At 39.5% G+C, this 61,595-nt stretch overlaps 1 protein-coding gene across 1 annotated transcript; it reads left to right on the forward strand.

Annotated features, from left to right (window-relative positions):
• The first annotated feature begins 588 nt into the window (after positions 1 to 588).
• Positions 589 to 59,347, forward strand: SMAP2 (small ArfGAP2). Its single transcript, XM_051987782.1, has 10 exons — positions 589 to 1,110; positions 38,271 to 38,404; positions 39,813 to 39,898; positions 41,028 to 41,106; positions 44,542 to 44,628; positions 45,212 to 45,293; positions 47,724 to 47,836; positions 48,325 to 48,490; positions 50,228 to 50,544; positions 58,115 to 59,347. The coding sequence occupies exons 1-10, from the start codon at positions 1,008 to 1,010 to the stop codon at positions 58,238 to 58,240; spliced, it is 1,293 nt and encodes a 430-aa protein (XP_051843742.1). The 5' UTR covers positions 589 to 1,007; the 3' UTR covers positions 58,241 to 59,347.
• Positions 59,348 to 61,595: the final 2,248 nt, after the last annotated feature.

Genomic DNA, 61,595 nt, shown 5'->3' on the forward strand with positions numbered 1-61,595 from the left:
ACCTACTGTGTGCTGTGCTAAGGGCTGGGAATACAAAGAAAGGCAAAAGAAAAGGTGGTCACAGTTTAATGGAGGAGGAGATAGCATGTAAACTGCATGAAAAAGCTATATAGCAGGAAAAACTTAAGATAATCAATACAGGAAAAAATCGGGGCTTCGTAGTCCAATTCTGTAAGACCTTGGAAAAGTCATTTCCCTGTTTCTACATTTTCCCGACCTCCAACTTTTCCCGCCCAGCTCCATTCATTCTTTTCCAAAGGACCCCCATTGGGGCGTGGTTTTATTAAACCACGCCCCATACCGCCTTTGCCCTCCGGGGATTGGTTCCTGTGAGACCTCTCCACTCCCACCTTGTGTGACGCAGAGCGCCATGCAGCGATGGGGCCAAGAGTAGGAGGGAATATTCGATCTGTGGGGCGGGGCCGGGGAACTCGGCCAGGAGCCTGGGCGGCAGGCACGCAGGCGCGATATGGAGCGGAGGGCGGGGCCCGAGGAGAGACGAAGGGGAGGGGGTGGGAAGGAAGGAGGGAGGAAGAAGAGCCGGAAGTGGGCGGCGGGGGCTGCAGCTGCCAGGGAAACCGGAGCAGCGGCAGCAGCGGCGGCGGCGGCGGCAGCTGGGTTGGGCTGGTGGGTGGGCGCTGAGGCGGCCAGGCAGGCAGGGGCGGGAAGCGGCGGGAGCCGGCCCGGGGACGCTAACATTCGCTTCCCCGCCCTCCCGGTCCCCTCAGCCACCGGGGGACTACCGGCCTAACCGCCCACCGGGCCGTGAGGAGCCGCGCGCGCGGTCTTCCTTGCCGGCGCCGCCAGGGGGCGCCCGCCACAGGGGCTCGGGGGAAACCTTCCCCCGGCTCTTGGGGCCGGGGCCGGGGCTGGGCCGGGCTTGGCCCGGCGGGGGCCGTGTCTGGGGCACCTGCGACCCCCCTTCCCCGGCCTCGGGGCTCGCAGGTGGGCGCGGGGAGCGGGTCTCCTCCTTCCTCCCCGGGCAGGGGTCGCGAGGGCGCGTGGCCATGACGGGCAAGTCGGTGAGGGACGTGGATCGCTACCAGGCTGTGCTGGCTAGCCTGCTGCTGGAGGAGGAGAACAAGTTCTGTGCGGACTGCCAGGCCAAAGGTAACCAACCCCTGGGCTGGACCACCTGCCCGCTCCCAGTCCCCCGGGACCCTCTGAGGCCCTGGCGAGGCCGGCGCTTGACTTCGCCGCCCCCTACGAGAGCAGGGACCCGGGCTTGGGCGAACTTGTCTCCTCCCGGAGCCTGGGACGGGGTTCCGTTCGTAGTGATTGTCTAATAAATGTGGGTCGAATGAATGAATGGAGCAATCCTTCCGTCTCTTCTGATATCTCACCGGAGAGAGAGTAGTAAGCGGGCTCTGCAGACCAGCAACATGGTACAGATGGATGGAGAGTGCGGGGGAGCCGCGTGTGCGTGTGTTTGTGTTCAAAGATTAGCTCATAGGAGCATAGATGGAGAGCTGGAAAGGACGTAGAGTGATTACTGTGGCTGCTGAGAGCGGTTAAGAAGAGTCACTCAGCCGGACCCTGACCGGGGTGACCGCGGCTGGATGACTTTTTGTCCTCCTGGTTGCCCTGTGCACTTGGGCACTCTCTGAATGCAGAGGCACACTGCAGGTTTCTTGGTCCTGGTACTTCACCTTCATAAGGATGGTGGAGACAGCTAACAGGTTCAGGCTGTAGTGCGGGATCCGGGTGGCGGATGGAGAGAAGGGGGAGACTGAGAAATAACATTGGCTTGGCTTCCTGGTATCTGCAGGGCCAAGCTCGGTGAAATGCTGTTTATGGAAAATGGCCCAGCCTTGCCAGCATTTAGCGTCCATTTGACTACGACCCTCAAAGACTCAGCTTCAGCAATTGATTGGAATAAAAATTGAGGGTGTTTGGCCTAAAAAATACGCAGCAACTTGCTTAGCTGTTGACACGTTTATGGCTGCAAGGTCTTGGGGTGGATAGTTTTGTTTCCTCATTTTACCGAATACTTGGTAAACACAAGAGTTATAGAAATGCCCGGTTGGGGTTGGGGGAGGAGGTAATACTGGTATTTTAATGCATTTCTCTGAAATTAGGCCAATTGTCCCATCATTTCTCAGGATGTGCAGTATTTATGGGTGCTCTTTGTTAGTGGATGTAGATAGACTAAGGACCTGAATGTATCTGTTCTTTCTGCTCTGTGGAGGGGGAAGTAGACAAGTGTTTTTTGTTTGTTTGCTTGTTTTGTTTTCATGTGATTGGAGTGGGGAAGAAGATGGTGTGTCTTTTTCTTGCCCCTCATATAAAGAGAAAGAAATAATATGTCTTGGTGAACTCTGTGATTCTATAGGAAAGTGAGTAGCCATAAATCAGACTTTATTTGAAAAACTGCTTGGGATTAATTTTTTAAAGTAGGTTCTTGTTAATGAGTTTCTTCTGGGTTAGACTCTCCCTGCAAGGGGGCCACCCACAGGAAGGACTATTGCTGGGATGCCATTTCCATGATAAGACCCATCTCTCATCATAGGATCACATAGCCAGAGTTGGAAGGGATATGAGACCATGTAATATGATCCCCTCATCTTAGAGGAGGAAAGAGAGATCAAGGAAGGCTAGACATAGCCCAAGGTCACACTAATATCCAGCATCAGAAGTGAATTTTGAACCCAGGTCCTCTGATTCTAAAGTTTTTGTTCAGACAAGTCCATTAGCTTTCCTTCTGCATTTACATTCCAGCCCTATTGGAACTAGTGACTACCTTGGGCTCCCCATATGTTCCATTTCCTCTAAAATGGAGGGGCTGAACTAGATGTTCTCTAAGGTCTAAATTTTTTGCTTCTCTCTTAAACTGAAGCCAAGTTGTGAAGAGTTTTATCAGGCTTTCCAAAATAATTGCATATTACTCCCTTAAGGAGCTCTGGCTGGACAGGAAGGTCCATCTCCTGCTGTCATGCCTACCTTTCCATAATTTGTTTTCCTAGTCTGAGATGTTCTCCCTTCTTCCTTCCATCTCTTGAAGTCCCTATCTCTCTTTAATGCTTAGCTCCAACATCAACTCCTTGATTTCTCCTCTTATTAGTGGCCCTTTCCCCATTGTTGTGTATTTATCTTGCTTAGGTTCTGTATTTACATATCTGTGATTATGTTGTATTCCTTTTAGTAGAATGTAAACAGGAATTGTCTGGTTTTTGTAATTGTGTCTCTAGTGCTTAATACAGTAAATAGGAACATAGTAGTTGTTTGTTCTTTCTAATAAGTGGTCATCTAGCTTGAATAATAATAATAATAATAACGATAGCTAACATTTATATAACTCTTACTGTGTGCCAGGTTCTGTGCTATAAAGTTGACACATATTTGATCATTATTTGAATGAATGAAATCCATTGGTCCTTAACAACCCTATTATAATCCTATTTAACAGTTGTGGAAACTGTGGCAAACAGATTGAATAACTTCCTTGGGATCACACAGCTATTAAGTGTCTGAAGCTGGATTTGACTTTTGGCCTTCCTAATTCCAGGCTCAGCAGCAGTGCTATCCACTGAACCATTTAATTTGAAGCCCTCCAATGAGATCACTATCTTTATAGACATTCCACTTTTGCACCTCTTTAATTGCTAGGCTGAGTTGATCTCTCCCTCTGTGACTCCTTCCCACACTACCCCTGCAGTTGTCTTTTGTAAAGGAGAGAACATACCTAATTTGTCTTCAGCTCAATCCTTCAGATACTGGAAAACAATAGTCATTTTCTATGTCTCTAATGGTACAAGAGCAACAGTTCTTAGGCTTTTTTGGTGCCAGATCCTATAGGTAATTTGAAGCTTATTCATCTCTTTTCAGATTAATATTTTTAAAATATTAAGGACATGCCAAATTTCAGTTAGAGGTTAGGGAAAAGAAAGATGTATTTTTTTTTTCCCAGCTAAATTCATAGTTGCCCTGACATTTATCTGTGGATCTCAGGCTAAAAATTCTGATGCAGAGTTTTATTCACTGCTTTTATTCATCTCCCCTCAAAAAAACAAACAACCTCTCTGATAGGCTCTTGTTATACTATAGCTAAAGATCAGCTACTGAAACTTTAGTTACTTAATTCTATGTGAAAACTCATAACTTAGCTATCTAAAAAAATTCACATGATATTGTTATCTTTATGACAGGTGGTTCCTAGCAAGGGCAATTTTCATAATTTGGCAGTGCAGGATGTAGCTGACATGTACTTTTGAGGAAGAGGATTGTTGTTGTAAATTACTACTGATCAGTTAATAAGAATTGTTTGAGCCCTCAGATTATATAGCCTATGAGTTAGACATTTAGGCCTCCTTTCCATATTTTTCCCCCTTGGTCATTTTTGTGTTTCACTACCCCATAGTAAAACAGGGGCTGGAAAAGGACATTTTTATTAGCAGTTTTGGTTACTTATTAAGTAGGCCTGATAAAATTTTTAGTAGAGATGGAGTTTGTATTATAATCCTTGGACTGAAATAAAAATATTTTAACTGATTTCCTTTGTGACCATAAATAATTAAGAATTTCACAGCATCTGATGAATGATTGAAAATGAGGGCATTAAGACTGGAGGGAGAATAAAGTAGTCCTGACACACAAATGGGCAGTGGTGGTTTTTGTGTGTGTGTGTGTGTGTGTGTGTGTGTGTGTGTGTGTGTGTGTGTGGTATTCCAAAATGTTTCTTCACCATAGATAGATTCCTCTTTCATTTTTGTACTTTGGTTCTGGAATGTTGTCTCTTAATATGGCCCTTGAGAAATTTGACCTGAAATATACAAATAACAGAATCATTGGAATGGAATGGAATGATCTACCCTTCCAGAGTTGGCTGTTTACTTGGGCTTGGAGTGTTTTACCACAGGGTCCATTAGATTTCCTGCTACTCTAAACTACTGTAATTATTCTTCTGTGGGAATGGAACTAGTGATTTAAGCCCTTACTAAGACCTGAAGATATTTTCCTCTAGACCCTTAGGTTAATGGCCCCTCCTGAGACTTTCTTACCACGGAGGTAATTAGGGACAGAGGGTATATGATAGTGTATGATAGCAGCATGGTATAGTGGAAAAAATACTAGACTTGGATCAGAGGACCAGGATTCTGTTTTCTTTCAGTTCTACTTACTATCCATATGACCTATGGAGTCCCAGTTTCCTAGTCTGTAAAAGAGGAGATTGATCTAGATGATCTCCGAGGTCTTTCCAGCTGTAAATTTATGCTCCTGTTAATTTATAGAAAATGTAAAATTGGTCCCAGCCATTGCATTTTTCTTTACTCTTTCCTATACCTCTGCTAGTGATGGAGAACTGGACAGCTGTAATGTCAGAATCCCCTAATTTGAGGGAAGACAAATTGGTTAGTCAGGCCCTGTTACTTTAAAAAAAAAAAAAAAAGTGATGCTTATAGCTAGTTTAATATCATTGTACTTTTTAGCATAGCCTGGTTAAAACAAAAATCAAAAGAAATATATTTAATGTTGACCAAACCTTGTTTCTCGGCTATGGATTCCACTCAGCTTAGTTTTGAAAATGCATTTTCTCCCTCCCCCCTTTCAAAATTAAAGTACTGTATGTGGTTACTGGGAGCTTGGGCTACCATGACTCACCCCATAAATCCTTAGACTTTGTAGCTAAAACCATTTCCTGTGTATGGTGATTCTAACATTTCTGCAAATGTGCTCATTCTGAGCCCATGTGGCTGATTTCTGGATATTTCTCATCCTCCCAAGCTAATTGAAAAATGCTAATGAAAAATATTTTTTCACCTTAATGGCAGATTGCATTATAGGGTTATAGTTCAAACAGAATACTTCAATAAAGAGTGAAATTCTCTTTAGAGAAGGACCAATTGGTGCAAAGTATGTTCAGCCTGAGGTTTCTGAAATTCAGGTTGTGATGGCTGAACACTCTAGTCCCCAGCAGGTGTCCATTTTGAACATGTCCAAGTTAGATATGGATCTAAAAAGTTTGGCATACTCTACTCTTAGGATCATATATTTAGATTTGAAAAGAGATCCTTGGAAGTCACCTTATTCAACCTCTCATTTTATAGATAAGCTATTGAGCCCCCAGAAAGGACTTACCCAGAGACTCACAGTACTAAGGTTTCAGTCAGGTCCCCCCACTGCAAGTCCAACACCATTTTCACTATACTGTGCTGCCTCATTAGGTAGAGGAGAATCCTGAATTGTAATACACTAAACTTATCTCTTATCATTGGACATGTTTTACATCAAACAAAAAAATGCTTGTGAAAATATTTAGTAACTATGAAGGGTTCTCTCTGTTAGGTGAAACATCATGCAAAGTGTTAGGTTGTTTTTCTGCTAAAGATCAGCTGATGGCTTCCTGTTATATATTAACTTAAAGCAAGAAGTTTCTACCCACAACCTTGAATATTGTAGCTATATTTGGAAGTGATGAAAATCATTCTCTGAATCCAGATACTACAGACACTTTGCTTCTTACTTTAGCTAGTCAACAAACATTTATTAAGCATCTGTTGTGTGCCAGGTACTGTGCTAATAAACACTAGGCAATTTTCTTAGTTACCCAACTTTTTGCTGCTCTTAAAGTAACTTTCTGAGGTTTTGCAACTAATGCTTCTTCACTGTGACAATTGTGGTTGAAGATGACACAGTTTTACTCAAAGTAATTTTATCAGGATTCCTATTAGATTATCTTCCCACTGTCACAGAGTTAAACTTATTCCCTGGGAGATAGCCTTACTTTTTCCTTTCTCCTTGTCCTTTCAAACATCATTATGTGGCAGAGTAGATGGCATAACTAAAGATGTGCCATCTCTTAGAGCAAGGCTTCTTATCCTTTTTGTGTGTCATATCTTATCCTTATGTGTATCATGAATCCTTCTGGTAAAGAGAAGCCTTTGGACCTTTTCTAAGAGAAAGTTTTTAAATACATAAAATAGAATATGTAGGATTGTCAAGGAAACCAGTTATTAAAATATATTTTAAAGAATAATTTGGTGGGTCCCAGGTCTAAGACCCTTTGTCTCAGACCACATATTGAAAGATTGAGAATTGCTACAATATGAATGAAATCCCACAGTGGACTGTGGACTTAATCTGTAATATTGAGGTGGTAACTTGTATGGTCTGTGCTTTAAGCTCCTTGCTTATAAGAGAGTATGTCACATTTCAGACATCAGAAACTGGATGTCCTGTGAATGTCTTAAGCTCATTGTCTTCAGAAGTCATCGTTTTCCCCACTAAGCCCTCCTCACCTCCTACCTCCCCTGTTACTGTAGAAAGCAGCACTATCCTCTCAGTGTTTTGGGCTCATAATGGAGAAGTCATTTGGATTCTTCATTCTCTCACCTCCCTCCTCTTCTCCTCCCCCTCTTCCCTCTCCCCATTGAGCTTTTGCCAAGATCTGTTCTTTTCACCTTTGCAACATCTCTTGAATATACTTCCTTCTGGCCCCTGGTGCAGGCCCTCATCTGGTGCAGGCCTGGACTATTGCAATAGCTTCTGATAGGTCGGTGTGCTTCAAGTCTCTCCCCACTCCATTCCATCCTTCAGCCACTAAAAGGATTTTCTTAAAATGCAGGCCCATTCATGTTGTTATTCTCTCCTCTCTCCCCATAAGTTCCAGGTTTCAGGAGCAAGACTAAAATGTTTTGTTTGGCATTCAAAGCTCTTCATAATCTTATCTTCTTTCTACATATCTAATGGTTTTACACCTTACTCCCAGTTTCATATTCTTTGATCCAGTGACACTGGCCTCCTGGCATTTCCTTAATGAGATACCTCGATCTCTTTCTTTCAGGAAAGCTCTGTGGCTGGAATGTTCTTCATGTCTGGAATGCTCTTTCTCCTCTGATTGTCCTGGCTTCATTTAATTTCCAACTAAAATCCTATTTTCTATAGGAAACCTTCCCATTTAATTCTAGTCCCTTCCTTTATCCTGTAGTTTGCTTTGTATATATTTACTTGCATGCTATCTTCCTCATTAGATTGTAGGCTTCTTGGGGGCAGGGACTGTTTTTACTTCTTTTTGTATCCACAATACTTAGCACAGTACCTGGCCTCTTAATAAAGGCTTATTGATAGATGGATATTGGAGGTTTTCCTGCTTTTCAGGGGAAATTAGAACTGATGCTTGGCAAACCTGAAGGTAGGGACCAAAAGATTTCCATGTGGGTATGAAGAGACAACAATTGTAGATGTATGAAAGATACCTATTAAAAATTTAATTAAATTATTTTTATTGTCTTTTTTAAAAAATTAAAGCAAAATACTTTAAAGATACTACTTTGTGTGCAGTGGTGGGGATAAGACTTAAAAAATAGAATGCTTTGTTTGCTAATTCTGGATTATAATTAATATAAACTAATCTCTTGGATACTATACCATACCTTCAAAAAATAAAGTTTACTCTATCAAGCTTCTCAAAAAGAGAGGTAGAAGTGAGTCATTTCTGGCTAGTCGTTAAGCAATTCTAACATTCCATGAACATTCAGGTCACCATCTCTTTGAATTTCTAAGCTGTTGACATTCTGATGTGTAGGTGGCAGCACTCTTGGACCTGGTTGCCCATGCTTTGTTTTGCCACATGAGTCATTATCATATGTTTTCATTCTTCTGCTTCTTGAGTCCAGTCTAAAATTAATGGTGTCATATAATTAGCTATTATATTACATCACTAATATATTACCTTACAATTTTACTTTATGTATTCTATTAGATTGTGAGCTCCTTTAGAGCAGAAACTGTCTTTTGCCTCTTTTTGAATCCTAAGCACTTAGTGCCTGGTGCATAGTAGGTATTTAAATATTTATTGATTGGTTGATTCCATTGGTAAGGTGGTCTTTTTATGGGTACAGAAGAGGACAAGGGATGTTATGACTTACGGTATTGGGTCAGATGCCATTCCTCATCATTAGAATTCCTTTGTAGAAAGGTTCTGTGAAACTTGGGATGTGTGTATGTATACACTAGACTCTGTGTGAAATACATAAAAGCCAAAATTCTGTGACTTTATTTTCTCTATAAATCTCTCATCTTTTATGGGGAAACTGCTTCCTAGGGTTCCTAGACAAGTACTTGACTCTTGGAAAGTGAGAGTTTTATACTTAACTAAGACAATTTCAGAGTAGATTTTAAGGCTTCTAAAACTTCGAGAATTAAAGTGTCCTTCATTGTGTGTTCTCATTCTCCCTCCCTCCCTCTCTCTTTTCCTCTTTTCTTCCTTTCCTCCCTTCTCCCCTCTCTCTCCCTCCTCTTTCCCCCCTCTTCCCTCCTTCCCTCCCTCCTTCTCTTTTTTTTCTCTTCTCCCTCCCTCTTTTTCTCTCCCCCTCACTCTCTTTTCTTCCAATCCTATGGACAAGAGATAAGGTCTCACAGACTCATCCTAATGGGTACTGCTTTTCATGTTCATGAAAAAGCTTTTCTAGAATTGATTCAATCATTTGTCCTGGGAAGCAACATAATAGTTGTGCCATAGCCTGTTGACCATGATTTCTGACCACATCTGCATCATGTCACAATAACTGAGAGTGACTTCTCAGAATAACTGGGAGCCATTTGTCATGTTGGTTATGTAGAAAACTAGTCTCCACCCTTTCAGTTCTTAGAATCCAGTTAGTATGACATAAATAGATCCCATCCCAATTAAATCTTCTAGAAGGTACGAAACAGCTATACATTTTGGTCCCCAAGAAGAGGATCATTAAGATACTATTGGGAAATACAGTTGAATATATGCAGTATGAGCAACGGAGGTCAGAATCTGTTCAGTGAAATCATGATAGCACAAATTTATACTTTGGCAAGAAGACACAATGTGGACATGAAGCCTTTCCAATGTCTTTTTGACCAAAATGTTTTAGAACCTTCAAACTAGAAGGAGCTTTGGGAATCTAGTCCAACGCCTTTATTTCAGAAATAGGAAGATGAAGACCAGTCACCTGTGCCATGACTTGCCCGAATCACTACACTAGTAGAGCTAGGATTTGTACCAGGTTTTTCTGCTTCTCTGTTGGTGCTCTTCCACTCCATCTCACCCACCAGTGTAACTCTTGTTATCCTTCCTATGACTACAGAGAGATCAGTGTAAGAAAATGCAGATAAAAGTCATCATGATCTAATTTAAAAAAATAAAAACATGAAACTGCACAGCCACACTAGACCTTTAGTGGAATCTGATTCCATGGGATGTATTAGCACAAGCTTCCAGTGTTACTTTGGTTTTTTTTTTCCCCCCCTTCAGAAAATTACTTGTATATTACAGTATACATTTATTAGCACTTAAGACTACTTCCCTTTCACAGTGTCTTCTCTGGCAATTAGGTCACCTGCAGTTGGATCCTTGCTGCAGTTGAGTCCTTGCTGCATTTGGTAAATTGGTGAAGCCTGGTCAACAAAAATTAGGGAAGGTCATGGGAGTTTTACTGGCTGCAGGCTAGTTCTTCCTTATTAGCTGTAAGAAACTGAACCCTCATTTATCTGAGTTAAAGGCACAGACTATGAACATGAGGAATGATTTTATTTTTAGTGTCTCTGCTACAAAATCAGCCTTTCCTTGGTAGGTGGCAATTTGACTTCAGAAGCTTAACTGAAGCAAAGTAATTTTTATTTTAGAGCTGAGAAATTTTGCATCAAAGCTTTTTCCCTATCATACAGCTGGTTGTTGTTAGGTACCCATTTCTGCTTAAGAGAAGAGTTCTACATTTGTGAAGCACGATGTTTTACATTTGTAATGTACAGCTACCATGTTTGACTCTCTTCCCTTTCCCATACTTTTTCCCTCCCTCCCCCACTCTTCCGGACCCTGTATTTCCCCACAGGCATTGTGGATGTCCGTCCATTGATGGCTGTACTGCCGATTCCTCCACAGTGGAGCACCCAGCGATGAGCCAAGTCCACCCTCGGCTGGGGCCACTCATCAGCGTAAGATTGTCCTGGTGGTTCTCTCCTTATTGTCCAGACACTCTTTCTTGTGTGTAGAAAGCCCTAAGTTCTTGGTAAATTCCCAGCCCCTTTTGTTGTGTTGCTGCTTAAGTTATTCTGGTGTCTTGCTTTGAAAAGTAATTTTTCAGCAATTCTGAGTCAGAACAAAGGTTTTTTTTTTTGAAATCATATTTCCTTTTCACCTACCAAATTTTCTCCCTTGTGCTCTAGTTGGGTTTTAGTTATACAGGGTACCATTGGCTTATAGATTGCTCAGTTTCACAACCTTTGAAAGCACTTTTCCATGAATTGCTAGTTACAGTTGACATAAAAGTTTTAAAAGAAAATTTCTTATAATCGAAAAGGCTTCCCTGAAAACTCAGTGTCAGAATGGGGAACTGGTTCCCTGCAGGCTTCTTTTCACATCAGGTAGCCAAGAAGCCAAATGTTTTTCTCTCATCTAATGCTCTACCTGTTCAAAGCTCTGGCTTTAATGCGAAGGCAGAATGGAGAGTCCTATCTTGTTAGACTTGACCTCACAACTGTGGTCAATCTTTCTCAACAAGAAAGCCTGAGCAAATGGAGTGATTCCACTCCCCCCTACCCCATGGTTGTGCTATTATTGGTAGAGAGAATACGAGGTTCCATGACTTGCATCTCCTAGTGGGAGTTTGCATATTAAAACCTATCACTTTCTCTAACTTTGATATTTAAATGTTTTGGCAGCAGCCTTGCTTATCAGAATTAAAGGTGGAGGCAATCATTTTCTTTGCTTGTGGTGGGGATTTTAACTTCATCTTTCCCTCCCTTTTCCCCCATTATACTGTTTTTGGAAACTAAATTGAAAGGCAAAAGGAAACTCTATTTAAGCGCAGATTGTGTATTTATTTCTAATTCTTTAAAAAACAACCCATAATTATAATAGATGCCATATGTGACAATTAAATTTTATTCTGCACTCTGAAGCTTAGGTGATTTCTCCATATGCATACCTTTTTAACGCTCTCCATAGTCATCAGGAACCCTCAGAATAAGTACTAATGGTAGACATCACAAGTGGGTGACTTTTGATTTGAGAAAGGAAGAGTTATAAGGTAAAAGACTAAGTATCTTCTCCTTATTTTTAAAAAGCACCTCTGGACACCTGTTTGGGGTTTTGGTTTAGTTTTCTCTCTCTGATAATAAGAACTCACAGAACATGATTGTCTGGTGCTTAGAAGAGGTCTGATGGAAAGTGGAAGTGAAAAGAAGGTCAGGATTGCAGCAGTTGTCTTAGATAAAGGTCTCTGCCTTATTGTAAGAGTCTAACTCGGACTTATGTGATGACTATATACTCCAGATAGAGGGATACAAAGAGGAAAAATAACCCAGTCCTTGTTTATTTTCTAATTAGGGAGCCATGGTGTATACACAAATGAGTGATAACATGAGGGAGACTACGATAGAGCTAGAGAGATCCAGGCAAATTTCATAGAAGTGTGATTGCTTTCATGCTGGGATTGGTGATGGAAATCAAGGAAGGTTTCATGGAAAAGTTATAGTGCCTTGAAGGAGAGGATTTCAGCTAGTGGGAGGAGAGAGTGCAGTCCATGAATGAATAACTATTTGTGTGAATTCAAGAGTCTAGAAATAGTAGGAGATTGGTCATAGCTAGCAGACCAGTTAGTCCGCAATGTAATGTTCATAAAGAGGAGAAGTGTGAGGGAAGTTGAAAAGACAGGAGAGAGACATTGTAGAGAGCCTTGAATTCTATACTGTTGGCAGTAATGCGGCACAGGAGACTTTTGAAAATTAGTCTGTACGTCAATTTCAGTAGGTGCATGAAACAGATTGGGTGAAGGGGAAAGGATGAAGTCTGGAAGATTTTTTAGCCTTTACAATAGTGCAGGTAAGAAGTAATGAAGGCCAGGAATCGGGATGGGAAAGGAGCAATGGATGTCAGAAAGATTGTAGAGATGGTTATTTGAGTAGCTGTAGAAACAGGAGGAGCATGATTAGGTCTCATGTTCAGAGTTTTGAAGCAAGCCTCTGAACAGAGCAGAAGAACTCAAGTGTCTTAAACTAAGTAATTATAAAATATAGTAATATATAAAATATATTAATATAAAAATATAGTGATGAAAATATGATGAAATTAAAGAAAAAGAAAAAGTGATAGTTGTCAGCATTTACACTGCTTTAAGTTATTTAGGATTTCTGAAGATCTCACAGTCGCTCAGATAATTATAAACATTGTTACTTTTTAACCTTTTGGATATTTCTGTGGGTGCACAGGCCTCACCAAATGTCCAAATCTGAGTATCTGATCATGCATTCACAAGAAACATTTTTATCAGATTCAAAGGGGACTTCTGTCCAGTGGACCTCAAATGAAAGAGAAAGGGAAAACTTTACCCTTGGGTCTTTGTTATGGAGTCTTATATCTGTAGTTGGATATTGTTGTGAGAACAAATTTAATTTCAAACTAATGAAGTTTAGCATAACTACATAGAATTCTGTTAAGTGTGATGTGGGTCAGGGAATTGTACCTGTCTATAGGGGGTCAAGGAATGGCAATAAAAGACCACTTATAAATATCCTGTGCTTTTATTTGATCATAGGTTCTAGAATTGGAAAAGATCTTAGAGATCATCTAGTCCACTCCTATTTAAAAAAGTTTTCTATATTCTTTTTGTTTGTATGTGTCATTTCAAAGATACCTCTTTCTTTACCCCTTCTCTTTAAAACAAAAACAATTAAGCAAAACCAAGGGCTGTGGCTGACATTATGTACAGTATTCTACAGCTGTGGTCTCCCACTTCTGCAGAGAAAGGAGAAAGATGAATTTCCTTTGTGCTTTGTTATTTTTATTTGTTCATATTTTTATTGTTATTTTGATTTACATTATTTTCCTAACTCTGCTTTCTTTGCTCTGTTAATCCTCTCCTTCAAGGCACTGTAACTTTTCCATGAAACCTTCCTTGATTTCCATCACCAATCCCAGCATGAAAGCAATCACACTTCTATGAAAAGAAGTCTTTTCAGATTTCTCCAAATTCTTCATTCACCATTTCTTAAGGAACAATAATATTCCATTACATTCTTGTATCATAATTTGCTTAGCCATTCCCTAGTTGAAAATGTTCATTTTGTTTCTAGTTCTTTGCTGTCACAGAAAGTGCTGCTATAAATATTTTGGTACATATGAGATCTTCCTTTTTTACCCTTGACCTTCTTTGGGTATGTGGCTAGCAGTTGAATCTCTGGGTCAAAGCATATGGACATTTTAGTTATTTTAAAAGCATAGTTCCAATGCTAGATTGCTTGGATCATTTTGTAGCTCCAAAATAGCACATTAGTGTGCCTGTCTTCCCATCTCCAACGTTGACTATTTCCATCTTTTGTTTTTCTTGCCAGTTTGATGGTGTGAAGGCAAAAATCTCAGAGTTGTTTTAATATGTATTCCTCTTATTAATTGCTTATGCTGTTTTTCATGTGTTTATTAATGGTTTTCAGATTTTTAAAGAACTATTTGTTCATATCTATTGACCAGTTATTTATTGGTGCAAGTAACCCCCAAATTTATATATATTTTGGTTATCACATTAACAAAACTATTTGATACAGTGCCTTTTGTTTTTGCATCAGCTATTGCCCCCTCCCCTCTTCTCAGTTTGATTTTCCCTTGTAACATTTCGGCAACTCTGACAACAGACATAGAGCATATGTTTAGTAGTATATGCCCTCTGTCCTATCTGAATAATAGCTGATCTTTTTATAAAGGGGGAGGAATAGGTATATTTAGTTCATTGGGACTGAAATCCCTCATTTTATAGCTAAGGAGATAGAAACCCAGCCATAGGAATGGCCTTGACTGTGGATAGACAAATACTAAAGAACAAAACCAGGGTTTCTTCCTAATTTTTTTATTGCATCTTCTTTGCTCTTTCAGTTTAAGTTTTTGTGTCTATGATTGGCTGATGATGTGATTATTTTTATAGATCTATGTCATAGTTCCCTAGGAGTCTTATTGAGTAGTTCTCCCATCAAACCTTTGCTGAGTAAAAATATCTCCAGTCTTGGTCCTTGACTTTTTAGTTGCTTTCATATGTAATTGTGGATAGGTCATTTCATATTTCTTGGTCTATGGTTTTTTTTTTTTTTTTAAAGGAAGAGGAAACATGGCTTTACTAACTTGTGAGTAGTGTTATAGAAGTGTTAAGGATGGACACACTGGTATGCATTTCATTTCTGTCCTGAATGGCAGATGAGGCCTGGTGAAGTGACTGTTAATGAATTGCCCTCAGCAGCTTTAATACCTTTTCAAATGTCAGCAGAGCCCTTAGGACAATACTCTGAGCAGGGATTTCCCCCAAATTCTTTATTTCTTCTGTCTGTAACTCAAGGATATTTCCAGACTATGTACAAGATGCAGTTGTGCACAGAAATGTCAAGCAAAAAATGTCACTTTTCTGAACCATTCTGTAGAGTTATTCTCAGCTTTTCCAACTATTCTTCCCATGCTCATCAACACCAGAAAAAGAAATACATTTATGACTATATAGTGTTTTCTATTGACCAGTAAAGTTTCTACTTTCTGTCCACATTTAAAAAATAAAAACAATTTTTGCATATATTTAAAAAAAACTATCTTTTCATATATTTTGGACAATAAAAAGCTTTTACTTTTATTAAATTTTTTTATTAAAAAGCTTTTTATTTTTCAAAATATATGCAAAGTTAGTTTTCAAAATTCACCTTACAAAACCTTGTGTTCTAAATTTTTCTCCTTCCCTCCTTTAGACAGCAAGTAATACAATATAGGTTAAACTTGTACAGTTCTTCTAAAAATTTCTACATTTATCATACTGTGTGAGAAAAACCTAATCAAAAGGGGGAAAAAAAGCACTAAAAGGAAAAAAACCACAAGCAAGCAACGTGTTAAAGGTGAAAATATTATATTTTGATTCACATTCGTTCTCTATATTTCTCTCTATGGAAATCTATTGGAATTGCCTTGAATCATCTCATTGTTGAAAAGAGCCAAGTCCATCACAGTTGATCCATTATGTAGGCTTGTTGTTGCTCTATACAATGTTCTCTTGCTTCTACTCACTTCTCTCACTCTCAATTCATGTAAATCTTTCCAAGCTTTTCTGAAATCAGTCTATTCAGAATTTCTTATAGAATAATAATATTCTGTTACCTTTATATACCATAATTTGTTCGTGATTTCCCAACTGATGGGCATCCACTCTTATCTCCAGTTCCTTGCCATTACAAACAAGGCTGCTACAAACTTTTTTGGATAGGTAGATTCTTTTCTCTTTTTTTTGTGATCTTTTGGGGATAGAAACCCAATAGAGACACTACTTGTGTTTACCATTCTTAACTGCTTAAATTGGATGAGTTCTTGTTTGGAATTATGCTAAGAAAGGAACTAATTCTCTAAGGAGATCAAAGATAGGTCCCATAATCACCAAATTATTTATGGCATTAATTTTTGTAGTGTAAAAACACAAAAATAAATTTTAGGTGCCCACTGATTGGGGAATGGTCAAAGAAATTGTGAAGCCTAATGTAATGGAATGTTACTATGTAGTAAATATAATGAATCTGAAGACTACAGAAAAACATGGAAAGATATAAATTGTTGCAAAGTGAAGTTAGCAAAACTGAGAAAATAGTATACATAATGACTAAAATGATGCAAAAGAAAGAACAAGATAAAAACTGAACACTGTAGTTAGAATGGTCAAATTTGGCCCGGAAGAAGAGATAATAGATTGTACTGCCCTTCTTTCTTTGGGAGAATTATAAGTATGGAACACCACATAAATTGTTGTATTTGGTTGATGCATTATTGAGTTTTACAAAACTTGCTTTTTTTTTTTTTTTTTTCTTTGTTACAAGTGGTGGCAAGGGCACAAGAGGGAAATGAAGGAATTTAGTGAGAAATAAAGATATTTTAAAAAAAGAAACCGGATGCATTCTTTTGACCTAAAGCCTGATAAGATCTTTTTCAAGTGACTTTCAGTCCTTTTCTTTTTCTCCCTCTTCCATCTGGAATTGCCTTTCTTCTATCCTAATGCTAATATATCTGTTGAGATCCAGCTGACCATCTACTTCAAGAAAATCCACATTTGGCACTCCTCCTTCTCAGCTCTTACTCAGGTCAATTTTGGCCTTGATTATTTTCACGTTGTTTTTCTGGAGTTTTCTCTCTCAGGTTAGATTGTCAATCTTTGGGGGGCAGAAACCACATGGCGTATTAGTTAATAAACATTTATTAAGTACTTACTATGTACTGTGCTGCACCCAGAGGACACAATTATATAAAACAAGAAAGACAATCTCTGCCCCGCTATGGAGCTTACAATATAATGGAGGAAGACAGCATTCAAGGAAACTGAAAAGGGTGGGGTGGAAAAGAAGGAGCTTTGCTGAAGTCAGTCAGAAAACTTTCAAAAGAGTGTGATCAGGTAAGAAAAAAGGAGATGCTTAGCCTGAGCTGAGCTCTCTCCTTAAATGGAGGTTTGGAGTAGATGGTCCTGTGTTCCAGTAGTGTTGGGGTAAAGTTCCAAGGCTACTGAGATCTTACTGGTCTGGTGGAGACGACAGAGAAGCTTCTTTCAGAATTAGTTTTTGTGCCCCATAGCACGTTGGTGATTGATTGCCAGTCTTCTATTAGCTTACTAGGGAAAAAGAAAATTAATTTTTATTGGTAGCTGGAAGACAGGATGAATAGTTGTTTCAGTCATCTGAGGGTTCTGCTTCCTCAGCAGCCATTGCCATTGCCTGTTCTGTGTCCTGGAGCCCATAATGTGCACTGTCACCATAATCAGGTAGCATTTCAGTTCTCAATCTTTTCCATCATTCCCTAGAAACCTTTGTAGTCTGATACATGTCTCTATCCCTGTGACCCTCTCCTGAAAGGTGAGTTTCTCTTGAAACCTCCATTTTGATGAAATACTTAAACCAGTTGGGCTTACTCCTTCCCTTTTCTTCCAGTTTACTCCTGACTCTCTAGCCTACTTGCTCTGGAACACATCTTAGTGCCTGTGGTCTTCTCACTCTGAAAGACACTTCCACCTGTCAGGCCCCTCTTTGAAATGGCAAGTTTACCTTGCTTTTAAGTGGATACTTTTCCCAATCCCTCACCTCTTTTCAACTTCCTTTTATATGTTACCTTCTTTCATTAGAATATAAGTTCCACAAAGACATAGACTATTTTTGTTGGTGCTTATATTCCCAGCTCTTAACACAATGCCTGGCCCATAGGTAATGGATTAATATCTGCTTGCTGATTTGACTTTTTTCTTTGAACCTCCTCTAATCTCGAAGCCCTAGTTACAGCTAATAGTTGATGTATATATTTAGATTTGGGGTGAATTGTAGAAATAATTTAATCTAAACACTTTATTTTACTGATGAGGAAAACTGAGCTTCTGAGAAGTAAGTAATTTGCCTAAAATGACATGGGTCATAAATGACTAACTTGAGATTCAGATTCACTTCCCCTGACATTGTAATGAAGGAAGACAACATTAAAAAAAAGGAACTGAATGTGAGGGGAAGGGGGCATTCACTAAAGCTGGAGAAGTAACCACCCCTACCCCATCCCCTATGGTTGAGACATTCCAGAGTGAAGGATGATTCCTCTGATCCCTTAGCAGGTACCAGGAAGAACTCAGTGGAGAGAGGGGATGAGGCAGCGGAAAGATGGTAGCAAGGGATAGAGAATGAAGCAGGACTGGTCTGGGCCCTTCCTTAAAATGCAAGTTCAACTTTAATCATTAGTGGTAGGAGCTGTAGGAGAGGAAGCAAAGAGGCCCAGTGGAAAGAGCGCTAAGAACTAGAATCAGGAAAAACGAGTTCATTCACATCCTGCCTCAGACAGTGACCAATGGTGTGGCTTTAGGCAAGTCATCTCCCCTTTCTTAGTCTCCTTAATAGAATAATAGTAATAATGACTGTTTTTGCCATTTACAGAAACATGTCTCTCTTGCCCTTTAAAGATCTGGACACTCTAATATTTGTTCAGTCCATCTCAGTGGTCAGCCAAGCTTCACTTCTCCTTATACAAATATCTTGTCATAGATTTTTGCTAGGCTAATCTCAAAGTTCAGAGTCTTTGGGCAGCGTAGATTGAAAATTTTGTTCATGTTTTTATCCATTATCTTTATTCTTAGGAAATTTAAATGACTTTGAATGTCAAAAAACATTATATTATAATAACAACAGTTAACATTTATATAATGCTTACTATGTGCCAGGTGCCTTGCAATTGTCATTTGATCCTCACAACAACCCTGGGGATTGGTGCTATTTTACAGATGAGACAAACAGAGGTTGAATGACTTGCCCAGGATCACATAGCTAGTAAGTAGGTAAGGTTAGCTTTGAATTTGCATCTTAGTGACTCTAAATGTACGGCCTGCTGCCTTAGAATAGGGATAATAATAGCATTTACTTTTTAGGGTTATTGTGAGCATCCAAAGAGAGAGCTTTTACATCGTTCTCTATATTAAGTATTATTATGAACTCCCTCTTCTGCACTTGCCCTGAAATTTGTAGATTTAGATATTTTCTGGGGAATCAAAACAAGTGCCTTGCCCCAGCCAGGAGCTTGCTCCAGCCTAAAGCTTCTTGCCTCTGAGGCAATCTTGGAAGTATCCATCTAGTCCAACTCAGATCTTAATAAGAATCCTCTTTATGTAGGATTTTATTTTTTTCTTAGAAACCCAGAACAAGTCTAGCAGATGTTTCAGGGTGTCTGCTTTACTTCTTGCCTCTTGTCATGCCAGTTGTCTGTAAACTCACTTCCTCTTTGTAGAACCACAAGATGCCACGATGCCAGCCAGGCAGGGCTGTGGGGGAGCTGCTCTGCAGCGACTGATGGGGGACAGTCCCCTCTATAGTCTGTGGCATCTCTGCTATTGCATACTATCACCTCGCTGCAGTCACTTCATTTATGTAACAAACATTTATCTTTGTGAAACAGAGATGTACTATGCTTGAGGTAAATTGGGAGATAGACTATACAGTTTCCTCAATTGAAAAAGGAGGATCATCATAATACTTTCCCAGGGTTGTTGTGAAGATCAAATGAGATTACAATTGTTTGGTATAAATACCATGAAAATAGTAGTTATTGTTAATCTAGGTGGGTGGTAAGAGGCCTGAGAATGGTTGATTTAATGCTGGAATGCACTTCAGAGGCTATTTTGAAGATGAACACACTGAAGCCAAGGTCAGCCGAGTCCCAGGTTGGATTTGAAACCATCTCTCACTCTTTCCCTTGTGTCACATGGCCTGTGCCTGGGGGTAGGAGGTGACAGTGTGGGATAAAGGAAGCTGACAGAATGAGACCTGGATTTGGAGTTGGAAAACTTGGTTCAGATCCTCTTTTTGCTATTTATTATCCATCTGAGCAGTGGCAAATCACTTCCTCTTTCTGAGCTCCAGTTTTGTTATAGGTAAAAAATAAATTGCCAGAGTTGGAATGAGGGTGTCTGTGAATTAATTGTTCTTTTGTATTCCTTCCAGTTCAAAATTGGAAAGAGAGGAAAAGTAAATAAAACTTCCAGAGTGTCCAAAGTGGAACACTAGGTAAATGCTTCTTACAGGTATCTTGAAGTCAGGAGCAAAAAAAAACAGTCATTATTGGGAGAAAAGGACAGTTGGTGTTTGAAGGGCGCATGACCTACCTAGGTGGTGATTGATACCTGTGGACCTTTCAGGCACTAGAGAGATATTAAGACTAGAGATTCCACATCTGCACTGAGGAGGTACTTAAAAGTGATGAGAATTTGTAAGATCAACAGTGAGAGAGGGTAAAGGGGAGAGAATTTGGGGCCACATTTATTTTTTAGAGACAAGGAACTTGCAAACGAGCCTAAAATGGAGTGAGGAGAGAAACAGAACTGGACAAAGCAGCTGCCTTTGCTGAAGATGTTTTTCTTTTATCAGTCACCCTCGATGACAGATTTCCTGATGCCAAATCTTCCCTAGACACACAACAACTCAGGGTGTGAAGTCATTTGAGGAACTCTGACTTGGGCTATGATTCTTCTCCTGGAGACTTCCCCTGTGCCTGTGTCTCTCCTGGGTGTCTGCATCTTTGATCTCTGTCTGGGTCCGCACCCAGCCTACTGCTGGCACTGCAGCACACCCACTTCTGAACCAGATCTGTTCTGTGCCAGAGAACTGGGCTTTAAATATATACAGTAAGGTGGGCGTTTTCTCCTCAAAAAGGCAAATCTGCACTTTAGGCATGAGTGACTTATGACTAAGAGTTGACCCTGTCCTAGTCTTTGGTAAACCATGCCTGATCTTTATTCTAGTGTTCAGGCCTGTCATGCTATTACCTTTAGTGTTGGCTTGTTGGCCTGTACCCATGATATATTTTAAACTGCTATCGATCCTTCATCTGTTTGCTTCCATTTGGGACTATGCCTGAGATTTAGCAGGAAAGATGCTTTGTAGCTTTTTCTGTGGAGAATTTCAGATTCTGAAGGTTTGTTGAGGGTTCTTGCTCATAGCTCATATTGCCAAGATATGAAAGGAAAAGATACCATACAAAAACAAATGAGAGATAATTTGTTTTTAGCTGGGCTACTAGATCTTCAGCCCAGTATCCTCTGCTTCCTTTCCTAAGGGAAGGGCTTAGCTAAGATTCAGCCTAGGGTGGGAGGCAGCATCTGGGCAGAACATCTTGGGTGTTGGATTGTTCAAGAGTATTATAGGTAGTAGAAAGACCACTGGACAGAGAAATTTAAGAGTACCGAGTGTGAATCTTGTCCCTGCTTTTGGTTCTTGCCATGTGATATGGGTTCCCAGTTTCTTTCTCTGTAGCTCACATATTATATAATGCTTTGTGATTTACACAAATGAAATCATTTAATTTAAATGGGAAGAAACATGCACATTCTTATGCCTGCTTGGCAATTGAGGCTCTGAGAAGTAAAATTGACTCATCTATTAAATGCAAGGATAGGCTTAGGTGCTCAGATCCCTCCCATCTGGTTCCTATGTTTTTATGCTTGAACCATTATCTGTGCAATGGGTAAGAGAAGAGACGGGCATTCCCTAAGATAACAGCTCCTCTATCTTGGAGTTCTGTTCTGCAGATCTTCCTCCCCCCCCTCCCCTGAGGCAGTTGGGGTTATGTGACTTGCCCAGGCTCACACAGCTAGGAAGTGTTAAGTGTCTGAGGTCGGATTTGAACTCAGGTCCTCCTAACTTCAGGGCTGGTGCTCCATCCATTGTGCCACCTAGCTCCCTCTCTGCAGATCTTTTTAAAAGTTCCCTTAGGGGAGACATATACAAAGGAATTTAAATAAGTTCCATGTCTGATCCCTGACCTTTCAGAAGTTTACCAGCTTGGGGGTGTTGGGCATAAGACCTGCCCAAATTTGCCTGCTTATAAAGTCCTTTAATCCTCATTTTCATAATTCCCTCCTTTTTAGTTCACTCTCTTTCCAGTTGCTGATCAACATTCTTATCAGTAAACCTCCTTTGCACCTTCTGCCTGTGAGGGAAATTTTGATGTTTGAAGCTTACCTACCAGACTTAGAAATCCTCCTTGCTTCTGGCTTTCAGCTCATTAGCTTTAAACAGACTTTTTGTTTTAGTTAGAACAAATTTACTGACCGAAACCTCATGTACTGATGGAGAATAAAGGAATCAAGGGTACAGAAGGTCTTACAAGTTAGAGGTTTGATTTGATTATTTTTTTGGTCATAAGTGGATCAATAAGCATTTAAATAAGACACCTCCATCTTTCTTCTCTGGACATTCTCTCTGGCTGTCCCCTATGCCTGGAACTCTCTTTCTCTTTATGGCTGACCTCCCTGGCTTCCTCTGAGTCTCAACTAAAATCCTACTTTCTACTGGAAGCCTTCTTAACTCCACTGACCTTCTTCTGTTGATTATCTTATATCCAACTGCTATATAACTTATTTTATACATATTTGTATAATGTCTCCCCCTTTAGAGTGTTTCCCCTCTGTTTCCTATACTTCCCCCTAAGAGCCTGGGACTGTCGTTTGCTTCTTTTTGGTACCCTTCACTTGTCACTCTGCTTGTCACATAGACTTAATGTATATCGATTGATAGAATGAAGGTTTACTATTTGCCAGGCTTTGTACTAAGCTTAGGAATATAAAGGAAAACTAAAACTCAGAGCCTTCAGGAGCTCATATACTAGTAGGGGAGAGAGCATGCAAATAATTTTGTACATTCAAGGTAGAGGCTGAGCAAGTGGAAGGCCGGCTTCAGAGGCACTAACTAGTTAGTGGTTGGAGAGAGGAGGGAGTGGGGATTAAAAACCACTCAGCCAGCATTAAGCACCTCCTAGGTCTGGGATATTTTATTAGGCACAAGGATACAAAGCTGAGATAGTCTAAGATGTAGGAGTAGGTGGTAAAGAAAGCTGTGAATTCCTAACCTTAAATAATCACTCATGTACAAAATTTCCCTAGGAGGTCCAGAGGTTCAGCTGTCTCTATGGAAACAGCTAGGAGGCTCAGTCCTGGAGTCAGGAAGACCCGGGTTTGAATTCAACTTCAGAAACTTGCTAGCTGTGTGACTGTGGCCAAGTCACTTAACTTCTTGCCTCAGTTTCTTTAGCTGTAAAATGGGAGCAATAGTAGTATCTGCCTTCCAAAGTTCTTGTGAGAATCAAATGAGAAAATATTTGTACTTAGCGTAGTGTTTAGCACACAGTAAGTGCTATAAATGCTAGCTATTATTATCATTATCATTAATTTCAGCATGCTCACTTAGCCTCTTTTACCTTCAAATAGGTCACGAGTTCTAGAAAACAGTCTTGTGGAATCTGATTTTCTCTTTTGTACAATTAATTAAAAACATTTTGGTACAGTGTGGTAAAAACACATTTGAAGTAAGAGGACCTGAATTAGAATCATGGTTCAGCATGCTACTTACTGCCTTTATAACTTTGGCCAACCCAAGTTCCCTTTCCAGGTCTCAGTTTTTTTCTTTGTAAAATGAGGGGGCTAGACTAGATGGTCTTTGTCACTTCCAGCTCTCAGACTCACGATCTTGTCTGCCCGTGAATAGCTTTGGTGTTTGTGATGGAGGTTATTTTCCCCTACTCTTCTAAAACTTAGTTCTTGTAGGTGCAGAATTGTGGGCTGTGGTGAGAGGGGGTTGGAGTAGGAGAAATCGTTTGGGGAGGGGGAGCTGGCCTGGAGCCTTGCCTCTGTTCCCCATTCCTCCCTGGTAGGAAGACTGGTGAGCCCTAGACCCATCTAGACACTCGAGTCAGTGTTAGTCCTGGCAGGCACATTCACCCTGTTCCAGCTGGGCCTTTGCTGGAGTAATTGCCTGCAGGGAGCCTTCAAACTAAACAATTGTTTGCCATGAGAGAGCTTCACTATTCAGCTCCTAATGAAATAATCTCCTTCCTGCCCCCATGAAAGCAGCCATTTTTTGTTTCCTCCCGCCCCTTTTGAGAAAGGCCATGTCTCATCGGCCAATTTTCTGCTTATTCATAAATGCCTTAAGCAGAATCTTTGTAAAGGAAGTTGGCTAGAGACAAAATACCACAAACTGACCCAGGGACAAGGAGAGTTAAGGGTACATTCCTTCCCTCCCCCATTCTTCTTGCACATGATATTTAAATATGGGAACTCCCAATGTATGATTTCCTATCTGGTAGGTGAGACGATCTATAATCCACAAGAGAAAAACAATTAAGATGGGATTTTTTGCTTTGTTTTTTAAGCAATGCATTGTGTAGGATACTTACTCAAAATTTATTTAACCTTTCAGAGGCTCCCTTTTGCCTCCTGACAAAATGAACTACTTTGGCCTGCTACTGAGGGCTGTCTGTGTAGGCTTGTTGTATTCCATACTTGGTGTAGTTTACATTCAAGCCAAACTGGATTGTGTATGTGCACCCTGGTTCTTGTCCTGTCTTTCTTCTTTTTTCTCCCATTATCATAGTGGACTCTTCTCCTGCTGGCGAAGTCTCTTCCTTCAAGGCCAAACTTGAATTCTGCCTCTTCCATCACAGCCTTTAGGGATGCTCTTTTCCACAGATGAAAGTGATCAGTCCCTCTCAGATTTCTCTTGGCACTTTGCCTGGCTTTCCTTTACCTCTATCAGGTTCTTCCTTGTTCATAACTGCATAGGCGTTGTTTTCCCTTCCATCTCATTCAACTGTAAGTTTATTGAGGGCAGGAACTATTAATTTTTCATCTTTATATTCTCAGTGCCTAACATAGAACTTTTTGAATAGTAAATGCTCAAATTTCGGTTCATGACAACAGCAAATACATCCTCTGCTTGGCATTGGAAAGAATATATAGATGAATAAGTAGTTCCCTGGATAATGGGAGAGATAGAATGTGTCCACAAATAATTATGATACAAGGGAGAATGTGATCGGTGCTGTTATAAAACATTTCTTTAGTGATTCTACTTGGGTAGAGGTATAGAGGTTGATTTTGGCTGAGGAGATGCAGAGAAATCTCCCTGAATGGGGTGGCATTTGAGATGAACTTTGAAGGCTGTATAGGATTTTTCAATCCTAGGTGGTATGTACAGCACTACTGAGATAGGGAAACGTGGAGCCTATTTGGGAAATTCTAGTAGTATGGTTTGAATGGGATACAAAGAGGAAAGGACATTGGATCATGCGGCGTTTTGAATGCCAGACTGAACTTTAATTGGGAGGCAATAGAGAGTCATTGAAGTCATTGAGGAGAGTGATATGATCATACCTTCTTTAGAGGCTGCTGGAAATCCAGCCCTGAGCCTGAGATTTCCTAGTCCTATTAATTTACTAACTCCTTTTGGAAATAAGTCAGAGGACTTTTGCATTTTGACTCTATGGCATTCATCTTTCTAAATCTTCCCTGTTCATTGAACCTCAGGCCAAAGTGCTGACTTCCTTGATCTGCTGTATGCTATTTTAATTGCCCAATTTTCTTTTTTTTTCTCTGCCACTACCAGTTTCCTATAAGGACAAAAAACATCATCCAGATTCAGAAATAATGCATTATGATATCATCACTAGAAAGGTACTTTCTTAATCTCAGACAGAATGACATCTAAATTTCTCTATTTTAAATGAAGTTGCCCCAGCATGGCCTTGCTTAACCTGCTAGTCCTCTTAAGAAAATAGGTAAATTTGAAAGGGAACATCTGCCTCAAAAAGTTGCTCTGGTCAAACCAAATCTGGAGTTTTGTATCCAGTTTTCTGTGCCACATTTTAGAAAAGTCACTTGAATAATGTCCAAAGGAGAATAATGAAGATAGAGCAGGCCCAGGACACAATGCCATGTAAATTGGTTTAAGCATTTTAGAAAAGAGATTAGATAGAGGATGAGATAGCCTTTCAGATGCTTCAAGTCCAGCTGTCATATCGAAGAGGATTATTAAACTTGTTCTCTTTAGCTTCAGAAAGCAGAATTTGAAAACATATTTTTATACATGATACACTTACATTCCTTGGTATATACTTGTACTTATTCCTCTCACCCCTTCCCCTTGAAATGCAAGCTTCTTTCAAATAGGGATTATTTCATTCTTTATATAGTTATCTTTGATGCCTAGCAAGGTGGCTGGCACATGTAGGCACTTATTCAATGCTACTTGATTAATTGAATGGAGAGAAGTTGCCAAGAAGAGCTATTTCAGCTTGATCAAGAATGTCTTTCAGACCAAGAGCGCTAGGTAGAAGTGCAAAGCACGGGCTTAGCACATAATAGATATTTAGTAAATGCTAGTTGACTGGAAAGAGCTGCAGAAGGCATAGGAGCAATCCTATTGCTGGAGGTAGTACTGAACCTGGAGCTAGAAGGGCATTGCAAAGTCATCTTGGCCCATCCCCTTATTTTATAAATGGAGAGCCCAATGCCCACCGAGGGGATATAACTTGTTCAAGTGGAGGATTACCTTGTCAGGGATATTGTAAAGGACATTCTTGCTCGTATTTGAGTTAAACTAGTTTCTAGTGTCCCTTTCTATGATTTAAGATAGTATGGTTCTTCATGATTTAAGGGGACCAAGAAGCAAACTGGGGATCTAGGGTTTGGAATTTTCATCTTGATTGGGCTAAAATCTTGCCAGTGGATTATAGAACATGACGTCTTACTTTCTGGAAGGCTTCCTCTTTCTAAACTGCATCCCACCCTTCCCAAAACTGCTAAGGAGAGAAATTGACTACCATAGTACAAGGCAGATATGCTAGACACTCAGAAAGTACTTAGTGGATGACTTGGTAAGTTCGTGTGACCTTGTTACCAGAAATGCCACCTAAGGGAATACTAATTAGCTTTGTCTTTTGGCAGAGAGAGGAGGGAGATACCCAAGTTCTACTGCCTCATCTACTAGTAACTCCCTTTGGGCCTCATATACAAAGGAAACAACATTTGTATTGAGCAGAGTTTATTGAAAGTAAATTGTCCCCTTCTCCCCCTTCCTTACAACCTTCTAGATTGCTTTAATGAATTTTGTAGTTGTTTGGGTGGGTGTTTATTTGTTTTTTTAATACATTTTAATTAAATTGGCATTGTAAAGGCAGAACCAATTCAATAACATTAGACATTTGGAATTGAGTGACTTGGTATTTATTAAATGTTGACCAGATACACAGGCCTCATTCAAAATGAGATGGCTCATAAGTGTTTGGCTCTTGGAAAATTATTATTTCAATCTGGGGAAGGAACTGTGTACAACTTTCATTCCTATATACTGTAACATATTTAACATGTATAGAACTACTTGCCATCTGGGGGAGGGGGTGGAGGGAAGGAGGAGAAAAGTCGGAACAGTAGTGAGTGCAAGGGATAATGTTGTAAAAAATTACCCAAGCATGAGTTCTGTCAATAAAAAGTTATAATTAAAAAAAAAAAAAGGAAACATCCAAATATATAGAAAAAAACTCTTTCATTCCTATTCCTTGGGCTTTTAACTGCACTAAGCTTAAATTAGAAGATGGATGTTCCTGAGCACTTCATGAATGTATACCCTAGAACTCTTACTATTTCTCTCTCAACTTGCCCTCACTAGAAGTTTTTATTTCTAGTTTCAGTTCTTTTTCAGTCCTTTTCTAACTCTGCCTCACTCTGTTTTATGTCAAGTCTGATTGCTAATTCTCACTACTGTTGTATTCTGCAAGATTAGTAAGATTTGAAACCTTTTTATTCTCTCTTTTCTTCATAGGTCATACTCTGCTTCATCGTACAGTATGACTTGTACATTTTATTTCTTGGAAAACATTGCTGAATTAAGTATTATGTACCTTTCATAGTACTTGTGCTTATGACACTGTCCTAGGACCTCTAGAGTCAAGTGCTGAGAAATCAAGAACTATTTTTTCCTAGAATAGAAACCTGGTAGAAGAAGTGTCTTGCCCATGACTCTCTATTCCTATCTTATATAATTACTATTTAATATAAGAACTGAAGAAAAACATTTATTTATTTCTCTGATGGTGTTTAGCAGAAGTAGACCCAGTGGATTTCATATCAACACAAAGAACAACTTTTTCATAATTAGTTCTGCACAATTGAAATCAGCTGCCTAGTAATGGTAGTACAACGTGTAGTTGAAGAGTTCAAGCAGAGTTAAAGCTACTGTAGAGATCATTAATGGAATTTCATAGGGAATCCTGTAAATTGACAGAATCTTAGAATTAGAAGTAAGTTTCTAACCCCATACCTGAGAAGAAATCCTTGTATGATAAACCAAACCCAATGAATGGTCAGGTAGCCTCTATTTAAAGATCTTTGAGAGTAATGAAATACCCACTGGCTTCCAAGGCAGCCTACTCTCTAATTATTAAAAAGATGGAAGGAAATACCAACAAGTAGGAAAGCTTTGAAAATTACATTGAATTTATTATATACATAAGAGGAAAAGCAAGCAGTTCATAATAGAAATTCACAGTTCCTTGCTTTCACATTACTCTTTTGATCTGTTTCATGCTCATTTTATTTGGTGTTTGATAAACCCAGAATAAAGACAGTTCTTTTTTTATTAGGTTGAAATTTTCTCTCTGCTACTCTTTCTCCCTCTCAGTTTCTTCTAGGTCTGCCTAAGTTGAAATAGAACAGGTCTTTAAATATATGGATGGGCCCTTGAAGACATTTTAGATTCTTTGAGTCTAAACTACTTTTGGCACTGAATTAATTTACTTTCCCAAGAATTTTAAAATCATACTGGTACTCTATTTAACTGTTGAATAGATCTGGGTCCATTCTCATTTTAGTGACAGACAGAAATGAAAGTCTTGCGAGGTAGATGGAAATGGTCTTCTTGCAGAGCACTCTGTGGGCAGAGTATTGAGCAAGCTTGTTTTTTGACCTCATGGTTCCTTAAAATGTTTGCAGAAGTGCAAGGTTCTTGTTTACTTTTATTTTGGAATGGTAGAACTGAGCCTTCCTCACATATGAAAAAATGCCTGTAGCCTTACCAGAAGTACACATCCGCCTTTCCCATAAGGCCCCATTGTAACTATACAAACCAATGCCCTAAGGGATGTTGAAAGGTTACGGGTATGAGGACTTTAAAATACACACCATCCACACATTCTAGCTGCCTTTGCTTTGGCTTTTATGTTCTATAACATGGCTAATGCCTGACCTAAACTTAAAATGAAATGGGTGTGTGTGTGTGTGTGTGTGTGTGTGTGTGTGTGTGTGTGTGTATGGGTGTGTGTGTGTGTATTTGATTGAATTTATCTCTTTTGCTTTAGGCTCCTGAATGAACTGTTTTTTTTTATGGGGCCACTCTATTTTCAATCTGGTTTCATTGTTGGTCAGCACATTCTGCCTTAATGAAAATCAATAATTATTCTATTTAATCTGTTTGTTGAAGCATGGATTCTAAATAATCATCTCTTTACCATCTATATCCATCCAAGATGATAGAACATAGGATTTGAGTATCTGAAGAACCCTTTAGATAGATCAGTGTTTCCCGTCCCAAACTTTCGTTCAGGCCACTAAAAAAAGTCTGTTGTCTACTGTGGCCCACTCTGGCTTTGATAGCCTCAGCATTGCAGTTTTGGAGACAGAGAATGCAAAGACTCAGAAGAGGGAGCAAGATTCAGAAGAGAAAGATAGTTCTTTTTAAATATATGAGTTTTAAGGGATGGGATCTAAGTTTGATCACAAGAGACAAGGTACTTCTTACCTCTTCTTTGAAGGGACAGGAAACTCTGGATATGGAACACTGCCCAAAATGTCTGAATTTTTGATATAGTGATTAGTTTTTCTAAACTGATTTTTTCCCCATTTTTTTTATTTTTTGTTTCAAGAAATTAATCTCTTAGAGGGAGTTTGGAGAAAATGTAGGTAATTATTAAAATATCTAAAAGTTAAAAAGGATTTTAAAATATGGGAACTTTTATTATAAGATGCAAATATCCCACAGATTTATAGCTAAGAAAAATACTATTCTAGTCATACTCTTAACTGCGCTGATGAGGTCCAAAGAGGAGAATGAAACTTGTTCTTCAGTCATACATCCAGCATCTGTTGCTAAGTAGTCATGTGACTGTGAGATCAGTTTCCTTATTTGTAAAGTGAGGGGAATCAGTATTCTGGGGTATCTTAAACTTGTCTATATTAACATCTCATTCAATTTAAAATTCAAAAATTTATTAGAATATCTTTCCTTAGATTCTTAGAAACTGGAATATGACTAAACAAACAAGCCAACAAACCTGGATATAAGTTATAAGGGATTAATTCTTGGCACAGAACAAGGCACATAGTAAGTGTGCCAAACACATTTTGTCTGAAGACTTGGGTTTGAATTCCTCGTACTTCCTTGCCTCTGACTGGCAAGTGTAACCTCTGTGGGCCTTGTTTTTTCATCAAGTATAAATGAAGGAGATGGACTAGATGGCTTCTAAGCTAACTCTTAAAATCCTAAATCTGTGATCTCATGATTTTCATTTTAAACATAATTTTCTTGGGGTTGTACACTGTGCATTTTGCTATGGCATTAATCATCCATACCTGTGATTTTAAGCAGTGAGGACTAATAAAAAAGGACAATGTTATAGAAGAAAAATATTGGGCCTACCTAAAAATCAAAAGACTCGGTCAGGGGAAGGAAATTCCAAACCTTAGCTTTACCAGTTACTACATATGTGACATTGGGTAAGTGACTTTCTTTCTTTGGGTCTCTGGGACTTCATCTGTAAAATGAGAGAAAGGGACATGTTTCTATGACCCATTAGTGCTATGATATTCAAATGAAGATTTTCTTTACTGAGAAAATCTCAGTCATCAGGAAGGATTTAGTTACCTTTGTTTTACTAAGGTAAGATAAGGTAAGAAATTGGATGAGAACATCAAAGAAAGATTTTCAACAACCTATGTTGAAATAAGGACTTTTCTTCCCCAATTTAGCTTGTTTTTGTGAATTTTGTTCCTCAGCAGTTCTGAGGAAAGTCAGGGGAGATAGGGACTATTCCAATCAGATGGTTTGGGGCTCTAGTGGCTATTGATAATTTGTTGGTTGGGAGACTTTCTTTCCCTCTGGAAACAAACTCATAAGTAAAGATTATGGTCCTAGTTTAGCCCCCCAAATAATAGCTCAGATTTCTAGGAACATTTGTCAGTTTGCAAAGTGCTTTCCTTGGAACAACTTTGGGAATGTACAAAGTGTGTATGTAACATTATTTGATCCTCACAATGTACATATGTAGTTCAGGATGTAAATATATCCATTTTACCAAGGAAAAAACAGGCCCAGAAAGGGTAAGTGGTATGCCTGGGGCCTCATGGGTTGCTAAGTGGTAGAGGGAATATTCAAATCCAATTCCATAGTCACCAATCCCGGGCTCCTGCTACTGTTGTCACTACAACAGAGAGGAGAAAAGGAGCAAAAGTTATTGCATCTGTTTCTGGTATATTTATAACCTTTTGAGAGAGATAAGTAGAACTTAGATATAAAGTCACAAGTTATGGGAGTGTTGTTTTGTAACATGCTTAATTTGTGAAGCAAAAGAATTGAATAGACTGACATCAAGATGGTGCAGAAACATATTCAACTCTCTTTTGGAGAGGCCTGCCCCCTCTTTGGACCTCGGTATCCCCATTCCTAAAACAAGGAGGTTGAGTTCAGTGAGCTGGAAGGTTCCTCCCAAATTTGGACATTCTGTGACTCCATTATCCAGATTGTGACTAAAGAACGTGTTTTGAGATCCCCTAAAATCCCCTAAAATGCTATCATGGAACCACTGAGAATGATAGTGGCAGCAACAAGAGAGAATATTACAGAGACCATTTCTGTGGATTGTTCAGAACTGAGTGTTCAAAAATAAGTTTTCTTTCCTCTTTTTGTAAAATGGAGTGACAGAGGCACAGAGCCATGAAGTTAGTGAAGATATAGTCAGGCAATGTAAATGTAGGCCTAGTCATAGAACTCCTTGTTCCCTGACTGGCACTTTTAGCCATCCTTGTGCTAATCCTGGTTAGCTACATTTCTAAATTATCTAAATCCTCAAGTGTATGATTGTGTGATATGATTGGTGTCATTTGCTGCAGTATAAGCTCTGCTGCTATGGATGGATTGTAAATTACTGTTATTTTGCTTTGAATGTTCTTAATCTCTGCAACTTCTTGGTGCTGTGGTCAGTGGTTAGCTATGGGTCTGGAGTGAGGAACAATAGAGATCAAATTTGACTCAAGCACTTGCCAGCTGTGATTCTGTTTCAATTTCCTCATCTTTAAAATGGGAATAATAATAGTACCTATCTTTCAAAATTGTTGTAAGGACCAAATGAAGCACATTGTAGACTCTTAATGCTTATTTCCTTCCTTCTGCATAATATTTTATGTAGTTCATCTCTCCTCTTTTCTTCAAAGCATCCCTTGTTCAACTCTTCCCATCTCTTCAGATAGTTGGTTCCTCCTTTGTGTATCATTGCTGGTTGTCTTTGGGTTGTGTTATCTTTCATTGTATACCTTTCCCTTGTCAAATAAACCAAATTAATAGACCTTGTAGCAGCAGCAGAATCCATGTGCTCTTTCTTTAGGCTAAAGAAGCCTAAAGGAAGGCTACCTTCCATCCTAGACTTTCTTGGATTGTGTGAATGGAGGTGTTTAGAGAGGTGCTGCAGCTAAGTGAGTATATAATGCAGGCTGTAAAGGATACTTAAAAGAAGAAAGTTGCTTAATTTTTTTTGTTTTAAGAATACCTTTATTTTTTCCCGTGAGCCTTCCAACTAGTGATCTTTTATTCTTCAGCATTAACACTAAATCCTTTCCCAGGAGGGACTAAACTTGCTCATGTCCAAGAGAGTTTTGGACATTTTTACTTCTATCTTCTATTTCCCTTATCCCAGAAAATGGCAGATATAAGAAAAAGGGCTAAATTTGAGAGCCACCATTGGCAGCTAAAAGGATTTTCTAGGCTAAATATTGGTTTAGAAGGAGCTTATAGCAAATACTCATTGTTAACCAGTTGAATCTGTTTGAGCTTCTCTAGAAATACTTAGCCATGATGCCCTAGAGCAATGCAACCTGTCTATCAACTTAGCTTTGCCCAGTCATATCCCACTCTCTCTGCCCATCTATCTCCTTAGGTGAAGAAAACATAGCTATCTGTTTAGAACGTAGAATCTTGGAGTTGGAAATGACATCAGAGGATATTTAATCTATCCTCATTGTGCAAATCACCTCAACTGCATCCCTCAGAAGCAATCATTTATTCAGATTCTGCTTGAGTACTTGTGTCATGGTAAGCTCACTATCTCCCAAGGTAGCTCGTTCCATTTTTAGATTGCTATAATTTTTGTTAAGTTCAAAATCTAGAATTCTCTTGAGTGAATATTTCCTCTTCCATATGACAGTGCTTCAGCTGTTTCAAAACAACCATCCTATTCCCCATCCCAAGTCTTTCCTCCAATTTTTTCTTTATTCCTCGTGTATTTTTTCTTTATTTTTCCAATTACATGTAAAGATAGCTTTCAACATTCATTTTTGTAAGTTTTTGAATTTCTCTTTCCTCAATCAATGTGATTGAAATAGGTTATACATGTGTAGTCTTTTAAAACATTTCCATCTTAGAAATCATTGTGGGGGAAAATCAGTACAAAAGGGAAAAATCACAAGAAAGAAAAAGCAAACAACAAAAAAAGGTGAAAATTGTTTTGATCTGCATTCTGTCTCCATAGCTCTCTCTCTAGATGCACATGGCATTTTCTATCCCAAATCTATTGGAATTGATTTGGATCATTGTATTGCTGAGAAGAGTTAACTCTAGCATAGTTGATCATCACATAATCTTGCTGTTACTATGTTCATTCTTCTCTTGGTTCTATTCATTTCATTTAGCATCGGTTCATGTCTTTCCAGGCTTTTCTGAAATCAGCCTGCTTATCATTTCTAAAAAACAATAATATTCCATTACATTCATATATCATATACTATAACTTATTTAGCTATTCCCCAGCTGCTATAAAGATTTTTGCACATGTGAATCCTTTCCTCTCTTTTATGATCTCTTTGGCATAAAAATCACTTGAGTGAGACTGCTGGATCAAAGGGTATGCTCAATTTTATAGCCCTCTGGGCATAGTTCCAAATAACTCTCTTAAAATGGCTGGATCACACATGTGCAAAAATGTTTGTAGCAGCCCTTTTTGTAGTGGCCAGAAACTGGAAACTGAGTGGATGCCCATCAATTGGAGAATGGCTGAATAAGTTATGGTATATGAATGTTATGGAATATTATTGTTCTATAAGAAACGATCAACAGGATGGTTTCAGAAAAGCCTGAAGAGACTTACATGAACTGATGCTGAGTGAAGTGAGCAGAACCAAGAGAACATCATACACAGCAACAAGATTATGTGATGAACCACTTTGGTGAGTTTGACTCTTTTCAACAATGAGGTAATTCAAGGCAATTCTAATAGACTTCTGATGAAAAAGGCCAACTATATCCAGAGAGAGAATTGTGAAGACTGAATGTGGATCAAAGCATAGAATTTTCACCTTTGTTATTATTCTTGTGTTCTGTTTGCTTTTTCCTTTCATGTGTTTTTTCCCTCTTGCACAGCATGATAAATATGGAAATGTGTTTAGAAGAATTGCACTTATTTAACTTGGATTGCTTGATGTCTTGGGGAGGAGGGCAGGGAAAAGAGAGGGAGAAAATTTTGGAACAGAAGATTTTACAAAAGTGATTGTTGAAAATTATCTTTGTATTCAGAAAAATAAAATGTTATGAAATTTTTTAAACAAGCAAACAACAAAAAAAGAATTTTTAAAAAGGTCTGGATCAGTTCACAACTCCACCAGCAATGAATGTGTTCCAGTTTTCTCATATTCTCCTCCAAGAACTAATGTGTTTTCTTTTTTTTTTTGGAGGGGGGGCGGTTATGAGGCAATTGGGGATAAGTGACTTGCCCATAAGTCACATAGCTAAGAAGTGATAAGTGTCTGAGGTCAAATTCGAACTCATTTCCTCCTGACTTCAGGGCTGGTGCTTTATCCATTGTGCCATCTAGCTGCCCCAACTAATATGTTTTCAGTTCTTCATTTTCCTGAATGAACAGTTATAGATATTTCTCCCAAATACTTTGAAATATTAGGATAAAGTCCTAGTAGTAGAGTCTCTGGGTTTACAACTCTGATCAGTTTTGTGATACTTAGACTTGTTACATGTAACACTCCAAAGGATTTGCCATCAGTCTGCAGTCCCACCAACAATTTATTAGTATCTATTTCTTCACAGTCCTCCAATAACATTTAGCTGCCAGGCCTTCTTTTAAAACTTTTCTGACTTGGGTAGAATCTGACAGAGATTGCTTTCAGCTGGTATAGCCTAAGAAGCCAGAATCATCTCTAAGGCATGACAAAGCAATAGAGAAAGGCTTTCCTGGAAAATCCTAAACATATTAATAATGTTTGTTGAATGAATGAATGAATACAATCATGTGTGTGGTACCACTCTAAAGGAAACTAAGTCACTAACTATATTCTGCCACTGCTCTAAATAGTATGAAGTTGTATAAGTAAACACTATGTTGGGAGAAAGGTTTTTGTGTTTTTTCATGATGTTATTATTGATATTTCTATATTGGGGCCTTGTATTATGGCACTCCCAGTGCTGTGGCTAGTCCCACGTGTTCCTTAGAGTGTACAAAATGACTATGATTACCTTAGAATGTCATGTAGAGAATTGATAAGATCCTAACAGTAGGCTAAATGATGAACAATAACCTCCTTCTTGGTGTAAACTAGGAAGCCAGCAGGGAGGCCACTATAACTGACATGTAATTCATGCTTTTGCATCTAGTTTTGCTCTTAGCGTGATGGTAAGAATTAGCTAGCCATGAATAATCAAGGAGTCAATGCTGCTGACTTTTTATGTGAAATGTGATTTTTTTTTAAACTGCTTTTGAGACCTAAATTTTACAGCTCCTAAGTGAGAATAGCAGTGTGAAAACAGTACACAGTTCTCTAGGAATCCTCCTTTGCCCAAACCTAGGTATTGACTTGACCCTTGATCTATGTGTGTCTGTTTGTCTGCACTGATGCTTGTAATTTGGAGTGTGTGAGCCACTGAAAAAAGTTTTTATGAATTTGATCCTGAGCAATTGGGTATTTTGGAAAAGCCACATATGTGTCTGTAGACAGATTCTCAGTTTTAACTGTTATTTGGTGACATGAAGGTATGGAAAGCTTTGCAGTGTAGCAGAGATTGAACTTGGAATGGAGTTCTGAGACTCCCTTCTGTCACTTTTTAGTGCTGAGGGTCATGGAGGTCATCTAGTCCAACTCCCATCTTTGACAGAGAAGCTGAATTCTGGAGGTAAAGTACCTTGCCCAAAGTTTCACATAGGTAATAAGTAGCAGAGTCTATATCTCAACACGTCTTCTGATTCCCTCTCACCTATCCAGGATTCAGTTTTTTAGGGGAGAGTTGCCCTGTGAGATCTACAAATCTCTTTCTAATTCTTGACATTCTGGTACAATATCTTGTGGTGCTGTACTGAGTTGAGACTTCAGGTAGAATGAGTCCCATCTGGTGATTGTAAAAATTTTTGGGACATTTGTTTAGATATCAGCCTAGCACCTAAGTACTTTTTATATAAAGAAAATTGTCATTTATGATTGATTTGAATTTCTAAAATCTAATGCCCGCCTTTCCAAACATTATTTATCTCCTTCAGAATTCCTGTCAAACACTGCAGTTTGATGGTCTGCTATCTAAAACCTGCAAAGTTTCGCTATTGCTATCTTAAGCACAAGACCTATTTGTTTTGAGGAGATAGTGTCAGACACTGGACTATAGAAAATAATTCAGTGTCTCTTCTTCCTTTTGTTCACTCCCTTGATCCTCCTTAATGTAACACCATCATTCTGTTACTGGTATTATATTTGTGGAGGTTCTATGGTAAATGTCTATAATTTTAAATCACTTCTTTCCCTTGTGACTTCCAAAGAGGAGATGACTAATAATTAAGTACAATTATGAGATATTACTCTAATCCATTGCAGAGGGCTAAGAGGAATGATTCTGTACTGGTTTTGTTTGCAGTACGTGTCTGAGAATCTCATTGTGTTGAACTAGGATTGTGAAGTATTTGGTCTAATTTGTTCCTATGGCTTAACCAAGCAGGGACACTGACCGAAGTGGAACACAGCTGTTAACATAGCACTGTTACTTGTTTTGTAAACCTTGGAGAAGGGTGGGAAAGACCATAAACAAAAACCTGAGTTTCATCATAGGCCTTGGGCTTTCTCTCTTCGTGTCTCTTACTGTTCAGTCATGTCTGACTGTGATCCCATTTGGGGTTTTCTTGGGAAAGATATAGGAGTGATTTGCTATTTCCTTCTCCAGTTCATTTCAGTTTAAGAAACTGAAGCAAACAAACAGTTAAACGACTTGCCCAAGGTCACACAGTTAATGAGTATCAGAGGCTAAATTTGAATTCAGGAAGGTAGTCTTTCAGACTCCAGGTCCAGTACTGTATTCACTGTGTCAACTGTCTGTGAGTTACTGATAGAAAAACTGAGCAATTGTAAAATCCATTAATATAGGAGATGGGTAACTAGGTAGCAGCTACCAGACTCAGAAAGATAGAGGCTGAGTGGAAGATTACATTGCTTTGCTATCCCTCTTGGGCTTTTTCTTCTCGTTTAATTATAATACAGCCTATGATTTTGGGTTCTGACGTCAAATAACAGGCAAAGAAAGCTTGTTGGTGCTCTCTACTAGTTTGAAGGAACTAGTAAAAGGTATATTCCATTGAGCTTCTCTGGTCTCTATTCTTATGGGAACATAGAAGTTTTATGGCATTCTTCTCTTTTGGAACCCCTTCTATGGACAAAATCTTGGCCAGTATAATAAATAACCAGCCCTTTCCCTGACCCTCCTCATAGGACCACGATGGGCCTCCTGGAACATTGGTGTATTCATCTGTATCCGATGTGCAGGAATTCACAGGAACCTCGGTGTGCACATTTCCAGGGTGAAGTCAGTCAACCTAGACCAGTGGACACAAGAGCAGATTCAGGTAATGGAAACAGCCCAGTTAGCACAGCTGCCACAAACATGAAGGCTGGTAAGCATTCCTTTCCCTGGAGGGTGGGTCACCAAAAATATTAGGTGAGCACAGAGGTCACAGAGCACCCTTCATTTGGGAATGCTCCCTGTTGGAGGCAGTAAGTAAACTACATGGTAATTAGTGTCGTGGTGTCTTAGATAGTAGATGGTTATCAGGAATTATTGTGGCCAAAAAATGTCATCTGGTGATGAGACTTTCAAGCTTTGCCAGGCTGGTCTTCAGCTAATGGACATAGTTTCTTACTGGACCCATACTTGAAGCCTTTTGCTTGGTAGCAAAACTTGTGCTCCATCTTCAAGAGCTCAAGGTTTCTTCCACACGAAGATTAGGTGTTAGAAAAGAATTTTAGTGGAGTAAATAAAAAAGCGAAAGTGTCTTTTAAGTTTCCTTGGGTCAATACAAACTCTTTTGTCAGTGGGTTGTGATTTTGTTGGTGGAAGAAATATTTGTAAGGATAAAATTTCAGATAATTGATATATTGACATGATGACAATCAAAACTTGGTTTTCTGTCTTCAAAAAGCAATATAACCAAATGGAAACTTCTTGTTTTTGAGAGAGTAGATTTGGATTTAGAACACATATATGTAGTTTCTGCCACTTGTGAAGCTGGGCAGGCCTCTCCCCTCTCTGGGTCTCAGTTTTCCCTACTGTAAAATGAGGAACTTGAATTCGGCAGTTTTCCAAGGTCCCTTTTAGTTCTAAAGACTTTTGACTCCCTCTGAATTTTCTCCCCAGTCTCTTTGGGATAATCTGGTCAACTGAATCAGTGCCAAAGCTGTAGGGCATTGCACCTTATACTTTGTCTGACTTTCTCTACAGGGTGTGGATAAGCAGTGTTCCTGTGAAAATTACATATCTATGTAAAACTTCATATATTTACAAGGATCACTTCAGTCTTGTATGTCCCCATTTTTTCCCTGCAGACTGCATGCTGAGACTCTTCTTACTGTGAAGTGATTTAGAGTCCTAGAGTAGTAGTATGCCTTACCTGGGCTCTTGCTGCACTCCAGTCATAGAGCTGGGATTTTAACTACAGACTACCCTCAAAAACCCCATTTCCCTAGAGATGTGTGTGACTGTTTTTATCTCCTTTTGGTCTGACTGAAGTGTCAGTACTTTGGCACTAAAGGGATGGTTTTTTTCAGGGTAAGTGTGCTTGTGAACTGTTAAAGACATAGGATATCAGGCTCACCTTTTCCTAGGGACACTGTGAAGCTGTGGAGATAGCTGCTCTTTTAACTGGCTTCCTCAATGAGATAGAAACCCAAATGGGAGGAGGCAGGTCTTCAGTGGGACCTATTAAGTATCATCCCTTCTAAAGAACATTAGGTTTCAGTGCTGTCTTTGAATTGCAGTGCATGCAAGAGATGGGGAATGGGAAGGCCAACCGACTGTATGAGGCCTACCTACCTGAAAACTTCCGGCGACCTCAAACAGACCCGTATCCTTTCTGATCTGTGACTTCGTGCACCATGGAGGCTGGTGATTGAACATTGCTTCATCTCAAATTTGGGGCAGCTATGTGGGGACTATTCTGTGCAATTGAATGCCCCAGACCTTTCCTCATAGCAGAAATTTCACATGTCATGTTACGAAGGGAAGGATTCTGTCCAGAAATTGATTTCTAAGCCAAATGTTCCTAGTCAGAATTTTAGTGAGTTCATTGTTCATTCTCTCACATGGCATCATCTCTGACCATTGAGAAATCTATGAAATCATGGAAAGAGAAAGTAGTTTGCTGTTCTCTTTCTGTCCATACAGTCCAAAATGCTTTCACATGCAATCATTTCAACTCATTCTTTCTACTCTTATCTGTGAGAGAATTAGAGCTGTTGACTAGTTTACTTGTTTGGGGAGGAGGGAACAGCAAAGAATGCTGAGTATTAAAAAACAGAGCATGTGCTATGTTTACCACCTGCCTGTTAAGTGTGTTTCAGAAGATTTTCCTTTTCTTTGTTTGGGAGAACCTTCCACGAACTCAGATCCCACCTCTGTTCTGCCTTCATTTTAGAATATGATATGACAGAGAAAATTTAATCCCTGTTGCCTATCCCTCTGGCAATGGTTCTCTGTAGCTGACTAGGCCACTCTTCAGAACACAGACTCAGAGTTTGTGAGTAGCCCTACACTCAAAGCTTTTTTGGTGTGGTTAGGTCCTATCGGGTTAGGTCCTACACTGATGCTCCAGTGGCTGTGTCTTCAAGAGGTTTCACATGATAAAGCTTCAGACTAGGAACTTAGTGAAGGCAAGTTTCAATGGCAGACTCTTCACTTTAGCTATTCACAAGGATCACAGATAATGAGATACTGATAAACTTGAATGAGCTATAGTTAAAGGATAGGAGGTTTATTCCCAAAAACTGGCCATGAGATACCACAAGAAATGTGGGGAAGCCTCCTTTGGGGATGGGGAGGAAATGAGAATTTGTTGGGAAAAGGAAAAACAAGAAAGTGGCATATTAATATCTTTTGTTTTTACATCTCCTACATTTCTCAGCTCTAGTAGTTTTTTTTTTTTAAATTAGTGTCCACCATCCTTGTTTACTTCATCCTTAATCAGCTGCTTTCAGAGCTGTAGAAGGATTTATCAGAGATAAATACGAGAAGAAGAAGTACATGGACCGAAGCCTGGACATCAATGCATTTAGGGTTTGTTTTATGTCTTTCCGGTTATTTTAATAAGCTTATAAATGAGGTCAACCAAAAAAAGAATCTGGAAATCACCTTGCAAGAGACTCACAAACCACCAGTACCCAGCCCTTTAAATATGTCAGAAAAAGGAAGGAAGTTAAATAGAGAAATATGGGGCCATCCAGTGATTTGGATGGGAGGTGTTCTAGAGCTAAAAGAGACTGAATTCTATGCTTGATTTATACCAAGTTTGATGTCGGGGAATTCCCACTTTCGTGTTGGCTCCTTGGACCTTGGCAAGTACAAATTACTAGATAATAAAAGGTAAAAACATAGATAAATTGTTCTCTAAATTAACAAGGCAAGACAAGTCCATGTGCTAGGGAACTTTGCTAAGAGTGAGTGATGAAAGGCAAAAAATCTAATTTCTGCCTTCTAGTTTGATGGGAAAGACAACGTCCAGACAATTATGTATAGCTAAGCTCTGTCCAAGACAACAAAAGTAATCAATAGAAGGAAAGTAGCAGCATTGAGGGTATTCAGGATTTCTTTTAGAAAGTAGGACTTTAGCTGCTCCTGAAGAAAGCCAGGAGATAGAGATGTGAAGATTGTCCTCCGTGCAGTGAAAATGCCCAATTAGTATAGGATAGGATAGTTTTGTTCAAAGAATAGTAAGGAGATTTAAGTAGATTCTTAGACCAAACCAACAAAGTAAATCTAGATAAAAATGCTAAGAAGGGATGGTAAACAAATTAATTTTGTCTAACTATTGGCTTAAGTGTGAACCTGTTATTACAAATGGCCATTATGCCATCATGATTGTCAAAATTGCTCCCATGGCAGAAGGGAGGATCTGGGAACTACTAAATAATAAATCTTATTTCCAGATCCAGTAGTCTTGTGAAGTCTATAATAAGCATTCAGGATTGTCATATATGGAAAGAAAGCCTATTGGTGAGAGACAGGATGAATTCATTAAAGACAAACATTTACCTAAATAATCAGGGCTTTTTGAGAAGATAAATATGTTGAAAGGAAGTACTAGATATCATATATATCTAAAAACTTTTTTACTTTAAAGATTATCTTTTTAACAGGTGAGTTCTTATAAACATTGCCTTTCCTGAATGCTGATCTAAGAAATAGATTGTCAGACATAGTGATAAATGGAAACTTCTATAGACAAAGAAATGGAAAGAGTAGGGTTCTTCAGAGGTCAAAGCAGGAGCCAGTCTTTAGTAGTTATTTCCATGCAGTTCAACAGACTTAGAACCCAGTGTATTCAAGGAATTGCATAAGGTGATGAAGATAAGAGTACACAGCACTTGCCCTCAAGGAGCTCACATTCCAATGAGAGGGATGCGACCCACATAGAAGTGAATATGAGAAGTGTTCTAGGAACTACAAGAGCCAGGCAAAGTGTTTTGAGAAATTTGAGAAAGGAAAGGTCTCTGACTCCTTAAAGGAGAATATGATGAAAAATGCTTCAAGGAGGAAGTAGCAACACATGAATTGGTGCTTAAAGAAAAGAAGAATCATAACCAGCGAGGGGTAAAGGAAGAATGCCAGGGTGCTACTTAATGTTTAATTCAGTGGAATTCAAAAAACCCATTTGCAAAGGTGTGGATGTAGGAAGGAACAGGACAAGAATGGAGTAAGGGCAAGGAAAAGAGTCATATGAGAGAGACTGAGTGGGTTCATTGGAACCAAATTCTTTTATAGTTGAATATTAGGATCAGGAATTTAAACTTTTATAGGAAAAGGGATTGAATCTGATTTCATGAGTCTTGGGAACTCTCATGTGAAGAAATCCTGTCTACTAAGAAAGGTTGGCATCATCTTTTCAGCAGGTAGTCTTAAGAGAATTGTCTGAGATATTAAGAGATTTAGTGACTTTCCCATTATTTTCCAGAGTGGGGACTTGAACCCAATTCTTCCAGGCTTCAGGGCCAGCTTTATATCCACTATCCCCTGCTGCTTCTCAGAGTCAACTTGAATAGTCTTCCTAAGAGATCTGAAGGTGGAAGTAGGCAGTTAATCCAAGTTGTGAGTGATACCAGTCTCGTGTCAAGTAGTGAAAAGGCATTGGGAATGTAAGATCACAGAAGATTTTGCTAGCCTTGGTTGAATGGGAAGTATAGTAATAGATAAGTTTCAGTGTAGGTATTATTTTGGGAGAAAGTTTATGCATAGCTTGATGTGTTCAGACCTGTCAGTAATGTCTCATGGCACATTGTTCCCAGAAGATAGCTATCCATTTTTCATCCATGGTAATAAAGGCATCATTAAGAAGGATGTTGGGAGTAAAACAGATTGTCTACCCATTGTGAATCAAAATCCAATTAGATATGAGCCAGAGGAACCTGAAAAAGAAAAACATTAGAACCTTTTAAATTACATTTTTATCAAAACTTATATATCTGCATTTGGAATTATGTCCTTATACAACAGTTCCATGGGACTAAAAGATCACTGACTTTTGAACTCCAAAAGAATCTAGGTTTAAATTCAGGGAACATCTTGGTTCATTCCCTCTGTGAGCCTGAGGAAGTCACTTCCTTTCTCTCAAGCTGAGTTTCCTCATCTGTAAAATGAAGGTTAGATTAGAAGATTTTAAAGATCACTTCCAGCTCTAAAAGTCATAGGCTTCTAAGTTTTTAAGGGGTAGGGGAAAGGAAAATGTTGTATGAAGATCAAAAGCGTAATAATCTTTAGTCTGAAAAGATGACATCAGACTCAGGTGAAATATGGTCACAGCCATTCAGGCTGTCTAGTCCTTCCTGATCTGAGCAACCATATAAAATCTTGAACCATCCTTATTTTACCCAGTCCAGGAATGTTAGATTGAGAAAGGGGTGACACCTTGGAAGAGGTGAATGTAGAACACAGAAGTCCTACTTGAGCAAACTAAGTAGTCATCTTGTAACCCCCAAGAGATGTAGAGATGAGAAGAGATTTGGTTTTTAAATTCCTAGATAAAGACCCATGCTGGTGAGAACTCACGTTTTTGTGACTTTTTGGGATTTCCATGGTCCTTGCCCTATCTGGACTCTCAGAGGTGGGCACTTATTAGTTTTTTCATTCTCATTCTATACTTGGGGAAAGGGATGCTTCTGAGGGCGCAGAACTGATTAAGTGGGGGCATCAGGATTCGGACTCCTAGCTCCAGACCCCTGAGTTGAGCTCTCTTGCCTCCGAGATGCCCCCTCGTTTTAAGTTCCTAAAGGAAACTCATGTCTGTGGGCATGTCTCATGTCTCTGTCTGATGAGCCATCCTTGCGGCTCTCTTGAGACACAGTGCCCAGCAGAAGGGGCTGCAGCTCCAGCGAGGTTGCAGCAGCATGGCCTTGTGGAACTCGGAGCCCTTCTGGGGGCCTGAGTTCGTAGTGCTTGGAATTGGTTCTGATCACTGTGGGTCTTATGTGTTCTTCTGCTTTGTCAAATCCTTCCCAGAAAGAAAAAGATGACAAGTGGAAAAAGAGCACTGAGCCAACTCAAGAGAAGAAAGTGGAGCCTGTGATTTTTGAGAAAGTCAAGATGGTGAGTGGCAGCGAGAGAGCCTCCCCTGTGACCCTGCTCAGTTCTAGATGACTTTGCTTTGCAGGGTTTCCCTTGAGACTAGGCAGGAACTTTGAAGCTCCATAAACAAGAGGTCCATTCCATTCATGGCCCTGTGACTCTGGAGCATAACCCTCAGTGTTGATGGAAATGCCTTCCAACCCTTAAGCACTTGGTCAACTTCTCTTCCCTTTACTCTCCATCAGCCTTTCCTGATTTCTTGTTCTTTTGTGGGCCCTTTTAAATGGCCTCTTCTTCTCTTGCCTTTTCTGGACTTAAGAGATTGGTTTTCAATGTGCCTCCCATGGTATCAGAGAGTCCTTTCATTTTCCTTAGATGTGACCAAACCAGCAAAGTTTTGTCACTTTAGGTCACTTACCTCTTTCTTCTTGACAGTGTTTAATGTTGCTTTCTATTATTTCCTATCAGTTGCTCTGAATAATAGTAAATGTAGTCCAAAGAGTATATGTTGTTTTTTATGAAACATTTTAAAAGAATCCTTTGGGGGGAAAATTTGCTTCATTTCTTTAATAAACAACAACATTAATAATGTTTTTCATTTTAGCCTCAGAAGAAGGAAGATCTGCAGCTACCTCGAAAAAGCTCCCCCAAAGCAATTGAGCCTGTAATGGACTTGCTGGGTCTTGGTAAGGGTTATGCCTTCCCTTTCTTTCCTGATCTAAAAAACTCTGCTTTGGTTGCTTTGAAGAGCATCTGGTACCCAAATGCTGGGGCTAGTTTTCTTTCCTGGGGTTTGCTACCATACCTTTGTATGTACCATACAAAGGTATGGTAGCAAACCCCAGGAAAGAAAACATCACCTCGGATGTATTCAATGCCTATTGTGCCCTGTGCTGGGAGTATAAAAATCCAGATGGCACAGGCCCTTTTGTCAAGGAGCTTGTAGAATCCAAGAGGAAATACCATGTATGTGAATATGATGCCAGGGAAAATGAGAAATGCAAAGATAAACTTTGGGAAAAGGGCATTTAGGAATATGAGAGAAACACCTTCCCCTCCACTGTTTAGCTGTTAGAGTAGGGGGTAGCTTCATGGATCATGAAGCTTTTGAAAATGGTTGTTATACATATCTAACATATATAGGACTGCTTGCCATCTAGGGGAGGGGGTGGAGGGAGGGAGGGGAAAAATCGGAACAGAAATGAGAGCAAGGGATGTTGTAAAAAAAAAATTACCCTGGCATGGATTCTGTCAATATAAAGTTATTATTAAATAAAATAAAATAAAATATTAAAAAAAAAGAAAGAAAGAAAATGGTTGTTATAAATCCCCTCCCCCTACTTTCTCACTCCAGGAGACAAGAGTTGGAACTCTTCAATAGTTACATTCTCTCTCTCTCTCTCTCTCTCTCTCTCTCTCTCTCTCTCTCAATAATAATAGCTTTTTATTTTTCTAAATACATGTAGTTTTCAACATTCACCCTTGCAAAACTTTGGGAGGAAGAAGGGAGAAAAATTTGGAACATAATCTCCCTCTTCCCCAGACAGCAATTAATCCAATATAGATTAGACATGTGGAATTCTTCTAAACATTTCCACATTTATTCTACTCAAGAAAAATCAGATCAAAAGGGAGAAAAAAATGAGAAGAAAAAAAAACCAAACACCTAACAATAACAAAAGGGTGAAAATATTGTGCTCCACACTCAGTCACCATAGTCCTCTGGATGCAGATGGCTCTGTCCGTTACAAATCAACCTCAATAGATATATTGAGCAGAAAATATATTGACAAATATATATTTAAATAAAAATATTTAAAATAAATATATTTAAAATATTTAAATATATAGTTTTCCCAAATACATACAAAGACAGTTTTAACATTCACCTTTGCAAAACCTTGTATTCCAAATTTTTCTCTCTCTCCTCCTTTCCTCCCTCCCCAAGATAAAAAGCAATCTGATGTAGATTAAACATGTGCAGTTCTTCTAAACACATTTTCATATTCATCATATAAGAAAAATCAGATCAAAAGAGAAAAATGCAAAAAATAAAAAACCAAGTAGACAACAAGAAAGTGAAAATATTATACTTTGATCCATATTCACTCTCCGTAGTTCTCTTTCTCTGGATATGGATGGAACTCTCCATCACAGTCTACTGGAATTACCTTGAATCACCTCATTGTTGTAAAGAGCCAAGTCCATCACAGTTGATCATCACATAATCTTGTTACTGTGCATGATGTTCTCTTGGTTCTACTCATTTTACTTAGCATCAGTTCATATAAATCTTTCCAGACTTTTCTGAAATCAGTCTGCTCATCCTTTTTTATAGAACAATAATATTCCATAACATTCATAAACCATAACTTATTCAGCCATTTTCCAGCTGATGGGCATCCACTCAGTTTCCAGTTTCTAGCCATTATAAAGAGGGCTGCCACAAACATTTTTGTACATGTGGGTCTCTTTCCCTTCTTTAAGATCTCTTTGGGATATAAGGCCGATAATAAAACTGCTGGATCAAAGGGTATATATAGTTTGATAATTTTTTGAACATAGTTTTAAATTCTCTCTCCAGAATGGTTGGATCAGCTCACAACACCAACAATGCATTAGTGTCCCAGTTTTCCCACATCCTCTTTAATATTCATCATCCCAGTCCCATCCTAGGATTCAAGACTTTACTAACAGGTTAACTCCTTGGCAACACTTGGACTGTAAGTGACTGGTTTATAGCTTTAACCTCATCATGATTCATGGACCAGTATGGTGGTGGCTTTGGGATTCGTTGGGTTCCACACAGATCAGATTGTAAGCTTTCTGCCCCTTAAGAATATGTTTCATGAGTTATTGGGGAAAAATGAATCACCTAGAGACCAACTATAATGATCCTATGCTTACTTAGTCACATTGATCTTTAGGTCACAGATGCACAACTCTTTGGCCTTTGCAGGTCAGATGATCTGGCAAGAACTTTTGTTCAACCTCAAGAACCCAAAGTCATTTCCCAATAGTGATCACTAGAATGTTGCCTCCCATCTAGCATCAAAAACAAGTGGTCATTGTTAGCATTTGCTTATGTTTTTGTGACTTCTGTCCTCTCTTTGTAGATGCTCCTGTGGCCTCCTACAGCATTGCAAACAGCAAGACCAGTAACACTCTAGAAAAGGATCTAGATCTCTTGGCCTCAGTTCCATCATCTTCTCTCTCGGACTCCAGAAAAGTGAGACTTCTGAATTTGGTTAGGCTTTGAAGCAAATGCTGGGAGGGAAGAGTATTTAAAATTTTAAAACATCAAGTCCTTGGATGGATTTGCTGCCTTATTCCTTAATTGACTTTACCCGACCAATTATGCCTTCTGTGTCCATTTCATCCACCAATGTCTTCTTGGTTTTATTTGTCTCTTATTTGGAAAGAGAGGGTCTTAAATGGGTTAGTGTAAAGTTCTAAAGGCTGGCTGAGTCACCTTCTTGTGATCATCTTCTTGGGGGGGAGGAGGGGAGGGGGGGAGAGGAAGAAATAGCCATCCTTGAAGAGCCCATCAAGCAGACAGCTTCAGCTTTACTTTTGGATATGAATGACTTCATCTCAGAAAAGTTGAACTTTAAGCTATGAGTTGTTAGAGTTGATGTCATTACTGACACTTGGGATGGGAAAGTAGATTGAGTTGTATTCCTTTGTCCCTGAGGTCCCTTCTCTCTTTGCTCTAAGGTTGTAGGATCCATGCCAACTGCAGGGAATGCCAGCTCTGTTCCTGAAAATCTGAACCTGTTTCCTGAACCAGGGAGCAAAGCAGAAGATTCAGGCAAGAAACAGCTCTCTAAAGACTCCATCCTCTCACTTTATGGATCACAAACTCCTCAGATGCCTGCTCAAGGTAAATTTCTTATGGAAGGAGCTTAATGGGCATTTGCAGTGTTAAAGAATAGATATGTGGGGTTGATAGATTAAAAAAAATTAATTTAGGAGTTGGAGGGGTATTTGCTACTAGTGCAGCCTTAAGTACTTCTGAGCATCCTATCTTAAATGAACCTGTCTAACTCTTTTTGAGAAGCTACAAAATGGCAGGAGGCAGATGCCAATTTAACAAGTGCCATATTTCCAATTCATTGTAATAAGAGATAGGGATCGGGGATAGGCCAGAGCCAGCCAAAGGAGGGAAGGCAACTGAGATTCTGAGCTTGGCTTTAGCAACACTTAGTCATAAGCCAGGATGAGCTATTGAGGAATAGGGCCTTTGACAAGAGTGTGCTAGTCTCTCACAGTCTTAGGCTGTCCACTCAAACCAGCCTGGATATTAAAATCTCATAGCAAGCCTCTTGCTGGGAGTTATTTAGATATCAAGGCGATCTAGAACAAGCCAGACTGGCTCTGCCTATCCATGGACTTGAGACCCCTCAAAAAATTTCACAGATTAAAGTATGGCTTTGTCCCTGCCTCCATTCTGTAGATGGGCCCCTTTGAGAACCTCCTTTTCCCTAGTATATCCACACATAGCTCTCTTGTCCCTGTTCCCCATTAGTGTTGTAGCTCCCTAAGAAGAGAAAATTATTTTTCTTCTCTAGATCCCCTTTACAAGTGATTTCTGCCCTTTTTTTTTTTTTTTTTTTTTTTTTTTTGTCCAGACCTCTGATTTCATCAGGGTAGAAGGCCCTCATGTAGAAATGTTTTCCACTGATGGCGAATCAGCAACTTACCTGGACCCTGAGGAGTTACTTATTTGTCTAAGATTTTACAGTTAGTAAGATCAGGACTTGAACCCTTTTCTTCCTGATTCCAGAATCAGAGGATCTGGCTTCAGATCTTCCACTCTTTACCACCTTTGTACCTATTAGCAAGGCTCTTCTCTAAGTCTCATTTTCTCATCTGTAAAAAGAAACTATTGGGCTGGTTGATCTCAGGTCTCTTCCAATTTGGATATTCTCTGGTTCTGATATTTTTAAGAATACTGACTAGAGTATATATAAATAGCTGGGAGTGCAGTCCAGGATGTGAGCCCTGGATAGGGTGCAAGAGAAGAGCAAGCTCCACGAGGATGAAAGAGGAGCTGAGACCCGAGCAGATTTGTGAGGAAGAGAAATCTGAAATAGAAGGAAAGAGCCCCAAAGGAAAACAGCCCTAGGGGAGCTTAGGAGCAAGCTGAAGCAGAGAGGCAGGCAGCCGCTTAGCTTTTTGGAGACAGGCAAAGTCACATTCCCTTCCTAAAACTTGTTTACTTGTAAAATGACGATGACAATTCTTGCATTGCTGACCTCCCACAGTTACTGTGAGGAACAAGTGCCGAAGAAAGGAGAGCTGTTGTTACCCTGCTGTTAACTACCATTTAAAGGGCTCAGGGCAGGGCAGGAGAACCATAACTGGTGTGGGCATCTGGAAACCCGAGCCTGAGGCCCAACTCTCGTGTGATGTAATGGGGATATGTTTCACGTCTCAAATCTCACAGGGTTGTTGTGGCTGCAACAGAGGTTCAACAATGGTCTTAAAGAAGAAAGTCCCTGTCAGGCTGTCTTTGGGACACCACTGGAAAAGACTAGATGGGGTTAGCTGTTAGCGTGGGCTTGTTTCTAGGCCTTCCCCCAGATCCCTAATAAATGTGCATATTCTCTCTCGGCAGCGATGTTCATGGCTCCAGCTCAAATGGCCTATCCTGCAGCCTACCCCAGTTTTCCTGGTGTCCCTCCTACTGGAACCATGATGGGGGGGATGATGCCCCCTCCAGTGGGCATGCTGGCCCAACCTGCAGCTGCTGGGATGGTGGCCCCTGTAGCCATTCCACCAGGCTACGTAGGCGGTGTGCAAGCTGCAGTGATGGGCGTCCCCAATGGCATGATGGCTGCCCAGCAGGCTGGCTACGTCACAGGCATGGCGGCCATGCCCCAAACAATGTATGGAATCCCACCAGCACAGCAACTGCAATGGAACTTGGCTCAGGTGAGATTTAGCCTTCTGTGGAGGCTATCACTTCATTGCTGCCTCCTTTTTTATTTCTTCTCTTCCTCTGCCCAGAGGAATCTATTATATGTTTTTTCCCAAGGAGGTTTACATTCTTATAAGGTAAGTTCTGCAACACCTTCCTTCTCTAACTCTAGACTTCAGAGGAAGACAAGCCTGAGGAGGGATGTGGTCACTGCCTTCAAATATTGAAAGACTGTCATGAGGAAGTGGAATACTTATTCTGCTTAGAATCAGAGCAGAGCTTGGGCTGGCTTCAGAACTAGGGAACCCTTGGTTAGTGGAGGCTAGTTAAGCACTTGTCAGGAAACTGAAGATCAGTTTCCTCTTCAGGTATACATTGGACTAATTGACTTTTGAGCTTAGTTCCTTCTAACTCTTTAAGAGTTTGTGATCTTAAAAGAACAAAGCCTTAATATGTCAAAATAAACTAGCCATAGACCAACATTTCACACCCCATACCAAAATAAGGTTGAAATGGGTGCATTATTTAAATATGTAGGGTGATGCTATAAGCAAACTGGGAAAGTAAGGGATAGTTTACTTGTTAGATCTTTGGAGAAAAAAGAAATTTATGACCAAACGAAAAATAGAAAACATTATGAAAGAAGAGAGCCTTTTGGATGTTTAATTTTTTATTAGAAATATAACATCAAGAAATGTCAGTAGACGATGTTGAGAAAATCAAATATTGTCTTTTATATTTGTGTGGAATAGAGTTAGATAAGGTGAACTTACATATGTGAATTCTTTTTCTGTAGTTTATTTTTATTATTTCTGTGTTTCCCCTATGACCTGTATAATATGTGCAGGCTTATATGTATCTGAAGCCTGAAGGCCTGATTTTCTGTTTCCTAGAAATCAGGTGATTTGGAGGAAACAGAAACCTTCCATTCCAATCTTTCCGGATAGCAACAACCAATTAGATGCCTCCCTTCTCAATGTTCTCTTATTTGTGATGTAATCTCTTATATAAAAGCTGTGTATCTTTACTACTTTTTTAGCCCTCCTACCACGAGCTTTCTCTTTCTTATCTCGTGATAGAATGGCTTATCTTCCAGAGGTATAATAAACCACCTTTCTGCTTTCTATTTTGAGTGATCTCTGAGTAGTCATTTTGGGTAAGGGTTTTCTATATCCCACACATATTTGATTTCATTCTGTAATCTATTCTCTAACTACCACCCCTGATTCTTTGTCTCTGAATTAAGTTTAAAAATTGTTTTTCTACAAATCACATTAATTGAAAGAAAATTATCTCTGCACCAATAGCTGCTCTTATACAATTAGAAGAAATCTCTTATTCTTAAAAGGTGATTATCTGGGGGTATGGTCTTTTATCTGCAGCACTGACTGACTGTGCTTAAACAAAGTCTGAGCTACCTGTGGCACTAGTTAACTATGCAGGTGCACATCCCCAGGGAGCTTTCCCTAGCTATAAGATGGAAGGAGGGATTGTTGCTAACCTTGCAATCTAGACTTTCATCCAATCATGTTGTTTATCATTATCACTGATTTAGGTTTTGTATCCAGTCATATAGTTTTCCAGCAGTGATGCTTCTTGTTTTTTTCTCTGTTGTACTTCTCAAAACTGTATGACGGCTAGTAACTCCTACCTCGTGATCTTTTTGGCTTCCTGAGAAGCAGAAAAGCCCATTTTCTTAGTAATTGCTAGCCTTACCAATAAATTGAACATGCTTGGAACTTTATGCCTCAATTTATCTTAATTTCAATTGTGACAAGTTTAAATGAAACCCTGTCAGAAACCTATTTCCATTTTTTTTTTACTAATTATATGAACATTAATTAATTTCTCCCTTTTCGTCACTTCTGTCTCCAGACTTAAAAACCAATAAAGGCAACAAAACTTTATTTTTTAAATCATTTTATGTATGTATTCTTATTCTGTTTGCTCTTTGCATCACTTTATGAATGTTTCAGTATTTCTTTGCATTTATCATTTTTCATAATAGTGATGTTCTTTTATATTGCTATAACACAATTTAATCAGCCATTTACCAAACATTGAACATACAGATTATTTCTAGCTTCTTGCTGTTATAAATACTGCAAAAGTATTTTTTGTACAAATAAGTATTTTAAATAATGTCCTTAGTATATAATAATAGAGGCTCCTATTATCCAGCAAGATGAATTAGAAACATTGATGTGTGTGTGTGTGTATGTGTGTGTGTGTGTTTACTTTTATAATTTCCTATTGCTGCTGCCAAACACCAATCTTCCTAATTAGCGAAAAGCAAAAATGTTTCTTTTCTACCAAGAATGCCTTGGATTCCCTTTCTGCCAGAGGGCAAGGGCTGAACAGCCAACGATGTAGTGGAACGAACAGTGGACTTAAGAGTACTTGGATTTTAATCCTGACTCTACTATTGGCTATTTTTTTGATCATGGACTTTGTCCTCTAAAATTAGGGGTTGGGCTAGAAGGTCCTATTGGTTTTGATATATAGGTTATGATATCCTATGATTCTATAAACCTTTTGTCTAAACATCTGAATTCAGCCTTTTCCCTTCTGTCTGGTTTGGTTCTCTTATGCTTCCTTCTTGTATACTTTCTGTAACATGGTGAAAGCCATTTCAATAGCCTTCTTTGGGCTTTTAAAACAAGTTTCTTTTTTGGGATTCCTTCTTTTGCCCCCAAATGGGTTGCTGTCTTAAGCAGTCTTGGTCCCTGACTTCTCCAGAACTCACTCAAAGAATCTTCTGTCATGTTAACTTTCTCTTGTATATTCTTTTTGAAGGACTTTGGAGTGGGGCTGTGCCTCCTCGATTTTTAATCATGGCCCCTTTGAAACACTCTAGTTTCCTCCTTCCCCCTTTGCCTGTTCTAAATGAACTGATGCTGGTCCCTTGCATACATAGATTCCAAAAGTATTCATCTGGCCTGCAGTAGCACAGGCTGGGATGGAGATGTTGCCCCTCACAAAGGAGGATACTTAATTTGACACACTTAGAGTTTGGATAAGGGCTTCAGAGAAGGGACTTACCAGGGAAGGCCTTAAATACTGATCATAGCCAACAATCTTTGACTTCCTGAGTCTCAGGGTTCTTGGCAGTCAGCTCTCAGTAGAACTTGTCATCTCAAGATGTGATGGGAACAGTGGCTGCCTTATGCCAAATGCACTGAAAAAACAACCCATTAAGTCTGGAGGTCTGAGTTCAGTTCCTTTGCTTAGTGTTCTTGGACTGTTCTCGAGCTATTTGTTTTTTCTTCCTGAACCTTAACTCCTTCATCTGTAGAATCACAGAATTTGAGGCTAGCATCTCAGAGACTAGCAAGTTCAATCTACAACTGAATGAAATACTCCTCAGCAGCTTACCCAACAAATGATTGTCCAGTCTTTGCTTAAAGACTTCCATGATTAGGGAACTCACTACTTTTTGAGGCAAATGAGGATAACCTAACTTGACCTCTGGAATTATTACTCTCTGGAATCAAGCAGGACAAAAATGTTCTAGCTTCCACAGGACATCTCATTAATTACTGGAATATACCTGTCATGTAGTCTTCTTCTCAAGTCTTCCCCAGGGTGGGCATTCCCAGTTTTTTCAGCTATAGTTCATGTGGCACAGAAATTCATGTCCCTCATTTTTTTGGATGCCCTTTTCTGGAAATTCTCCAGCATGTTAGTGACCTTCCTAAAATGTGGTGCCATGACTAACACATTACTCCAGATGTCATCTGACCAGATCAAGGAGAGTGGGACTGTCCCCTTTTTTATTTTGGGTACAATGCCTCTTTTTAAACACAGCCTGAGATTGCTTTCGTTTTTTTGTCTGGCATATTACCTTATTGATCTGCAGTCCACCAAAACCCTTAGATCTTTTTCAGACCTACTAAGCATTTATCTTTTAATCTTTTCACTCACCTCGACCCTCTCTCCAAAAAGGGAAAAAAATCAAAACCTTTATACCAAATATTGGCCATATCCAAGAATGTATGTCTTAAAAATCTTTAGTCCATCACTTCACTGTCAGGAGTTGGTTAACAGGTGGCTACATCATTCCTTCTGGAATTATGGCTGGTCATTGCCTTGATGAGAATTCTTAAGTCTTTCAAAGTTATTTATCTTTACACTGTTATTTGTGTATGAGTGGTTCTGTTAGTCTTACTTATTTCATTCTATATCATTGTGTTTTTTTTCAGGTTTCTATGACCCATTTTTGTTAGCTTTACCAATAAATTGAAGATGCTTGGAACTTTGTACCTCAATTTATGTTGGCTCCTTGTAATCACTGTAGATGTTCATTAGATCTTATCATTGTAGATGTTCATTAATCATCATTTTAATAACATGTTTTAGAATTTTGCCAGGAATCAAAGCAAAGTTTACTGGCCATAGAGTTTGCAAGCCCTGAGTGTGTCTTCCCTCTTTTTGGAAACTAGGACTTGCCTTTCTTCAGGCCTTTTCCAGATAGCTCAGCACTCATATCACTACTGTAGTTTGTCTAGATCAGGTGACTTTTTCAAGACCAGATAGGTGCTATCCTTAATATCTCCTAAATAATCTTGGATTCAGCCCCATTAGCCACTTTGAAAACATAGGCAAACAGAAATTTGCTGTTACAAAATCTAGAATGATTTTTAGATTCTTCTGAATTTCCTCTCTATTACAAGTTCTAAGTTGATTTGTTCATTTCCCAGTGTTTCCATTTTTTCTATCCCAGGATCTTCTTGTTGAAAATCAGACCTGTAATAACAGTTCTCTATTTTGGTTCCTTAGGCCTGTTTGGAGCAGGAAAATATCATTAAAGCAATTCAGGATATTATTTAATCTGCTCTACTTTTTTTTTCCTATTTATTTATTTATTTAGATTTTTTTATTGATAGAACCCATGCCAGGGTAATTTTTTACAGCATTATCCCTTGCACTCACTTCTGTTCCGATTTTTCCCCTCCCTCCCTCCACCCCCTCCCCCAGATGGCAAGCAGTCCTTTACATGTTAAATAAGTTACAGTATATCCTAGATACAATATATGTATGCAGAACCGAAAAGTTCTCTTGTTGCACAGGGAGAATTGGATTCAGAAGGTATAAATAACCCAGGAAGAAAAACAAAAATTCAAACAGTTTATATTCATTTCCTCGTGTTCTTTTTTTGGGTGTAGCTGCTTCTGTCCATCCTTGATCAACTAAAACTGAATTAGCTCTCTTTATGGAAGAGATCCACTTCCATCAGAATACATCCTCAAATAGTATCGTTGTTGAGGTATATAATGATCTCCTCTTTCTGCTCATTTCACTTAGCATCAGTTCATGTAAGTCTCGCCAGTCCTCTCTGTATTCATCCTGCTGGTCATTTCTTACAGAACAATAATATTCCATAACATTCATATACCACAATTTACCCAACCATTCTCCAATTGATGGGCATCCATTCATTTTCCAGCTTCTAGCCACTATAAACAGGGCTGCCACAAACATTTTGGCACATACAAATCCCTTTTCCTTCTTTAGTATCTCTTTGGGGGATATAAGCCCAGTAGAAACACTGCTGGATCAAAAGGTATGCACAGTTTGATAACTGTTTGATCTGCTCTGCTTTTGGAAGAGAGAGCTCTCCAGCAGATGCCTGGATCCCAGCACTGCTATACTCAAGCCTTTGTGCTAAGCTTGTGATTTTCCCCAAACTCTCCATGTATTTCTTTTTTACTTAGGTGTTTTGTCACCTCTGTTTTTGTCTGCCTTGATCTCTTAACACATTTTCCACCTTTTCTTTTTTTTAGTGGATTTCCTTTGCAGTTCTGTGAATTTCATATTATGTATTTATTGGGTTTTTTTCTTTATTAAAGCTTTTTATTTTTCAAAACATGTGCATGGATCATTCAACATTAACCCTTGAAAAACCTTGTGTTCCAATTTTCCCCCCTTCCTTAGATGGTAAGTAGTCTAGTATATGTTAAATGTGGTAGAAGTATATTTCAAATCCAATATATGCATACATATTTACATAATTATCATGCTGCACAAGAAAAATCAAATCAAACCAGAAAAAAAAAATGTAAGCAAACTACAACAAAAAGAGTGAAGATGCTATGTTGTGAACCAAACTCAGTTCCCACAGTCCTCTAGGTGTGATGGCTCTCTTTGACATGAGATCATTGGAACTGCTTGTTGACGAGAGTCAAGTCCATCAGAATTGATTATTGTATAATCTTGTCATCTCACCTTTTCTTAACTGGATTTCCTTAACATATATTCTTCTGCCCCCATTTTTTTTTTTTTTTTGCTAGTCTCTTGAATAGCACCATATATCTACATGAGCCCAAGGCTAATGTTAGTGATACCCTGTAAAGTCAACTTTGCCGTTTTGGGGTCTCTACTTCTTGTTACCCTGTACTTTGCAAATTTTTGTATTGATACTGTGATCCAAGATTGTAATTTCATGGATGTTGTTCCTTGTGAACTTCAAGGTTTCTCTACTGTGATTATTCTTGTTCTCTTGGTAGATATATATAAAGGCAGTTATTTCCATGCCTCTTTGTTTGTTTAAAGTCCTTATTAGATTTGCAAGCTTCTAAGCATTTTTTTTTACCAGTCTTTGGTAGGTCTACTCCATTCCTGGGTAGGAACCTGTCATTCCTTTATTTTAAGCCATGACACAGAAATCTAAATTCTCCTTTTGCACGCCATTTTCCTTAACCACTTCTTTACTCTCCAAGACTGGTTTTCTCTTCTGAATCTCTTGCTTTCAGGCAGAAATGATGAAAATACCATCTGTGCCCCAGGATCTTCAATTTTTTGCCAAAGATTTTCCAATTTTTAAGAATGTTTTCTAGGTTCCTTCCAATAGCTTCATTTGTACACCTATAAATCACTAGAAACAGGCATTGTCATTTAGTTGTCATCTACAGTATTCCTCTACCTAATTTAAAGATTTTTAAGGAAATCACTATGTTATCTTTAAAACACTCCAAGAATAAGCGTTATTAAAACGATGTACTTCAGATATTCAGGGATCTCTATAATTTCATGCCAAGTCACAATTCATAAACTATTTTTGAAGATTGCTTATCTTCACTCTTTGATATCACTCTGCAGCCAAATTAGTGACTTGAACCTCCTCATTCAACTAATCTGGCCTTCAGATGACAAATGTGTCCATGACTTAAGTGTTCACAGACTTCCCCATGGGTGTAGGAGCTGTTAGAGTGGGTGCTTCATTAGCGTAATCTTTGAGAATTGCCTACCACAATGAGCATATGATCATTTCAATTTTTCTATTGTTTTAAGGCTTACAAAGCCTTCACATACTCCTGTGAGATAGCATATTTTTCCCACTCTGCTGAGGAGGAACCAGAATTTCAAAGATGCTAAGTAAGCAGTCTTAAACCATGGCTGTGCAGCTGATGACTGAGAGACCTTGACCCCAAGATCTTGATTGGTGCACTAGCTTAAACTTTCTCCCATAGACCCATCCTAAGCAGCAGATTTCCTTAGCATAAAGCCAGGGGCCTCTTTTTTGCATGGATTGGTCACTCTTGGTCCTTGACATCAAGGCTTGAAAACGTTCTTTCTCCCTTCCAGATGACCCAGCAGATGGCTGGAATGAACTTCTACGGCACCAATGGCATGATGAGCTACGGACAGTCGATGGGCGGTGGGAATGGCCAGGCAGCCAATCAGACGCTCAGTACTCAGATGTGGAAATAAAAGCGGAGCACCTGCATTGTTACCACTGTTCCCCAAACCTCCCTCTTCTCCCTTCTCCCTGCTTTCCTCTCTACCTCTTCCTGTTTTGTTCGGAAGTTATTCTAGGAGACATACAGGGTTTGGCCTCCCCTATAGCCTGTTCACTTCCCCTGCCCTGCCCTGTCCCCTGTACTTGGGATCTGCTTTCTGCTGTCAGTGCCCCATGTCAATGCCCGTGTCTTGGTGCGTAATCTTCCTCAAAGGGGCAGCAGAGCGCACTCTAGCACCATGGGATTGCACACTCCCAGAACCCTTTTCCTTACGGAGGGGAGGCATCTGCCCCCATAGCCTCTGAGAGAGGATACCAGGAGAGAGGGTTAGGAGCCCCTCCGTATTTATCCATAAAGTCTTTTTGTTTTTAAGTTTGCTTTTTGGGGGAGGGAGGGGATTGAGGAGTGCTGGGTAGGAAAGAGGATTGTAATCAAACTCCAATCATGGGTCTTTGTGAAGGGGCTTACCAGGCTCAAGCTGAGCCAAAGCCCTTCTGAGGGAGGGAGAGCCAGGGTCATTTTGCTCTGTCCCAAGCAGCCCTCTAGGGCTTTAGTCCTTGTCATTGGCACCCAAGTCACCATGAGGCTCTGCTGCCTGGAGAACAGGCTGCATGCACACATGGTGAGAATGGGAAGTGTGCCCTTCTTATGAATGGCTTTTTATTTTCCCATCCAAACTGGAGGGGTGGGGGGTTGGTTGGTTTAAAAAAAAATTTTAGATTAACAAACTAACAGAGTTAATTTATCAGCAGCAAAGAGCTATTTGCCAGTTTTTTTCTTACAGTTTTAAAAACGTGTTATCTGCTATCCTAATCAATGCCTCCCTCCTTTCCTCTCCCTGCCCTGCCGTCCTCTCTGTTCTGGGGTAACCCTGGCACCTCTGTTTCTTGCATAGTTTACACTGTGCATGAAGTCAAGACCCCCCAGGCAGCTTTCCTGTCAATCACCATTCACCTCACTAGAAAATCAAAACAAAAAAATTTTGCTTAAAAGATTTCATTTGCGTGAACCAAAATTTTCAGTTGACTTTCTCCTGTGTATATGTAAATTCCTTAATAAATATTGCAGTGAGATGCTGTGTGTTTGACTATGTGTCTGTATTTGTAGGTCTCTCTGGACCATCTTTGGATACCTGGCTTTCTAGAGGTAGTGAACAGCCTGGAGATCGTGGCTGGGTCTAAAGAGGGAGCTCTGGAAATCACTTTACTTCCTTAGTGTCCAGTGTCTTTAGATACAGTTACTAAGGACCAGGACCATAAGTAGAAAGGCTATCATCTCGACATAACAAGGTAGAAGATGTATATTGTAGAATATATATACTCAGTCTGTATATTGAAAGTCAAATTCAGAAGTATCTCTAATGACCACCAGCCTTAGAAGGAATTGGAACACAGGCCAGAACTAGGAGTTATGTTGGAGAAGCTGTGCGCTACAGCCACAGAGCAGTTAAGTGGCCCGAGCTTGGAGTAGCCCTCTCTCAAAAGCAGGTTGAGGGGAGTGGGGTGGGGGGGGCGCACAGGGCCACTAGGGGGCACCAGGAGGGAGCATCCTTGGACCAGCCCTGAAATCAGGGAGTGGGTGGAGCTAAAAGACTATCAATCAATCGTGGCCTTTGCTCTCAATATTTTGAAGGGGTACTTTTGAGGGCCAGACTGGGAGTCCAAAAATCTACCCAGCAGTTGTGTCTGTCTTTGGGCAAATAGCATCTCTGAGCCCTAGATAACATCATGACTTTATAATAAATATGTCAAGTAGAAAGAGGAGGGGAAAATCTGCCTTTGGAAAGTCTGAGGGGCCAAAAAGATGGCAGCCATGAATGAAGTCCCCAAGAGCATCGTTCTTCTAGAAGTTATGCAGTAGGAAGATGAGGCGGAGAAATATCTGGGGCTTCAGGAAAAGGGTTGTATGTTCATTTATTTTAAGCTTGAAGGCCAACTCCCTCATTTTACAGATGAACACCCATATTTAAGACTCAAGTGACTTATCCTGGGTCACAGAGATAGTAGGCATTCTCCATCTTGCCATCATGAGATGAAGCACTGTCTTGGAAAAAGAACTGCACTCGTGTTTTGGTGTTTAATCCCAACTTTGCTCTTTCTACCTGCATCTGTCTGAGCTCTGTTTTTTCATCTCTAAAGTGAGTGTATGTCAGAGCTAGAAAGGACCTTGGAAATTTTCCAGTCCAATAGGAACCAGCTCTGAGACTTCATGGTGACACATGCCCAGGAGAAGACATGGCAACACCCCCCTAGTGCTCTCTTGCTTACACCTTCCTGCCTCTCATGTGGAGCTTTGGAATGGCTCTAACTCATCTGCAGCTGTCGATGTTTTCCGTTTCACAGGACAGATCATTCAAAGGAGGCATCCAACAAACCACTTTTCAGACTTGACTTTAATCATCCATACTTGCTGCCCAAATACTGTACATGCAGGGAGAAGCCGTAAAAAGAATTTTCTCCTTGGGGAAATTGGCAAGAATATCGTACAAAAGAGCATGCACCCCTTCCTGGCCCTCAGCCTGCTGCACAGAACCACAAAAATACGCATGTTCACAAGATCTCCCCATACACACACACACACACACACACACACACACACACACACACACACGAGATACATTACAGACCACAGCCCTAAAATACCTTTTGCTTTTTTATCTTATTAGTACACTAGGTAAATTCCCATAAGTCCCTCCAGACTTTGGAGATTTTTTTTTTTTAATTTTAACTCTTCCTTCACACTGATTTTCTAGAATTGGTCATTGCAACTCTTACTTTTTGCAAACCAAATTTAATTTCACTCTTTGAAAACAGCTTCCCAATTTTTTTTTCCAGCCATAGAACCCATGGGAGCTTGAAATAAGAGCGAGGTAACTGGGGAGTACTTTTCTGAGCATCTGGGATACCCTTGACATAAAACTGATTTAGGAAATTGAGGAAAAAATAGAGGCAATTGAGCCCATTTTCACATCAAAATATTGCCATGTGCATTGGCAGTTGATTTCAACTCAGTGTGTCTGTCATCTGAGAACAATCCACATCCAGGTCTAGAGAAGTTTATTACCAGGTTAATTGAAGGCGCTGATTTTTTTCAGCCACTGACTCTAAGTCACTGACAATCTTGTCAGTGGGAGGGGCACTCATTCTATACGGAATCCTCAGAGAATATGATTATGAGAATTAATGTACTTTTTATTCATGATATACTGGACAGGCAGTATAGCTTAGTGGGTTAAAGGACCAGCCAACCAGAACCAGGAAAATCCGGGTTTCTAGTGCTACTCTGACACATTTAACTAACTTTGTAAACCCCTCAATGATGCTTCC

The sequence above is a fragment of the Antechinus flavipes genome, chromosome 3, assembly GCF_016432865.1.
Source record: "Antechinus flavipes isolate AdamAnt ecotype Samford, QLD, Australia chromosome 3, AdamAnt_v2, whole genome shotgun sequence".
NCBI lineage: Eukaryota > Metazoa > Chordata > Mammalia > Dasyuromorphia > Dasyuridae > Antechinus > Antechinus flavipes.

Bases quoted from the DNA above. Each gene is read 5' to 3' on its own strand.
- SMAP2 (XM_051987782.1), top strand. From the start codon at position 1,008: ATGACGGGCAAGTCGGTGAGGGACGTGGATCGCTACCAGGCTGTGCTG. The intron at 1,111-38,270 runs GTAACCAACCCC...CCCTCCTCATAG, and splicing joins TGCGGACTGCCAGGCCAAAG to GACCACGATGGGCCTCCTGG. The intron at 45,294-47,723 runs GTAAGGGTTATG...CTCTCTTTGTAG, and splicing joins AATGGACTTGCTGGGTCTTG to ATGCTCCTGTGGCCTCCTAC.